The 71,376-nt window shown below is 43.3% G+C and overlaps 3 protein-coding genes and 1 long non-coding RNA gene across 6 annotated transcripts; 1 reads left to right on the top strand and 3 right to left on the bottom strand.

Annotated features, from left to right (window-relative positions):
• Window positions 1-4,198: 4,198 nt before the first annotated feature.
• LOC310841244 (putative CENPB DNA-binding domain-containing protein 1) lies at window positions 4,199-5,280 on the bottom strand. Its single transcript, XM_083731807.1, has 2 exons — window positions 4,657-5,280; window positions 4,199-4,626 (listed from the first exon to the last, which is right to left on the bottom strand). The coding sequence occupies exons 1-2, from the start codon at window positions 5,176-5,178 to the stop codon at window positions 4,312-4,314; spliced, it is 837 nt and encodes a 278-aa protein (XP_083587933.1). The 5' UTR covers window positions 5,179-5,280; the 3' UTR covers window positions 4,199-4,311.
• A 10,800-nt stretch (window positions 5,281-16,080) lies between these two features.
• Window positions 16,081-27,468, bottom strand: DNAJB9 (DnaJ heat shock protein family (Hsp40) member B9). 2 transcript variants are annotated; one of them, XM_083730873.1, is made up of 3 exons: window positions 27,446-27,468; window positions 18,390-18,616; window positions 16,081-17,208 (listed from the first exon to the last, which is right to left on the bottom strand). In XM_083730873.1, exons 2-3 carry the CDS (start codon window positions 18,604-18,606, stop codon window positions 16,772-16,774), a joined length of 654 nt encoding a protein of 217 aa, XP_083586999.1. In that variant the 5' UTR covers window positions 18,607-18,616; window positions 27,446-27,468; the 3' UTR covers window positions 16,081-16,771. The 2 variants fall into 2 exon arrangements, with proteins under 2 accessions (XP_083586999.1, XP_083586998.1); XM_083730872.1 differs by lacking the exon at window positions 27,446-27,468 and adding an exon at window positions 25,239-25,390.
• THAP5 (THAP domain containing 5) lies at window positions 25,561-30,533 on the top strand. 2 transcript variants are annotated; one of them, XM_083730584.1, is made up of 3 exons: window positions 25,561-25,735; window positions 27,859-28,051; window positions 29,492-30,533. In XM_083730584.1, the coding sequence occupies exons 1-3, from the start codon at window positions 25,653-25,655 to the stop codon at window positions 30,503-30,505; spliced, it is 1,290 nt and encodes a 429-aa protein (XP_083586710.1). In that variant the 5' UTR covers window positions 25,561-25,652; the 3' UTR covers window positions 30,506-30,533. The 2 variants fall into 2 exon arrangements, with proteins under 2 accessions (XP_083586710.1, XP_083586711.1); XM_083730585.1 differs by having other exon boundaries at window positions 27,862-28,051.
• Window positions 27,874-59,483, bottom strand: LOC310840712. The gene is made up of 3 exons (XR_014562029.1): window positions 57,457-59,483; window positions 54,587-54,709; window positions 27,874-28,040 (listed from the first exon to the last, which is right to left on the bottom strand). It is a non-coding gene; the product is annotated as an uncharacterized lncRNA (long non-coding RNA).
• Between the last annotated feature and the right edge of the window lie 11,893 nt (window positions 59,484-71,376).

The raw sequence follows: 71,376 nt of genomic DNA on the forward strand, positions 1-71,376 counted from the left end.
CCTCTGGACCAGTATGTTAAATTAGAACTAAATGCATTCTCATCTGGTTCTGACTCTGAGCATACCCAGACTGCTCTTGGCACGAGGGCAGCCACAAATGCATGTTACCACAGAGATTGCAGAGGTGAAGGCTAAATCCTATTTCTGTGACTAAAGGAAAGGAATTCAGTGAAGTGGTAGCCCATTGCCATGGCATCATAGTATTTCCTCATTTGTGAGCAAAACAAGTCACACTCCTCTTTCGCCATGTTATGGATCAGGGTGAATTTGCAGGTGCCTGCCACTGATAAGTTACATTTTACTTGCCTTCTTCACATGGCGGGGCTGCTTTGTGCAGCAATCTCCCTGAAGCTGTCAACCATTTTCCTGGCTTATCTCATCACACAGTCCCTCTCCCCCTTTCATGAGGCTTTTGGGGAAGGCTGGGTTTTCTGGACCTTAAAAAGAGAGCCTCATTGCAAGACCAGGCCTGTATAGATTTCACCCTGCCTCAAGGAAAGGCCTTTGCTGGGAGCACGGTTGGTCTCTGGTTGACAGGGGCAGCAAAAAAATTCACTCACACCTAATTGGCCCTGGGCGGTGAGGTTTTCTCCTTCCCCTCAGCAAGAGTTGTAAAAAATGCTTATCAACATGGACGTCTGTCACAGAGACTTTGGCTTCACCCCTTGGAGGCGCACTCCATTGTCTCTTGAGACAGACAGATGTCAACAACGACAACATGTGATAGCATCTTTTACACATGGAAAATGAGGCAAACTGTTTCAATGAGCACCCCTCTGGATGTTCAGGAAATGGGCCTGGAAGTGCGCAAGTAACATAACACACACAGAATGGCTTGGAGATTTAAGATGATCCACACAGCAGGTTGCATAAAGGATAGCTGTCAAGTTGGGGGGGGCAGGGAATCTGTCAATTTTAGCAGATGCTGTCCAAGCAAAATTTTCAAAAAACCGAAAAATTGTTTAGGAAAACCTAGGCATATGGCAGCCCATATCAGAAGTGTTTTTCTGGCAAATTCCCTAAAAAAAATCGGTTTAAAACTTCCCCAAAAATTGAGATTTTGCAAAAAAAGAAGAGGAGCAACTTTGTGCCTTCCCCAAGAAATAAAGAAAGAAAGAAGCTCAATAACTTGGGGGGGGGGGTGTTATATACTGAGTTGAATAGGATCCAAATGCAGCAGTCTGATTGGTCCTAGAAAAATAGGATCCAAAATGCAGCAGTCTGATTGGTCCTAGAACAATAGGATTCAGAATGCAGCAGTCTGGACCTGGGAGAAGAGAGGGTTGAAGAAGATTGGAAGAAATTCAAGATTTACTTACAAAAATATTGTAATTTGGTTGAATGTTAAGAAGGATGCTAGATCATAAATAATTGGCACCACTAAATTAGATGAATTAGGATGATAAGTGAGATTGAGGAAAATATAAACCTTTTGGAGAATCATTAGATTATATTCAAATGAACGGGAAGTAAGACTGTAAACAAGAGGATAAATTGCTGGCAAAAGTTTATAATGATGCAAGTGGGAGCGGGAGACGCGAGGGAGTCCAAAGAAGTTATGAAACTATGTTATGATACATGTTATACTGTTTATTATCTTTGCACTTATATTTAAAAATTTTAATAAATATTTATTAAAAAAACAACAGAATGCAGCAGTCTAATTGGTCCTAGAACAATGCAGCAGCATGATTGGTTCGCAGGAGCCATCCAATCCAGCTCCAGGTGGAAGTGAATCCGCAACCTGATTGGCCTACAGGTGAATCCCGGAATTAGCCAATCACATGGGGCCCATTGTGTAAATAATGTATATAAAGCAGATATTTTGGAGGAATTTTCATTCCTCACTACTATGAGCTGAATAAAGAACATGAAATCCAAGCTCGACTCCGGGTATATTTCGGGGGGGGGGGGGAGCTCAACAACTTTTGTGCCCCTACACTATATGAAATGCCTCTATTTTCACAGTGCAGAAGCCAAGAGTAAGCTTTACCCAAGCCTGTCACATAATGCAGCTCACCTCCCCTTTGCAAGCTATTGACATTTCTTATAAAAGCAATTAAAAAAAACTGGAGCAGGATGTATGAAACAACATTTGGCTCTTCCAATTTGGAGATAAGCCTTTTGCGCCTGACAAAGTACCGCCACTGAACAGAGTAGCACCGATTGAACTTGTAACTCACTGATCATGTACATGTCTCCAGCGAAATAATGATCAAAGAGCAGCCTTCAAATGGTTCAAAATTAATGGAAAACCAAATCTAGAGGATGTAATCCCTGACCAATCAATAGATACAAGATCTAAGTGATCCTGAAAAGCATCTGTCATGTTTTCTGAAATACATCTGTTGTAAACAGTATTCATCTTCTGGATTTCCAGGTTTGGGGCAGTCATACCTTTTATATGTTGTTCCTGTGGTGCAGTTAGCATTTGAAAGATATATTAAGGCAGCACAGCTAAATAATTTGCAACATATTTTAATGCGATGTAGTGTCTGCAGTGCAATATTGTGAAGCCACATAAGATTGGTTATTACACTCATTCCTTGGAAGTAAAACAGCTTAGTTCCCGAACGTTTTGGCTCCCAAACGCCGCAAACCTGGAAGTGACTCTTTGCGAACTATTTTTGGAAGCCGAATGTCCGTCAGGGCTTCTGTGGCTTCCTGCAGCCAATCAGAAGCTGCGCTTTGGTTTTCGAACGTTTTGGAAGTCGAATGGACTGCCGGAACGGATTCCATTCAACTTCCAAGGTACAACTGTATTGTACTTTCTATTGGCCACCAGTCAAAGATCTACTGGTGTGTGTGTGTGTGAAGGTTTTAAATTATTTCATCCCTATCTGATAGAAATAAAATATGTTTATTTAGACTTCGCCTTGATTGGGTCAATTGTATTCAAACAAACTGATATTGCAAAGCTAGAGTGTTGCTAAATCAGGGTAAGGGACCTGATGCTCAGGGTCTAAATATGAACCTCTCCCCCCAGGAATGGGCAAATATATATATATGGTTATAATGTACAGATGGAACAGTGGTAACATATATGGACAAAAGGGTTAAAATAAATCCTGTGTTTAAAAGAGAATTTTTACAAAGCAATGTATCATTGGTGTGTAAGTTATTGGTATCAAAAGTTACTTAGAGTGTATAAAAATGTTTCCAATGTTTGTCGCAAGTGTCAAGTGTCAAGAAGTGGTACTTTATCATATTTGGTGGATACATATGCCATAATACGCCATAATAATCACAATTATAACAAATAAAGGCTTGACATATCTCGCTTTGCATGCCATGAGTCTATCTCATATATTAGTTTCTCCTTTGAAGTTGAATTATTGAAATAAATGAACTTTTCCACTGTATTCTAATTTTTCGAGTTTTACCTGTATACAACCAGAAAGAGAGTAAGGAAAATAATTTCAGTATATGATCACTGTGGCAAGATTGCTATATGCTCAAAGAAGGAAGGACTTATTATTACCAATTATGGAAGAATAGTTATTGAGATTAATGGATTTGTCTGAGACGGCAAAGTGGACGTGTTTAATTAGAGAAAAATCATTGTTGACATTTATTAATGACTGGAAACCCCTTATAGACTTGTTGCGCTATGAAGGAAATGAGCTTGTAAAATCTCGATTTGAAGATTGAGGAAAGGTTGGTTTATGAAAAGTAGAAGAGCTGGATGCTACTATAGAACAAGGGTTTAGCAGAAGGCTTTAAAACTGAAAGATGGACAATCAGAAGCCTTCTCTCTCTCTCTCTCTCTCTCTCTCTCTATTTCAGTTTTTACTTTTGAAAAATCCTTGGTATTTGAAATTAACTTTTGTATATTGCTGTTTTCTTTGTTTTTAAACACACACACACACCCTCAAGATAGGTCATACGCCTCAACAACTGCTGTTTGCCCCCCCCCCCCCCAAGTGCTTTTGCCTGGCAGCACTGTGTCATTTAACTCTTAACAATGCCTCTTGATGGTCTGGATGGAGGAGAGAGGGATGTTGCGAGTTGTGCAGAAATTAATCAGCCTTGGAAAGATGCATCTATAGTCAGCACAGCTACATATTTTAGAATACATTGGCGTGATGCCCGGTGCTGTGAAGTCACATCAGATTGTTTTGAAATTCCTGTATAGTCTGGAGACCATAGGCTTATTCTCTGTAAAAGTTTGAAAATCCTTTCATAGTTATATCTTATAAAAATACAGTGGTACCTCGCAAGACGAAATTAATTCGTTCTGCGAGTTTTTTCATCTTGCGAATTTTTCGTCTTGCGAAGCACGGATTCCCATAGGAATGCATTGAAGATCAATTAATGCGTTCCTATGGTCAAAAAAAGTTTAAAAATCACCAAAGTGTACAGTACTGTACATACATTTTCTAAGACTCTGGGGGACAACTCGAAGAAGGTTCCTCTTCCACTCTTTGCTTCTTTGCTGAAGAACCTGTCCATGGTCTGCTGCTTCATCCGCCTTTTCAGCACCTCCCTGAAAGACGACACGACCCTCGTATCAAAAGTGTTCGCAAGGTCACGTGTCAGGTCCTTGTCAGGGTGGTGCCGCTGTGCAAAAGCCTGCACATCTTTCCACTTCTGGCAAATGTCCCTCAGTTCTTTGGAGGACAGCCGCTGTGGAATGTAGACCTCCGTCGTCACAACCTCCAGGAACTCCGCTGCAAAGTCTTCAGCCGCAGGAACATCAGAACTGGCAGCCTCTCCATGCCTGACCATGCTGTGGATTACAGATCTCGTCTTGAACCGGTCAAACCAGCCTCTGCTTGCCTTGAAGACATCTGGCTCTCCTGAGGTTCCTGGCTGTTGCCGGACGAGGTCTGCGTGCAAGGCCTTGGCCTTCTCACAAATGACGGCCTCAGTCACTGTGTCCCCTGCACGCTGCTTCTCTTCTAACCAGATGAGCAGCAACTTCTCCACCTCCTCCAGAACCGCTGGGCGGTTCTTCACGATCCTGGTGACTCCCTTGGCTACATCAGTCGCAAGGATCTTCTCCCTCATCTTCAGGATGGTCCCGATGGTCGATGGAGTCCTCCCGTACTCCCTGGCGAGGTCTGTCACACGCATTCCACCGTCGTGCTTCCGGATGATCTCCTTCTTCATTTCCAGTGTAACCTTCTCCTTCTTCCTCTCGCCGGCCTCTGCAGCAGCAGTCTTCTTGGGCCCCATGGCAGCACAGCTCCTACCTTCGCAAACCCCCCCCCAAAAAATAAAAAAATCAGTGCTTCACATCCAAAAAATTCAAAAGCACCAAACCTCCTAGAAAACACCCCAACTGAAAATCCAAAAATCCCCCAAAAAGTTTTAAAACTTACCAAATGGCTGCAAAAGAAGTTTTGGAAAAGCTTCAAAAATCAGCAAAGTCCTCAAAAACCTCAAAAAAGGCTACCACACTGCGTGCTATGCGTTGCTCCTTGAAGTCAAGTTGCAACTGCATCTCTTCAAGCAATGCACCCTGGGTATTAATGGTTTTAAGAAAAAGGAAACAAACTTGCAAGACGTTTTCGTGTTGTGAAGCAAGCCCATAGGGAAATTTGTCTTGCGAAGCAACTCAAAAAACGAAAAACTCTTTCGTCTTGCGAGTTTTTCGTCTTACAAGGCATTCGTCTTGCGAGGTACCACTGTACATGACTTCATTTACCTTGACTTCATCTATTCCTTCACATTGATTGATTAGTCAGCGGCTGTACTTCTTAGGATTGTTTTTTGATGCCTTGTGGAACCTAGATCTAAGTCTACCATTTCCCTCCATATTTGCTGTCCAAGAATCTTCTCCAAGGTGGATAATAATAATAATAATAATAATAATAATAATAATTTATTTGTACCCCGCCCATCTGGCTGGGTTTCCCCAGCCACTCTGGGCGGCTTCCATAGAAACCAGAAAACACTAAAATATCATACATTAAAAACTTCCCTGAACAGGGCTGCCTTAAGATGTCTTCTAAATGTCAGGTAGTTGTTTATCGTTTTGACATCTGATGGGAGGGCGTTCCACAGGGCGGGCGCCACTACCGAAAAGACCCTCTGCCTGGTTCCCTGTAGCTTTGCTTCTCGCAATGAGGGAACCGCCAGAAGGCCCTCGGCGCTGGACCTCAGCGTCCGGGCAGAACGATGGGGGTGGAGACGCTCCTTCAGGTATACTGGGCCAAGGCCGTTTAGGGCTTTAAAGGTCAACACCAACACTTTGAATTGTGCTCGGAAACGTACTGGGAGCCAATGTAGGTCTTTCAAGACCGGTGTTATGTGGTCTCGGCGGCCACCCCCAGTCACCAGTCTAGCTGCCGCATTCTGGATTAGCTGTAGTTTCCGAGTCACCTTCAAAGGTAGCCCCACGTAGAGCGCATTGCAGAAGTCCAAGCGGGAGATAACTAGAGCCTGCACCACTCTGGCGAGACAGTCCGCGGGCAGGTAGGGTCTCAGCCTGCGTACCAGGTGGAGTTGGTAAACAGCTGCCCTGGATACAGAATTGACCTGCGCCTCCATGGACAGCTGTGAGTCCAAAATGACTCCCAGGCTACGCACCTGGTCCTTCAGGGGCACAGTTACCCTATTCAGGACCAGGGAGTACTCCACACCAGCCCGCCCCCTGTCCCCCCAAAACAGTACTTCTGTCTTGTCAGGATTCAGCTTCAATCCATTAGCCGCCATCCATCCTCCAACCGCCTCCAGGCACTCACACAGGACCTTCACCGCCTTCACTGGTTCTGATTTGAAAGAGAGGTAGAGCTGGGTATCATCTGCATATTGATGGACACCCAGTCCAAACCCCCTGATGATTTCTCCCAGCGGCTTCATATAGATGTTAAAAAGCATGGGGGAGAGGACGGAACCCTGAGGTACCCCACAAGTGAGGGCCCAAGGGTCTGAACACTCATCCCCCCCACCACTTTCTGAACACGGCCCAGGAGGAAGGAGCGAAACCACTGTATAACAGTGCCCCCAGCTCCCAACCCCTCAAGACAGTCCAGAAGGATGTTATGGTCGATTGTATCAAAGGCCGCTGAGAGATCCAGCAGAACTAGGAAACAACTCTCACCTTTGTCCCTAGCACGCCGGAGATCATCAACCAGTGCGACCAAGGCAGTTTCAGTCCCATGATGAGGCCTGAACCCCAATTGGAAGGGATCCAAATGGTCCGCATCCTCCAGGCGTGCCTGTAGTTGTTCAGCAACCACACGCTCAATCACCTTGCCCAAGAATGGAAGATTTGAGACTGGGCGATAGTTGGCCATACTGGCCGGGTCTAAAGATGGTTTTTTAAGAAGCAGTTTAACGACCGCCTCTTTCAGCGGATCTGGGAATGTTCCCTCACAGAGGGAAGCATTCGCCACCCCGCAGAGCCCATCGCCCAGCCCTTCCCGGCTTGCTTTTATTAGCCAGGATGGGCAAGGATCAAGGAGACAGGTGGTTGGTTTCACGCGTCCAAGCAGCCTGTCCACATCCTCGGGGGTAACGGATTGAAATTGATTGCATGCAACTTGACCAGACAGGGCTCTAGCACTCTCCCGCCCCAGCCCTGCTCCCACGGTGGTGTCTAGCTCCTTCCGAATATGAGCGATTTTATCTGCAAAAAACTTCGCAAAATCGTTGCAGGAGATCTTGGGGTCTTTACAAGGCCCCGGTGGTAAAGGTGGTTCCGTTAAATTGCGGACCACCTGAAAGAGTCTCCTGCTACTATTTTCTGCAGATGCAATAGAGGCGGTGAAGAAAGTCTTCTTCGCCGTCGCTATCGCCACTTGGTAGGCTCGACGTTGAGCTCTAACCTGTGTCCGGTCAGATTCGGAGTGAGTTTTCTGCCACAGACGCTCTAGCCGTCTCAGCGATTGTTTCATTGCCCTCAGCTCCGAAGAAAACCACGGGGCTGTCCGGGCTCCATGCAATCGGAGAGGGCGTTTCGGAGCCAGGCAGTCAATAGCCCTGGTTAACTCCGCATTCCAGCGGGCCACCAGGAAATCAGCTGAAAGGCCATCAACATGGGATAAAGCATCCCCTACCACTCTCTGGAAACCATTTGGATCCATTAAGTGGTGGGGGCGGACCATCCGAATTGGTCCCACCTCCCTGCAGAGGGGAAGGGTCGCGGAGAAGTCCAGTTGCACCAGGAAGTGATCTGACCATGGCACTTCTTTGGTTTCACTTTTACTTAGTGTCAGATCACCCACGTCACTAGAGGTGAATACCAGGTCTAAGGCATGTCCATGACTATGAGTTGGGCCCAACTTATTCAGGGACAGCCCCATGGAGGCCATGCTTTCCACGAAGTCCCGAGCGGCCCCTTGTAAGGTCGTGTCGGCATGGATGTTAAAATCCCCTAGGACAACCAAGCGAGGTGTCTCCAGGAGAACATCCGCCACGACCTGAAGCAGCTCGGACAGGGAATCCTTGGTGCAGCGGGGAGGTCGGTACACCAAAAGGAATCCTGTAATGCCCCTATTGCCCAACTTCCAGAACATGCACTCAGAAAACTGGATCTGGAAAGGTCAAGTGCAAATATAGGTATTTGAATTACTACAGAATGGGAATGGGCAGGCATTAGACTTACAACGTCTACTTTGTTCTTACTAGAAGCCCAGGTATGTACTGTAGCCAGCGGTTGCACTTAGAATTAAAAAAATTCTGAGCCTAGGAGTTTGTTATGAGTACCAGAATTCTTGGAACACAATGTCCTTCTGTGCAAAAGGCCACACCCAGATACCACCAAATCTTTTTTATTTCAGCAATATAATTTAATGTGGAGGGGGTGTTATGTATTCAGTAGTCTGTGTTTGCTTGTGCTTGGACTAAGGATTCTGAGCCCCTGTGTTCTGATTTGATACATGATATCCAATCACAGAACATTTCAGGATTTGAGCCTCTGCCCACTGGCCCTTGAACTCTGAGTTGTGATTTGCAGCTTGGAAATTTAGACAACCAATCACGTTGGGAGTGGGAGTGGCCCAGGCTTTCAGAAATGTATATAAGCAGTTGCTTTGCCCCTGTTGTCCAGTTCTGTTAGTTCCATAAAGGTTCTTTCTGTTATCACTGTGTCTTGCCTTGTGGGAACCCACCTACACTTCCGGGGGTATTGGATTGCTGCTATTGTTAAGCAGTTTGAAGTCAAATATCCTTGCCAACCTACTACAAATTACTCTCTCCCCTGCTGTGATACACATACTAAGCACTCAAGCCACATAGATAACAAGTACTCATAGTTCAAATTAATAATCAAGCAAGAAAAAAGAGCAAGAAGATGTCACAATTACCTCACTTTCTGTGACTTCATCGCACATGTTCAGTTGGTTCAACCACTCTTCTGTGGGAGGGCAGATGAATGACATTGACTTACTCCTCCATAAGGAAAAGAGGAATTTCTGAAATTCACATGACACAACCTAGTGATTGTGTGGACTCTTGTATTACTGTTACAACCATCTTCCTGGAAATCGAAACAATTTAGTGCACAGTAGTTAGAAAGCCAGTACTGTTCACTTAAAAAAAAATAAAAAACATGCAATCTAAGCACAAGCTTTCCTGTTTCTGTCTGCCCTCCACACCTAAGACCAAGTGCTTCATCTGTGTCCATTAGAGGTGCAAGGAAGGCAATTAGAGCAATTCTGAAGGCATTCAGCAAATATGATACTTTCACATATGTGAGTTGCACTGATGCTCCCATCAACATTGACAGTGATGAAACAGAAATGGGCACAGCAGTGCTGCTGCTAATGCCAGAGTTTGTTACACAAATCACTTTATCAGTTGCCCATAAGGTCTAAAAATGCCCTTCACATTAAACACTGAGGCGTGCATTGAATTGGGTGGCCTGTTCCCCTCCTTTCCATCAAAACAGTGTGCTGCTGACATCCCAATAATTCAGTGAAGGCTTTCGCATTCCCACTGCGGCTCTGAATGACAGCCTAATGCTGTTATTAAAGAAATTGCTTATCCTAAAGTTTCCCACACTTCATGCATACTGACAACTTGCAACTCAACCAAGAAGATATTAGCATTTCCTATAACCTTGGATCTCCGCACTGCAAAGTTCAATACTGAAAGCGGATTGGACACTTGCAGATTTAATATTTTCACACCATTTCCCGTCCATGACCTGCGCTTCATGCAAAGTACTGCACTTATTGTGTAGACACATGCAGCAATCAAGACACACAGGAGGCAACTGTCATAATAGGTAAAAAAAAGAAGGGTAAAGGACCCCTGGACGCTTAAGTCCAGTCAAAGGTGACTACGGGGTTGCGGCACTCATCTCGCTTTCAGGCCCAGGAAGCTGGCATTTCTCCACAGACAGCTTTCTGGGTCATGTGGCCAGCATGATTAAACTGCTTCTGGCACAATGGGACACTGTGATGGAAACCAGAGCGCACAGAAACACCGTTTACCTTTCCGTCACAGCAGTACCCACTGATATGCTTTCAAACTGCTAGGTTGGCAGGAGCTGGGACAGAGCAATGGGAGCTCAGCCTGTCATAAGGATTCAAACCTTCAACCTTCTGATCGGCAAGGCCAACAGGCTCAGTGGTTTAGACCACAGTGCCACCCGTGTCCCTTTCAACTGTCACAAGCCAGAATGGATAGATTTGGGGTATGACTATATGGTGCTAGCATCAGCACTATTCCCCCTGCCTCTTAATTTATTTTTATTTTTGCCTAAACACTTTTGGGCATCATCACAAGCGGTTGCAGACCTTTGACAGGAGCAGTTAAAGGAAACAGAGAGAGGAGGAATATTTGTCACATGGGTGGCACTGTGGGTTAAACCACAGAGCCTAGGGCTTGCCAATCAGAAGGTCAGTGGTTCAAATCCCTGCAACAGGGTGAGCTTTCGTTGCTTGGTCCCTGCTCCTGCCAACCTAGCAGTTTGAAAGCACATCAAAGTGCAAGTAGATAAATAGGTACCACTCCAGCAGGAAGGTAAATGGTGTTTCCATGTGCTGCTCTGGTTTGCCAGAAGCAGCTTAGTCGTGCTGGCTGCATGCCCCAGAAGCTGTATGCCAGCTCCCTTGGCCAGTAAAGTGAGATGAGCACCACAACCCCAGAGTCATCCACAACTGGACCTAACGGTCAGGGGTCCCTTTACCTTTAACCACCAGATTAACAGTCCCCAAACCCAGCATCTAAATCCATTGTTTGTAAATGGAATCACTTTTTTTGGGGGGGGGATATCTTTTCTTAGTCCTAGTTTCAAGATGCCCCATTCTTAAGCTTCACAACAATATACATATATGTATATAGGTCAGAGGGAACTGACTGGTCACCCTGAATCCATCATCATCTGTGGTTATGAAGTTCTCTCTGACCAGTGGCTTTGCAACCCAGTTGCCATGGGCATTTAAAGAAACAAAATTATTAAAGAAAACAAAGTGCACCTAATCCCATTTGTTGACTTTTATTAGGTTAGAAATTGTGACCCTGTGGGTATCAGCTGTGGTGGCTAGCGCCCTCTGGGGCAAGCGCGAGTTGGAGAATAGCTTCTACCACAGAGCCTAGGACTTGCCAATCAGAAGGTCGGCGGTTCGAATCCCTGTGACAGGTTGAGCTCCCATTGCTCGGTCCCTGCTCCTGCCAACCTAGCAGTTCAAAAGCACATCAAAGTGCAAGTAGATAAATAGGTACCATTCCGGTGGGAAGGTAAACGGCGTTTCCATGCGCTGCTCTGGTTCGCCAGAAGCTGCTTAGTCATGCTGGCCACATGACCCGTACGCCAGCTCCCTTGGTCAATAAAGCGAGATGAGAGCCGCAACCCCAGAGTCAGCCACGACTGGACCTAATGGTCAGGAGTCCCTTTACCTTTAAAGGCATCATGGACTTTGAAGAAGCATGATCTTAGGACAAATGGGAGAAATGAGCTAAGGGGAAGGCACGTTTGGCAAATCCTCACCGTGATCACCTCCTGCCCAGAAACCTATGGCCACCCTGTAGAAGGATGTGTGGATCCAGAATTGGCCTCCATAGTCATTTATGGACACACCGCTACGACTGTGTTCATGGAAGACAATCTTACTCGGCTACGAGTGATCGCTGAAGGAGGAGGAGGTAGATCAGTAAGCAAGGAGACCAACAGTCACAGCCAATGACAGACAGACTCACCCCTTGACGGGTTGTAAGAAAGAAGGCAGGCAAGTGGGGACCAGCTAAGGGCACACAGGTTGGTGAGCAGTGCCCTCATGGACCAGCTTCCTCTGAATGTGAGGGACATGGGGTGAGAGCTGATAGTCCCCATCATTCCAGGGGACTATATACAGGAGGACATAGCTCCTGAATCTTAATAATTGGCTCAGAGAGGGGATTTCTGCAGGGGAATTTTTCATTATGCATGCATGACAAAATCCTCTTCTATACAATTGAAAGGTCTACCTTCAGTTTTCATCATCTCATTCCACTCCAAACCCATCTCCTTTAAGTATTAGGCATTTACTTAAAAAGCTATTCATTTCTGTAATCTATTAAAAAGCCCTTGAAGCCTTCATTCACTCTATCAATCCATGCCGAGCAATATAGTTTAAATCTTTAAGTGGTTTACATAAAAACAAATGTTTCATAACTGAACATCAAAGGGCTACATATGCAGCAAGGCATGTATAGAGTCGTGCCAATCAGAAATGCACCTTTCCTTATATGTTGAGCACCTGCAAAAAGCCTCTTGGATCAAGCAGAACTGGAATTCTCTAGTATGAGTATTTTTTTTTGTCTTTTGTTAGGAATACTTGAAGCCCTTAGCTACTAAAAACCAATTCTCTCTCTATATAGTGAAGTGTTTTGAGGAGGAACATCACAATTATTTCCAAGCCACAAGCACGGTGGCACAAAACTCCATTCTTAGATGAAAATTATTACATGCAATTAAATAGCTCGCTTTGTCTTTGCTTAGACCTCAGAAGCTCAGCATTTTAATTTAAAATCACACGGAGAATGCCCTCAATTCTATAATTAGTTACAGAATCTTAGGGTGGTTTTTTTCCTCTCCCCATGGACTACCAATTAAGCAATTGTAACAGAACAATAATTGAAAGTCTAAGGGGCAAGAAGCTAGAAAATTAATATTCATATTCTGTTGTTGCTTGGATGTTGTTGTTTTCCAAATAGAAAAGGAGCAAAAGAGGGAGTGGAGAGAAGAGGCCTTTAAAAAACACACAAAACTAGTGCAAAGATGCACATAGCTTCATGGATGCGATCCACTTTATTATACCTCATTTGCTGCTGCAGAGAACAGGGAAAGAAAAGGGAAGTGTGGGTATTCATTATTCTTAATGCTATGGCATTCTAGGAAAAAACAAAAGAAAACGCCTATACTGAAAGATCTATACTATCACAGAATGAAAAGCTGACCACAGGGGAGCTGACCAGACCCTATGTTTAATGCAACTATTTTTCCTCGATTCTGATAAGAATCTCTGAAGGGTTGGGCTAGGAAATCCAAGCATTTTCTTAACTCTCAAGAATGTAATTTTAAATATGTTACTCTTGGCCTTTTATGTCTTTGCCTGTAAACCTGTGTGATATTTGCAGCAGGAAAAGATTACCAAGTGGCATGATCCACGTAAGGGACTTGCAGAGGCTTGCTGTGTTTCAGTGACATGTATTTAAAACAAAAGGGATGCAGGTGGTGCTGTGGGTTAAACCACAGAGCCTAGGACTTGCTGATCAGAAGGTTGGCAGGTTGAATCCCCGTGACAGGGTGAGCTCCTGTTGTTCGGTCCCTGCTCCTGCCAACCTAGCAGTTCTAAAGCACGTCAAAGTGCAAGTAGATAAATAGGTACCACTCCAGCAGGAAGGTAAACGGCGTTTCCGTGCGCTGCTCTGGTTCGCCAGAAGCGGCTTAGTCATGCTGGCCACATGACCTGGAAGCTGTACGCCGGCTCCCTCGGCCAATAAAGCAAGATGAGCGTCGCAACCCCAGTCGGCCACAACTGGACCTAATGGTCAGGGGTCCCTTTACCTTATTTAAGACAAGGTGGCTACAACTTGTTCTAGCCACCCAGAATTGGGCAGCTGTTTAAGCTACTTAAGCTGGGCACTTAAGCGCTTTTCCTCTGTTGAATACACGTTTCATAAATGCCCACCCAAGACCACTAGGGAGGTAGTCTTGCAGGAACTGGTCCTTTAACAAGTGGCTGCCTGCATAAGGAATATCCACTCTGGCAAGAGGCTCACAGTAGAACTCTGTATTAAGTTAAAAACATGTTCACCTGTTAAGTAGTTGTAAGGCACTGTGTCCCATTCCGCTATTACAAGTAGTGGCCAGTGTGGTGAGGCAGAGCTACCTTCTTGCCATGGGTCATTGCAGCTTACCTGTGCAGATGTACAAGCAGGTCTGCTGTATAGTCTCTACTGGGGCATTCACACAATCCCAAACTCACCACTGCCTTGTCCAGGGAAATAGGTGTGACCCTGGTGGACAGCTTTGCCTCACCTCATTCGCTTCTGGTTGTTGCTGCAGGTCCTTGTTGCAAATGGACTCATGTCCATGTTTTGAGTTTAAAAATGTGCAGAACATAAACAAATGAAAGCAACATTAAACGCAATTGCTGACAAAATGTGTTAACTAAATACTTTGTCTTCAACTCTTGAGTGCAAGAATCAAGTTGATACCAAATATAAGGGTATGTATTTTTACAGAAGTTATGGAATATTGATTTATACCCATTGCCATTGTTGCAGTGAACCTATTTTCCTAGCTAAGTTCTCCAATGCAGGTATCTTCAACCTTTTCAGATCCAAGACCCACTATTAACCCCAACATGGGAACCCTTTCTGAATCTTTTGCCATATATTTGCATGGTGGCGGTGGTGCTCCTGTTGTGAACCACCTTGGATGAGATCATGACCCACCAGCTGAAGACCACTGCTTACTGCATGAGCTGAAACTTTTAAAAATGAAGCAGCTTTTCACTTTTTACACAGGGTGGTCCTCTCTAAAGACATCCACAACTCCAGTACCTACATAGCTCACAGGTCAATATTTAAAGGTTGCTTGCACTTCCATCACACTTCTGTACATCTATTGGTATCTCTGCACATAATTCAGAAACTGAATGCATGCGGCTGCTGGAAAATATTTTGCACTGAAGTGAGGAGATACAGAAGCTCTCCCCATTGAATTGTATATGCAAGGGTACCTATCCAACTCAATGTAGTAAAAATGTTTTAGCAGGCTCACCATGGGGGCGTGGTATGGAGGAGTGCAAATGGTGGGTATACCAAAACTTCCTGCTGCAATTGCAAAACACAGTAGCCAGACTACTGAACAGGAGGTGGCGATCTGAATATAAAATTCTAGTTCTGCCAATGTATTTCTGAGCCCAATTCAAAGTGCTGGTTTCAACCTATAATGCATCATGAACCCCCTTTCCTCAGGTCAACAGATTACCGCACATCAACACCTGAGGTCCTTCTGTGTGTTCCCTTCCAAGAAATGTTCTGAGAGGGGCCCATTTATGGAATGCTCTCAAACTGGTCTGGTGCAACTTGTTAAGTTTCTGTCACCAAGGGCAAATATGGTTTTATTCTCCCAGCGATGTTTATGTGATTTCCTTTCGATGAAGACTTAACATTTTACATTTATGCTGTTTTGGTATACAGTGGTACCTTGGGTTAAGTACTTAATTCATTCCGGAGGACCGTTCTTAACCTGAAACTGTTCTTAACCTGAAGCACCACTTTAGCTAATGGGGCCTCCCGCTGCTGCTGAGCCGCTGGAGCACGATTTCTGTTCTCATCCTGAAACAAAGTTCTTAACCCGAGGTAATATTTCTGGGTTAGCGGAGTCTGTAACCTGAAGCGTATGTAACCCGAGGTACCACTGTATTTCTTATGGCTACTGTATTTTATTATAGTAAATTGCTTTGGAGTGCCCTTGGATGTGTGAAGCAATACATAAATATGAAACTAACTCAACTCTGTTGGCTATAGGCAAAAGGGGGAATAATATACATACATAGAAACACAGATTAAAGGCCTCTATAAGGAAGGGGTAGCTATACCTCAGCCTTTAGGTCATGACAACAAGAGAAAGATTCCCCCCCCCCCCACCGCCTTTCATATTAACATACGCACTAGGTTAAAAAAAGAGACAAGTCAAGTGTTCTGTTTAATGTGGTACAGGTAAAACAGTAGTTTGTTACACTAGTACTGAGGCAATTCAATGAAACTCACAACTGGCTAACAGTGACAAAGCCAACCTCAGATGCTGGCCATGATCGTCATTGCTAATGCTTCCCAACTTTCTGTGCTCAGGGCCTAACAATAAGAGCTGCAAGGTCAATTTTGCGCAACACTTGTCACACGTCACCTAAAAAAGTCAAATGTAATGTTTCATGGTATTTTAAAGTGACTACTAACTCAGGTTTGGAGTAGGCAAACTAATTAAAAACATAAGATCACACAATCACTCAACAGGATAACACTTTATAGAAATAGAAATCTGACAATAATAATGTTTATTGTACCACTAACTGGCACTAGTGAGGTAATCTGTTAACCTGCTTCTATGTTATTAAAAATAGACCCTAACACTGTCATATGGAGATTTCCCCCCACATGCACATTCTATGTAACCCATTAAATAAGGTCAACATCGTCTCATCTTGCTTTGTTGCAGTTTTGGGTAATAGTTATCAGTTTAGCTACAGCTTATTTCAGCAGTTAAAAGTACTCTGATTAAACAATAAATCTCACACAGTTCACAGAAGAACTTCTGTATTTCAGCAGCAAAGGACAGAAAGAAAGAAAATAGTTAAGGGCGGGGCAGAGAAGAAACGCCCAAGTATTATTGTCCAGAACAGTCTGTGAATGTAGTAACCATGTTTCCTCGACGTTGTGTGACAGTTCTGCAGTGCTTACTAGATCCATGGAATTTATTTTCAGTCTGCATTGTGTGTCGGTGTGTGTTCTCAAACCCATTAAATGAAAACATTTTTTCCATATCTTCAAACATGTCATCAAACAGTCCCCCTCCGAAGGAAAATTCTGGGAAAGAACGCCTTTGCCTGCTGTGAGCATGCTGATGGCTCCGAAAATGACTTTCGAAATGTTTCTTCGACTGTGTGTTGTGGTTTTGACCAAAGAAGTCAAAGTCTTTAAACAAGTCATCAAAATTGAAGTTAAAAGGCTGCTGGAAAGTGTTTCCGTTGCTTCTTCGTCCTTCAGCATGGCCAAACTGGTCGTATTCCCTACGTTTGTTTTCATCCGACAACGTTTCATATGCTGTTAAATAGCAATGCAAGAGAAAGTTTAGCACATGCTCAGAGAGATCAGTTTTAGCTCAGTAGAAGTGAATATACTCTGCATGCATAACATATATTCATTCAGCTCCTGGCCACTTCAAGTTCAAGGTTTTCGTGTAAAAGAACTGAGGAAGTTTTTGAGCTTTCAAAATGCTGGAGAACTGTTACACCACTGTTGATGATACTAGGTCACAGATAGAACACACTCCACAAAGTCAGACAACTGAGCCATATAGCTCAATACTAACAAGCAATCCTAGGTCCCAGACTTATGAAGATGGAACCCAAAACTTCTTGCAAACAAAGTATGTGTTCTACCAACGAACCTTTCCAGATCAGTTCCTCATTCTTTTGAATTTAGAATTCTGTCAAAATGTCAACACCTCAGCCAAGGACATGACTTGGGCGAACTGTTTTACACATACTTATGTGAGAGTAAGCATCCCTGAACTCAGTGGGACTTACTTCTGAGGAGGCATGCACAGAATGGCCTGTAAAGATACATGGCCCGTAGAAGAGCCTCCCTAAGTGCTCTGCAACAACTTATTGTTTTTTAATCCACTTGCAAATTCTGCTTTATCAGGGATCACATAAAACTTTTTTTAAAAAATATGTTTTTGAGCCTCTCCGGATCTTTTATGCTAAAGTCTCCCTGGATTGATTTGTCTCACTTCAGCCGAAGAGAGAAATTAAGTGAAACTGTTAGTTCAATATGTGTTTCAATTGTAACTATTTTTAGTTAGAATTTAGGAGGTATAGTTGCTGGAAACTACACTCTCCTAGAAGTCAGAGTATAAATATTTACAATAAATGAAGTTGTGCCTGTGTGCAACACAGCTAAAAGGGTTATGACCAGATGACTCTTTAATCCCTAGAAAATAGAATTAAGATTCTTCTAGTACTAAGTACTAGTTCCTTTTGTGCTCCAAGGAATACACAGGACTCCTACACAAGCAGACAAGCTTCATTACTTTCTGAAAAAAGTTTTCTAGATTTGTAGGCAATGGATGGGAGGGATAGAAAGTTCTATTGTTCCCCGTGTGCAATGATGTAGTTGGATTCAACGAAATATATCTAGCTTTACTCATCTCCATGCAAAGTGGAGATCAAGAAATATCAGGTCAATGAGTGTTTAGTAAAATAGAATAGGATTCTACTTGCCTTCTGCAATTTCCCTGAATTTTGCTTCCGCTCCAGGACTCTTATTCTTGTCTGGGTGGTATTTCATTGCTAGTTTGTGAAATGCCTTCTTGATTTGGCGATCGGATGCAGTCTTGGGAACACCTAGGATGTCGTAATAACTCTCAGCAGCCAGGATTAATTCTGTTATCATTAAAATGCAGAGTGCAAATATAAAGACAGCCTGTGTAGTAGCCATTGCAATATTCCTGTGGGGGGAAAACAACATGATTAGCCTTTGGCAACAAAGCATCTCTCTAATGAATTATTTACCTTTTTTAAGGAAAGCAATTTTGAATATTTTTACTTTTGCACCAACTTCTCAGGCATTAACAGTTCACAGCTGCAGCTAATATATTTCCTTTCACCATGGGTATTAGTAGACTTCCTTCAGAATAATTTATACTTACCCTTAGCTACTAAAAGATTGATCTTTCTTTATTTTTTAAGGCCTTTTCTGAGCAAGGTGTGATGCAAACCTAAGTTACATTCAAAATAGACCCAGGGGAAACAAATTACTTCGAGTCCATTGCTTTCAATGAATCTACTTCAAATACCGATTATCACCCAAAAGGTTTAAACTGTGCAGTCTATTTTTTTACAGTTGTACCTTGGATTACAGATGCTTCAGGTTATGAGTTTTCAGGTTGCACACCGAGCCGAACCTGGAAGTACCAGAATGGTTACCTGACGCAGCGCTGCGGGTTGCGAACGCTGCAGGTTGCAAACATACCTCCTGCATGGATCACGTTCGCAACCCGGGGTTCCACTGTACACACATTTAAATATCCTGCCAAATGCTTAGGGTAGGATTAAACGAATGTGTCCCACCAGCGGAAACCCTGAGCAACAACTTCCACTTGCACAATGGAGGTTCCCCCTCCTTTGCCCCCCAAATTGGCTTGGGGTGTGTCACCAGAAACCGTGGAATATCCTGTGGTGGGAGGAGAGGGAATCATTTCATCAGGCAAGCCAAAACGCTTGCACCAATGAAATAATCAGAAGAGCGTGCCTCTGGATGCTTCCCTTAGATTGCTGCTATTGGAATCAAAGAGAGGTAAGTACTTCACTTTGGTTGGATCAGAGCCACACTTCTACATGTATTTATGGTTTCCACCAAACAAGGGTTTAAGATCTCTTCTCAAATTTCTGCCGTTAAAGATCTACAATCATCAACAAGCACCACAGCAGGGCAATGCTGAATTAGTCCATGTTGGGAGGCTTATCTTTTCAGGCCTCCTTAAAATGTCTCCCTACAAATATTAAATTTTCAGAAACATCAGGAGCAGTATCAAGGAAACATTAGGTGACCTTATAAAGTTTACACACTCTGTGTGTGCATATGTGCAGAAATACACAATATGCATGCACACGTTTCTAAAGATGCCTACTAACTCACATTTGTAATGACAAAAACCACTCAAGAAAGGGCAAATGTGCATGTCTGTGTATCTGTACACTAAGGTAACCTGGTGTTAAATAAAGGTAAATGGACCCCTGACCATTAGGTCCAGTCGTGGACGACTCTGGGGTTGCAGCGCTCATCTCGCTTTATTGGCCAAGGGACCCAGCGTACAGCTTCCGGGTCATGTAGCCAGCATGACTAAGCCGCTTCTGGCGAACCAGAGCAGCGCACAGAAACGCCGTTTACCTTCCCACCGGAGCGGTACCTATTTATCTACTTGCACTTTGACGTACTTTCAAACTTCTAGCCTGGCAGGAGCAGGGACCGAGCAATGGGAGCTCACCCCGTCACGGGGATTCGAACCGCCGACCTTCTGATCGGAAAGTCCTAGGCTCTGTGGTTTAACCCACAGCGCCACCCGCATCCCTAACCTGGTGTTACCTTGTTATTTTTTCAGTAATGTCAGAAGCAGTGGATAAGGTTTGGGCTATTTTGCAGAAGTTCGCTTTATAATCAGGCTTCTCCTTTGTTGCAAAAACCCTGCCTACCCTGTGCAAAATAAAAACAATCAAAATAAATTGTAGCATTCTTTCCACCTACTGTGTTTGCCAGTGAACCTCAACATATGTTGAATTTATGTTGGGGGGGGGGGATTCCCAAAGTTTTTTTTTCCTGGAGGCCCTTAATGTGCACAAGTTAAATGTGTGTAAGTTGCAAGTCACCTGTACTTCAGCCCTTGCCTTTTCATAACAGTATTGCTAAAGACGAAATACATCCCTTAAAGAGAACTGCAGGAGTGGGGGCAGTTCAACAGGTCTCTTCCCCCCCCCCCCATTTTTAGCTGTGTATTTTTGGCATGAAATGGAGAGGTGGCAGTGAATGGAAATACGTGCCAGCTTTTTAATTTTAGGGCACGGGGAGCAACAGTGATAGCAAGTGGAAGTAATGTATTATTCTTAGTGTGATTGCCTTTGTTTCCTCAGCCATCAAAACCTAATACTTACTGCAAGCCCTTTGGGGACATAGAAAGATGCTGATGAAATGGCTATGAGCTACTCTGAGCCCATGGGATATTGCAGGCTATAATAATAAATAAATAAAATTGATAATGCAGAAATGCACTTCATAACTACCAATTCCCAATTGAAAATTCTGTTCCCTACAGTTGTCAACACTCATACTGACATTTATCACTTCCTAACATGGGCAATTACAATTTCAATGTGTACACTAATACCGTTTTTGATACATATGCAAATTATTATACATGTCTATACATGCCTGTTTTGCATCTTATTCCTGGTAATGAGACCACAGCAGGCAAGACTTGGACACAAACAAGTTGTTCTTTATCTACACTCTTACATATGTTACATTCTCCCAAACTCTCTTTCCTCCATTTTCATCTTGCCCCTCCTTCCTTCTAGCAAGGCTCTCTAGGGTTTGTTTAGGGACAAGCTCTAAACATATACACACAGCGAAATGAAATAATAAAGCTATAAGGATAAAACAGCCTGTTCTATTAAAGTCTGTACAGCAGTACCTCAGGTTAAGTACTTAATTCGTGCCGGAGGTCTGTACTTAACCTGAAACTGTTCTTAACCTGAAGCACCACTTTAGCTAATGGGGCCTCCCGCTACTGCCGCACATCCACTGCACAATTTCTGTTCTCATCCTGAAGCAAAGTTCTTAACCCGAGGTAGTATTTCTGGGTTAGCGGAGTCTGTAACCTGAAGCATATGTAACCCGAGGTACCACTGTACTTTGCTTTCAAAACTAAATTGTGCTGTTCAACATAAAAATGAAAGTAACAATTGTTCTTTCTATTTTGGTTATGTATTCTGTGTTTTTATATCATGGTTTTATTCTGTGAACCACCCTGGGACCTGTGGTATACAAATTTTATAATTAATAAAATAAAAATAGTAACTACACAACATCCTAGTTTGCTTCTGCTTCATAAAGCTAAGTTTCTATCCAAATGCGATTTTGGTTTTAAACACAGTGTAAGGCAGTCTCTAGGGATGTGGGTGGCGCTGTGGGTTAAACCGATCAGAAGGTCGGCAGTTCGAATCCCCGCAACACGGTGAGCTCCAGTGCTCGGTCCCTGCTCCTGCCAACCTAGCAGTTCTAAAGCACGTCAAAGTGCAAGTAGATAAATAGGTACTGCTCTGGCGAGAAGGTAAACAGCGTTTCCGTGTGCTGCTCTAGTTCGCCAGAAGCGGCTTAGTCATGCTGGCCACATGACCCGGAAGCTATATGCAGGCTCCCTCGGCCAATAAAGCGAGATGAGCGCTGCAATCCCAGAATCAGTCACGACTGGACCTGATGGTCAGGGGTCCCTTTACCTTTACTAGTCTCTGTGGGAGTATATTTTATTTTATTTTAATATATATTCATTCATTCATTCATTCATTCATGGGGTCTCTGAGTTTTTAGGGGGTTAACCAGGCTGGGATTGCAGGCTTGTTGGTTTTTGAATGTCTGGTGATGATGTCCAATCATCATCTGCCTCTTGTCTGAAGGGACCCATGGAGGGAGCTCCAAAGCAGATCTTAATGAGTCGCAAACTAATAAGAATCAAATAATTGTTCCATGAACAGGAATAGTAGGGTAAGCTAGAAAGAACTGCTAACTATCTTGTCTGAGAATTGGAAGTTAGGGGGGAAATGTATTGGCACAATTAAGACAACAGACACCACAATTTTAATTATCAACAAGCAGTGAAAAATTCCTTTTGTGTGAGGTGGGATGGGGAGGAGGAGCTTCTGCTTTCACTGTTTGCTAAGCTGTATTGGCCTGGTTTGTAACAACATGGCAAACCAAACTATGGCTTACCAGGACTGCATGGATGCACCTTGGCTACAGCTGATAGTTAGCAAGTAGAGGTGTTAACTAACAGTGCAGGACTAAAAATAACAACTAGGGGGGAACAAACCAAACCTCTCCTGGAGACCACACGTTCATGGTAGGGCATAGTTTGGCTTACTGTGTCATGCGAACCAGTCTAACTCTAGTTAAGGAGATCAAACCAAGGTTTAATTGTGGTTTGTTTGAATGAGGGCAAGTGTAGGGAACCTTTGGCCTTCCAGATGTTGCTGAACTACAACTCCTATAGTCCCTGGCCAATGACCATTCTTGCAAGGGCTGATGGGAGTTGTAGTTCAGCAAAAGGGCAAAAGAGTCCCCACACCTGTACTAGGACTTGGGCATAAGCTACAACAAGGCTAGAACTTCGCATTCCTCCTCTCTAAGCTGTACTACGTGCCAGGACTGGGAACCGTGGTTTAGTCCACTGGTCTTCAACGAGTGTGTCAAGTGGGTTTGCAGCCTGATCCAAGGTGGGTCACAATAGGAGCACTACCACCATGCAAATATGGGTCTCCAAATGTATGTTTGGCTTAAAAGTGTGTCCTGGGACTGAAAAGGGTGAAGATAACCAGTTTAATTTAACTCTAGTTCAGGACAAGCCTCTCCTTTGTAACTTAAACTGCCAGTTTAAAATCTTAATTATATTAGGTGATGCATTCATATGCTGAATGCCTTGCACTCACAGCGGATCTATGGCAACCTGTATTCAGATATAATTACAGGGAGGCAAATAGCAGTCTGCAACACCACCCATTGTAATCACTTAAACTCACATCTATCTTATTAGCATGCAGTGTAGCTGGAACACAGCTCACCTCCTTCCAAAAGGATCTAGCTCCAGCTTTTCTCCTGGTTTCTTATTTCTAGCTGGTGTGTTTTTTAATGAGAGTTTTCCTCCCTCAGCATAAGCAAGCTCATCCCTCACTTAGTTCATATCACCACCTCGCCCACTGCAGCTTAATTTGGATTTGGTTTGTACAACATAAGGGTTGCCATACGCCTGGAATTTCCCGGACATAGCTGGAATACAGCAGTTGTAATCAGTGTCCAGGCGGAAATCGCTGAAATGCCTGGGGAAATCCGGACAATCCATGTCAGAAGTCAAGATTTTGGTAAATTTTCTTAAATAGCTCAAAAATGTCATTTTTTGATAACTACAGGCAAAACTCAAAACTCAAAAATGTATGTGTCTGAATTTTCACTTATGGCAACCCTACACAATGTCACAATAGATGAAGATGCCTTCAAGTCTGAGTGAACCACGTCCCTCCCCCCATGTTAACTGCAGCCTGGTATCTTACTTACCCATCGACATTAGAATTAAAGAGGAGGAGGAAAATTCCATAGAGGTCTGCACAGCTAGAAGACCCCCTAGAAGACCAGGGTTCAAATCCCCCACTTAGCCATGTAGCTTACTGGGTGGCCTTGGGCCACCAGCCACCACTTCTCAGCCTACTTCACAGGGTTGTTGTGAGAATAGAATGGGGACAGGTGGTTTACAAATGCAAAGCATACATTAATGAAAACTCAAGCTCAAAGCTCGACTCAGCCATGACCCTGGCGGTGGACCCCTCTCTCCCTCTCTCTCTGCCCCTCATCTACACCACAGGGCTGTTGTGAGGAAAGGGAGGGAGGAGAGAGAGAAAGAGAAAGGAAAACCTTTGATCCTGTTAGCCATCCTAAAAAGAACGTGAGATGATGGGCGAGGCTAAGACACACTTGGGGAGAAAAATAGAACACACTATACAGGCCTCATTCCTGATGCATAAAAAAACCTCCCTAACCTTTAACAACGTCTCACAGCTATGGAGACTTGGTGGGTGGAGGGAAGGAACCCCCATCCCGCCAACTCATAACCATTTAGGTTTTTTCCACCTCTGAGGGAGCAGAGGGGAGATGAAATGGGGCAAAGTGATGTTAAAAGGGGGGGGGGAGGAAAGGGGGTGAAAATGGGACAGGGGTGAAAAGGGGAGGAAGGAGAGTTGAAGTGGGGTTTAAAAGGGATGTTAAAAGGGAGGAAGGGGATAAAAAGGGAGGAGGGTGTGTTAAAGTGCGGTTTAAAAGTGGGGAAAAGGGAGATTAAATGGGGGGAAGGGGGTTAAAATGGGGCAGGGGTGAAAAGGGGAGAAGCTTGTGTTAAAATGGGGTTTAAAGGGAAGCAAAAGTGGGGCAAAGGAGGTTAAAGGGGGGCAAGGAGATTAAAATGGGGCAGGGGGTTGAAAGGGGAGAGGGGAGTGTTAAAGTGGGGTTTAAAGGGATGCAACTGTGGGGCAAAGGGAGATTAAAAGGGGGGCAAAGAAGGTTAAAAGGGAGTCGAAAGGAGGTTAGAAGGGGGGAAAGGAGGTCAGACGGGGGCAGGGGGTTAAAAGGGGAGGAAGGAGTGTTAAAGCGGGGATTAAAAGGGAAGCAAAAGGGGGGCAAAGGGGGGTAAAGAGGGAGGTTGAAAGGGGGCAAGGGACATTATAAGGGAGCCACGAAGGAGTTCTTGCCCCCCACCCCCCTTCACGGGAGCAAGAGCTAACGCTTCCCCCCCGCGTCGTCGCCGCCCCACTCACCGGCTCTCCACATACACACTCCCAGGCGCTCTCCCCTCAACGCTCCGCTGCCCCTTCTCAGGACCGCTCCTTCCCGCTTCTCGCCCTCCCCTTTTTATAGCCTCGGCCCAGAGGAGCGTCGCTAGGACGGAGGGGCGGGGCCTCTCCTACCACCACGAAGCGCTCCCTGATTGGCCGCCCGCGGGCGGCTGACGCGTCGCGCCCGCTTTCGGCGCACGTGGAAGGAGGCTGTTGTGGCTCCGCTTCGGGGTGACTCAGCGATTGGCCGGCGCCCGGCTTCCGGGGCCGAGGGGCCGGAAGCCGGAAGCAGCTTCCGAAAGCGGAAGCCAGAGGAGGGTTGGGAGGCTGCTGCTCGTTGTTTTTTTTTGTTGCGAAGCTGGGACCCGGGAGGCTCCGGGTGGGGGGAGGGGAGCAATGCCTCGGTACTGCGCTGCTACCTGTTGCCGGAACCGAGCGGGGCAGAGCGCCCGGGACCAGCGGAAGCTCAGCTTCTACCCGTGAGTACCAAGGGGAGGCTGAAGGGACGGGCTGCGCGATCACCGACCCGCCAGCTGAGCTGGGAAGTGGGGGGGTGTCATGAAGCGGAGGGGAAGGAGAGTGGGTTGTGGCAAAATACGAGGCGGTTTTTCCTTTTCAGCTGGTGCTGAAACGACACCAAAGAAAATCCCCTGTGTTGCAGAACAGAACACTCTGAACAACATCAAGCAACACGTCGGCTAATAATATACTGACAGTATTTTTATAACACTATACTGTTTCAGAAGTCATAAACAGAAGACATAATGTGTGCATGGAGTCGCAAACTAATAAGAATCAAATAAATGTTCCATGAACAGGAATAGTAGGCGTGGTAAGTCACTGTCAAAGATCACTGAAATGGAGGCAAAATGCTTTCCCAAGTCAATATCCTACAAACCTGAGATGATGGGTGCTCCAAAAGTCACAATACGATCACAGCAGCAGACACTACAGTTCTTCCACGATAATGAACAAATTAATAGTCCCCAAAGGTACATCAAGCGGCCATGGATCAGCTGTCACTAAAAACTGACTTTAGAGCAATCCATATCCATTACAACCCATTGCAGCCCAACAGGAAGCCCCCTCTGGAATTTGTCCAGAAACATGTAGATGTTAATGTGTTTTAATCTACCTTTAATTGTCTTTTATGGATAACTGTAATGGATTGTGTGGGGTGTTGTTGGTCCTTTTGTAAACTGGTCTGAGGTTTATTGAAACCCAACAACATGCAGTGTTTTTTTCTGGGAGGACACAGGGGTACGCATACCCCTAAACATTTTGGGAATTTTTGTCCTTTTACTGTATTTATGTTTTCCTGATTTGGACTATAAAATGGTGGTTTTTCTTGAGTCAAAGTGAGAGTACCCCTAAACATTTGTTTAGGAAAAAAAGCACTGACGATATGTAAATATGAACTGGGAAGTAAAGGAATGGAGAAAGTGGGAGTCCACTGAAACGTTTGTGTTGAAAGGGTAGCAGTCATTTGGCAGATTCATGTAAGCGCGCATATCTGGTAGACCGGTAACATGCAAGTGTGAATCTGTCTTTGCTTGGCTACTCAGCACTTAAATACATGACCTTTCACACCCCCGTTACTGTGCAATGCCGCATTGTATCAATTTACTTAAATTACAATTGTTTCTAAGTGCTATAATAAGTTGGCCAAAATAAATAAATACTCAGCACTTTACACACATCCATTCAAAAAGGGTAGGTTTTCAGAAATTAATGTATATTCATCCTCTTCTCTGCAGCTTGCCTGATAGTCAACTTTAAGATTGGCTGAGTCCAGTAAGAATGGTGTCTCTAAGGGGGCTACATACAGTTTGGTTAACAAGGTACAAACTAGCAGAGAAACATCATAGTATAGTCTGGACCTAATTGAGGAAACAGAGGCAGGACCTGCTAGCCAAGATCTAGATCTGGAGGACTGTACCTGTTGCTGTGTAAAAAGGCCACGTAAGCCCATTTCAAAATACGATCAATGCTTTTTACAAGCAGCATACTATGTGATACTACTGTGAATGCACACAGTGTCCATATGAATGCCTAGCATTTGTTTGACATCCTACTCTTCAGAGTGAAGTTTCCAGAGAAGTTCCCTACACAAACAAGCTATATCCATTGTGAAGTTTATCAAAATAGCAGCAGCACAAATAAATAAAATTTGAGTCTATGATATTGACCTTAAAAGCGTGGGAAGATGAAGATTTTCAGCTGTCTCCAATCATCACCTGCCTCTTGTCTGAAGGGACCCATGGAGGGAGCTCCAAAGCAGATCTTAATGAAGCAGCAGTTTCATTGGGAAAAGCAGTCCCTGACATACCCAAATCCTAAGCCATTTAGGATTTATGTGTTGGTGCAAGCATTTTGAATTGTGATGTTATGCCACTGGTTGAATTGTGATGTTATGTCACTGGCTGATGTATTATTAAAATTACATAATTTATCCAGAGCTCTCGTTCTTGCGAAGTATCTCCAGTAACAATATGTTTTGTAAGAAGCTTAAATGGATACTTTTGCACATAAAGTCTAAAAGGTTGCAGGTAAGAATTTTACTTGAAGCGTAACATACTGTTCTTGTAAAAATCTTTTAAAGCAGATTTCCACTTCATGATAAAGAAAGATTAGAGAAATGGTTACGGAATATGAAACGCGACACTTGGACTCCCAGCAAGCACCAGGTTCTCTGCAGTGACCATTTTACGCCAGATTCTCTTGATGTACGATGGGGCATTCGATATTTGAAAACGACAGCAGTGCCGACTATTTTTTCATCATCTGTTAATCAGGTAAAACAGAGAATTTCAAATTAGAAACAAACTGTGTAATACAGAGTAAGGATGTGCACAACTCACACCCTCTTGATCCACCCTCGGGCTCTGTTCTGGGACTGCTGAATGATGCCAACTCAGGGTCCACCTGCCCCTGAATTGATTAGGGGGCAGGACTACCATTTAATATTTGTTTAAAACCCCAAGTAAACATATGCCTGCAAAGAACTAGGTGGGAGGAAGGAGATACTGTGTCTTCTTCCCTCCAAAACAAGAGTGGAGGGTGCTTTGCTGAACATCATGGGACTTGTTTTTTTTTTTTTTGCTAAACGTAATAATAAACTAATTATACTGCTATATACCAAAATGCGCATCTCTGAAAGGTTTGTACTGTTATACCAAAACATTCTGGGTTTAAAAGGTAAAGGTACCCCCTGACCGTTAGGTCCGGTCGCAGACGACTCTGGGATTGCATGCTCATCTCGCTCTATGGTCCGAGGGAGCCAGCGTTTGTCCACAGACAGCTTCCAGGTCATGTAGCCAGCATGACTAAGCTGCCTCTGGCGAACCAGAGCAGCGCACGGAAATGCCATTTACCTTCCCGCCGGAGCGGTACCTATTTATCTACTTGCCCTTTGGTGTGCTTTCGAACTGCTAGATGGGCAGGAGCTGGGACCAAACAACGGGAGCTCACCCCGTCACGGGGATTCGAACCGCCAACCTTCTGGTCGGCAAGCCCTAGGCTCAGTGGTTTAACCCACAGCGCCACCCGTGTCCCTCTATTCTGGGTTTACAGTGAGGGGGGGCGAAGTATTTGATCCCCTGCTAAATTTGCCCGTTTGCCCTCTGACGAAGAAATGACCAGTCCATAATTTTAATGGTAGGTTTATTGTAGCTGTGAGAGACTGAATAACAACAGGAAAACCCAGAAACCCAGAAGACAAAAGTCAGAGATCGATGTGCATTATAATGAGTGAAATAAGTATTTGATCCCCTATCAACCAGCCAGCTGTCAGGCTACCTGGTATCTTCACTGTATGTAACGAACTGAGATTAAAAGCACCTGCTGTAAGGGAGAGGTCCTATCTGTAATCCCAGTTTGTTACAGTACCTGTACAAAAGACACCTGTCAACAAAAGCAATCAATCTAGCAGATTCCAAAGTAGCCACCATGACCAAGACCAAATAACTGTCCAAGGATGTCAGGGACAAGATTGTAGACCTGCACAAGGCTGGTGTGCAAGCGTCAAATTTATTTTGAATGGTGGGACTATGGAATAATATTTCAGGTTGTAGTCCTGTGCTCACTTACTGTGGAGTAAGCCCTCAGTGACCACAGTTGGACTTGCATCTGAGATAACATGCATAGGATTATGCTATAATACAATATAGGAGAGGGAACCACCATGCAATGTGTTGTAACAACTTTAATAAAATCAATTATTTTCTCTTCTTTAGGAAAAAGGATTTTCCCAGAAAAGAAAACAAGAAAAAATAGATGTCAAACAAAGGGATATGAGTGTAGCAACTACATCTCTTAAACTTGCTTCACCAAAGAAAAATATCATTGAAGAAAGCCTATATAGAAAAGCACTTTGTACAACTTTAAGCAAGTCTCCAGAAAAGAAAGAACTGCTTAAGAACACAGTAAAAGTTGAAGATGATGTTTCCTGTCTAATTAAGTCTGTTACACAGAATACGGAGCAAACCAGCCCAGTCTTACTGCCAGCTGATGTGCAGAATTCAACAGCCCACAATTACAGCTCCCCAGAAAATTGTAGTTTTAATAACTCTATAGATAATATTTTCAGTAGCACAACCACAGTTTTGCAAACTTCAGTTCATGATCTTCATTCATGTCTTGAGCGCATTTCAGAATCCAAAGTCACAGTTCCACAGATACATCTTGAACACTCGGGTTCATCTCCAGAATTAAACAATATCAGTGTACCAATTAATAACCTTCCATCTGATCAACTGGACTTTCCCATTGCAAGCTGTTCGGTGGAATTGCAAGAAACTGATGAAAACACTGTATTGCTCCACACTGTTTCACAAGCTTTAGAACAGCTGAATGGTAATAAAGATTCTGTTATCACCATTATAGTTCCTTCTGAGGGTTCAAGAAGTCCCTTGCTGTTAGAGGGTTCATTTCTACCAGCAGAACAGGAATTAATAAACATAGGAACTGAAACATCTGCATGTATTGCCAGTTACAGTGGAATTGATGTTCTGCAGACTGAGCATTCATACTGCAGGCAAGACTCTGACAAGGAACAACTCTGGCAGAAAATTACAAAGCTGCACTCCAAAATAGCACTTTTAGAAATCCAGGAGAGAAAAACCTTAAACAGGCTCAAATCCTTAGAAGCGCTTATCGCAAAACTGAAGCAGGAAAATCTGCTCTCTGAAGAAAAACTCAAGATCGTAGAAAACTGTTTCACAACATTTGAAGTTACTATGCTACAATAAAGGTTTTGCACTGATTGTTACAACTGAATACTACTTTGTACTTTGAAGATGATTGAATCCTTCATTCATTTTTAAGGGTACTATTTAATGGCGTTTATCAAATGCTCAAGTTTCTTAAAGGTGCAACAGCCAGGTTATTCATAAAGGAGAAGCCTTGTATTTTATTTCATGATTGCACTGAAGTAAGTTATTTGATATGGCTTAATCGAAGAGTTAGGCTTAGCAGTGAAGCTTGAGATTTGCAGGCTTATTTGAATGTATGTTCAGTGAGTTTTTTATGCTTAGGCCCAAGTAAGCGTATAGGGGTAGCCTTAACTTTCTAAAAAGCAAAAATGTTACTCGAGCCCCTTTAATTTAAAAGTTGCAGCTTCTTTGTTCTACTCGGTAGTAAATGTATTCCATGGGAGGTGCACATAGAATTGCAGCCTACATTAAGATTCAATAGATCTTGGTTTCCACTTACTTTGTTCAGGGGAGAGGGACAGATTGAGTTGCTCTATGAAAATAAAAGGGATTTTATTGAAATAAGATGGGTTAGGCTCAATACCATAGTGTTTTCCTTTGAAATATGAGTGGAATACCTCCACTTGCCCCAGTTCCGGGGAAAAATTAGCTCCAGTGGTTTAACTGAATTGTTGATTAAACCACTGTAATTTCTAATATCTTCCTAAGACGGTGTTCCAATTACTTCCTCTTTCTTTTCAGTTGGATAAATTGACCATGCAAGGTGGTAATTAATTAGTTTCCTACCAGATCCTGGAAAGGGAGATACTCTGTAGAGATACTTTGCCACTGAATTACAGTTGACTCTACAGTTTGTTTCTTATTCAACACTGAGTTGCATAAGCAGCCTGAAGACTGAGAGAGTGGCTTTTATGAGCCCCTCTTCATCCCCCAATAAGCTGTAGGCTACCCCATCTCTTTGATAGGGATATGGTCCCTTTCAGGATGCATCAGTATTATCCATGATCATAAGTTTTTTGTTGTACAATTGGCTTTAACACACAATGCTCCCAGACCTTTGTGAGATGAGCTGCAGTTGGAAAAGTGGGAATAAAGAAGCAGGAAGGGATAAAAAGTGAAGAAAGGGCAAGCTGGAAAGGAAAGGTGATAAGCAAGGCAGGAAGTGCGAGGAAAGGGGAACCCAAATTCAAAGGGAGAGCTAATGGAGTTTCTAGCCACAATAGGGAGCTGGTTCCATTACTTTCAGAAAAGAGTCAGATGGATTATGGGGCCTGATCAGGATCCACATGCAGCTCTGTACTGATGGAGAATATCCAGCTAAGATGCTTTTTATATGCTCCTGTCCCCATCAATCTAGCTACAGGCGATTCTATACAACTGGATTTTGACTGAACACCTAAATATTGATACGATATGAATTCTAATGCCACAAATCGGCATTTTTCACAAGTTACCGCCAGGTGGATGAAGCCTGTGCCAAAATTTGTGTAAATGAATAAGGAACAGTAAGTGGTGTGAGTGTTGGATTACACAAAACCAGGCACGCTTCCAGTTTTTATTTTATTGCGTTCATGAAATGCTTCACATAAAATATTCCAAAGCAATTTCACAGCAAAAACAAACAATTTAAAGATGCAGTGGGAGTTTCTGTTTTCTGTGCAATGCACATTATTAACGTGATACCCTGAGACCAACACTTAGGAGTAAGGAAAATGAGCCAGTCGCTGACCTAAAATTATAGTTTGGACAGTTGAAATGTTTGGCACATCTAATGATCATTTATTGTTAGGTAAAAGAGCACAGTGGATGTGAAGGTTAGTGCCATTCTAGATGGCATGAAACGTAAGTACTGATTATCCAGCTCTTACTAGGACTACATAATGATTTGACAGATAAATAAGGTAATCATCTCAAGTCTTAATCGAGCAAGCTTTTGTTTGCCTTAGCCTGATGAACTTTTGATCCACAGGTGAGGCCTCGAGAATATAATTATCTCTACACCTGAATAATTGCCTTTGAAAGTAATACCTTCTCTAATCAGCGATATTATTTTAAGAACAAAGAAGCTTATGTGTAATGTGGCTGTTCTGAAATAATCCAGCAAGGAAGCTGCTTCTTTTTTAGTGCATATGAAAGTTATATTTTATTTAACCCCTGATTCTGACATTAAAACACATCTAAATAAATTATATTTTGTTACTAGCTGTTTTTCCTTTGTTGTTGCATGGAAAGCTTTTTTTTTTTGCCTATTATCGTTCTAATGAGATACTCCTTTCCTCTCCTAAATCTGATCCCATTTTTTACTGATGCTAAAAGAAAAAAAGTTTAAGGGTTAAAAATGATTTATACAAGTCCCACATATTAGTTAATTGAGTATGTATTATTTGTAAACAATATAGCACCATTTCCAATGAGGGAGTCTTCTGTAACTATAGCTTTCTAGATTTTTTAATATGGTTGATCTATTGCTTGCTTTCTTTAACTATTTATTTGACATCAGCCCATATTATGACTAGGACAATATATTGCTATATAATCAGAAAGTTTTTCCCTTCATTTGATTTCTGTTTCTGAAATAGTTGGATCCTTTTACATTATATACACGCAAATTCCCTTCCCCACGTGAAATATATACTTATGGAATTAAGAGAAACTCCACAATCACTAAAATAGATGCCTGAAAATTATAATCATACTAAAATGCTACTTAATTATTTTTTTATTGGTTTTTAAACAAATACAATAACCATTAAACACTTATCCAGCAGTATGGCTAATGGAGTTTGTTTTATCCATTGTCTCCAGACATAAACGTATACATTCAACATTCAAACATATTACTTAACGTAACCTCTCCACTATAAGAAGGTCTTTATTTTGGTCATTAACATGGTTAAAGAAAGGAGTCCACGTTTCTTGGAAGGTGTCTCTATTCATTATGCCTTTAACTAACCTCCTGTGTCTGGTGAGACGTTCAGACATTGCTGTATCCCAGATACAGTGGTACCTCGGTTTTTGAACAGCTTAGTTCCTGAACAACTCGAACGCTGCAAACCCGGAAGTAGGTGTTCCAGTTTTTGAACTTTGCCTCTGAAACCGAACGTGCTCCTGAGCTGTTTTCACTGTTGCGCAGTTAATTTGAGTCCCCCATAAAATAATTGAGGTGTTCTTCCTTCCATTTTTACTATTGCACAGCTCATTTGAGTGTTCCCCCCATTGTAATTAAGGCTTTTCCCCTCCCGTTTTTACCCTTGCACAGCTCATTTAAGCCCCCCCCCCCTTAATTAAAGCCTTTCCCCATATATTCAGGGGTATTTCAGTCTGGCTCTTCCGTTGCCAAGCTATTTCAGTAAGAAGCCTGCTAGTTCTCTGTAGTGCAGGGTAGAGCCTAAGTCTACGTCCAAAGACAGAAGGGCTAAGGCAGGATTTGAAGAAAGGGGTTGGCCTGTAATTGTGGATATAATGGAGAATACTCTATTTCAAAAGTTGTTAACGTAAAGGAAATCCACCAAACATGAATAACGGGCTTTAAAAAAGTGGCAATATCCTTTCACTAATAAAAAAAGTGACTACTGGTATCTGTTCACTAATAATCAAATACAGCTTAGGTCCAAGCCATTTGTGCAGGTCCATATTCCTTCATACAAACCTGCTTGGGTTTTAGGATCTCTGGGGGAAACCCTTCTCTCACTTCCCCCAGCTTCTTGGTGTCTGCTCCCACTCTGGAAGTTGCTCCCTGGAGAAGCTGGACTGGCGTGCTTCTTGTTTTCCTTCCACTTGTTTTCCTTCCACCTCCTTGTTCCAGCAGGCTTTTGTGAACTGGTTGGTTTTAATGAACTGGTTGGTTTTACTGAAAGTGCTAGTGCTGTGCTGGTTAATTTTGGGTGTGTTTTTCGGCACCAGCAACTGGTCAGGCATATGAAAGTGAGTCAGAAAGCACTTGGCCAGAGCATAGTCTATATGCTGCTGGAAAGACTGTATCTACAACTGTTCATAACTGAAACTATATTATATTGTCAGTAAAGAAACTGATTCTTCCTAGAACTGTTCGGTGTTTCCCTGTTCTTTTGGCACACTGCTGGCACGAGAACGGGTGCTCTGCACATGCCCCAACACTTTTTCCTGTTGATTACATTGCTGTTGTCCCACCGGAGCCTACCTTGGGATGACTTGACATATTGTGCGCCATAGAGTGGGGATATGGATATTTCTCCCCTCCCATTGCAAGAATCTCCTGACAATATTTTCAGAAAGGAGGGGGCGGAATCTGCTCATTGCTTCTTCTGCTCCAGCCTGACTCTGTGAGAGTCTGAATGTTGTCCGTGTAGAGATAAGATGACTGCTTAAGCAACTGTAACACTCATGCAGTCCAGGAGCCTCCGATAGTCTTTAGTTTCTAGTTTATTTTAGTTTTGCAGTAGTTGTAAAAAAATAAAGATGTTATGCTTCAGAGCCGTCGTTCGTGTAGTTCATACTCTGCTGTGCTCTGCTGGCTTTGGAATTGAATTTGGTGCTCACAGCTCCAAGTTGTGAGTCCATAGCACTTAGACCTGCTTCCCTGCAGTGGAAGGTCTCTGGAAGTGACCAGCTCGCCTGGCCCAGTCGGGGCTGAAGAGGTTGAGCCCAGTCATTGGCACCGGCTCAAAGGCGAAGCTGACAGGGGAAAGATACCAGTTTCCTCTGTACGATAACATACAAAAATAATATGGCAATAGGAAGGCTTGGTGCCATTCTGTGGACACTAGGCTTGCCAATCAGGCATCTAGGAACAGAGCATGGGAACATAAAAATAGATGACAGTGGGTTGGTCACAGAAAACATTAAAGGTGAGACTGGACACTAGGCGTCGATGGGGGGAAGGGCTGTAAAACCAACCTTGTGTTGTACCTTGAAACAAATCATCACCAAACGTCTACAGGACATTTGTACAACAGGAATTGCATTTGGAGGATCCTCATAGGGGTATTTGAGACTTGCTCCTCTTCAGCTGCACAATTTTATTCGGGAAAAGAGACAAACTGTTACATATCCCAAATAAGGGACTTTTTACCTTCTGCACCTGTGACTTCAAGTGCTTCTTGTGAGTGCAGATTAATATGTGACAGCTACTCTTCATAAAACCTTAAGGTTATGCAAGGCACTTGGGAGCCTGTATCTATCAAGCAACTGCACTCCTCCTGTAAACATCTGTGAATAGCAAGGATATTCCACTAATTCACACAACACTGTGCTGTTTTTGTAGTCTTTGAAGAAGCTCTTAGAAGGTTGGCCTTAGCTACACTAGGAGACTGAGCCGTATGTTGATGGTCTTTGCTCCTGTCTCAGCATTAATTTTTCTTGCACTAGATCAGCATTATTAAGGGCATTTGCAGATGATCTAATACTAATGTAACTGAATGTAATATGGTAAAATAAAAATAAAAAATTGCAAAAAAAAGAAAGAGCCTGGGCAATCTCAAACGTAGCAGGTTCCCACACACTGAACAACGTGGCATGCTTCAGTACGGGTTTGGTCACCTTATTGGCTGCAAGGAAGAACTTGAACCGGGTGGTGTATGAGTCCTATTTCTCTGGCACTATGGGGTCAAATTCCTCAATGTGGCCCTGGATGGCCATAAGGTCTGCTCTGTGGGACCTGCCTTGTAGGGTTGGGGGGTCATGGAAGCAACTGCTGGAGCAGCAGTGGCATTCCCTCCACCACCAACATGATGCCTTTCTCTTCCCATCAGGCCCCAGGAGAGAGGTCCGAATGCAGGCATGTGAAGGGGAAGAGCCTCGGATGCCATTGGCCCACCACAGCTGCTGTAATGTGTCTAGGTGTGCTTTTTGTAAGGCCTCACCCACTCACCCACAAATTGTTGGTGCTTCTCGGTGGGAGACGGCTTTCTCCCTGCACCAGTCCAGAACGCATAGCACAGCATTCACTCCTCCAGACATTCAAGCAAGCAGCAGAGCTTAGCAGAAGCTGAGACTGAGGATACGTAGCATCTGGGTCTAGTGATTTATTTACAGGATCGAAAGAACAGAGCCATTATGACGTGTCTTTTCTCCTCCGAGAGAGAACAACAGAACAGAACAAAGAACAATGAAGATGGCCCCAAGGTAAAAGACTTCTGGGAAAGGATTTATAATGAATTGAAAAAAAGTGTTGAAAAACACATTTATTAAAAAAACAGAAGCCTTTTTACTTGGTATTGTGGGGGGGGGGTGTATGTGAAATCCCCAAAAAGGATGTTACTTTTTTCTGTACGCCACAACAGCTGCGAGAATATTGTTAGCGAAGAATTGGAAGAAACAAGATTTACCAACTATCGAAGAATGGCAGATGAAGATGATGGACTATATGGAACTCGCTGAACTGACCAGGAGACTCCGAGACCAGAGAGAAGAGATGGTGGAAGAAGACTGGAAGAAGTTTAAGGAATATTTGAAAAAATATGTTAATATTTAAAACTTGGAATAGCTTTGGAAGTGGATATAGGCTGCAGGGTTAGAAGTAGAAGATAGGGTATTTTAAAATAGTATTATTTGCAAGTGATAAAATGTGGTTATTTTAAGTGTGATTAAAAAAATGGTTAGAAATTATGATATATGTAAACTGCTAAAGATGAAGTAAAATGAAAATCAGATAGGTGGGACTTGGGGAAGCCCACTTAACAATGTTTAGAAAAATAATGATATGACAAGAATTTGTTCATATTGTTTGTTTTTGCTGTTTGTGTTTTTTATTTGTCTTATACAGTGGTACCTCTGGTTACGTACTTAATTCGTTCTGGAGGTCTGTTCTTAACCTGAAGTACCACTTTAGCTAATGTGGTCTCCCGCTGCTGCTGTGCCACCGCCACACGATTTCTGTTCTCATCCTGAAGCAAAGTTCTTAACCCGAGGTACTATTTCTGGGTTATCGGAGTCTAACCTGAAGTGTCTGTAACCTGAAGCGTATTTAACCCGAGGTACCACTGTAAAATGAATAAAAAAAATTGGGGGAAAAAAGAACGAAGACGGAAGTGGCGCACAGTTCCTTCGGTTCCCATGTTTCCAAAGAATGGAATGTCAACACAGAGTGCATGTGATCTAGTAGTCACACACACACTGCAGCACGGGAGAGAATGGAAATCCTGACACATAGATGCTCCATTTCCCCTCTTTTCCTCCTTCTCTGGTAAGATACCTAACAATATTTGAGGACTGCGATAGTGGGTGCATGTTGCCCGGGGTGGGTGGTGAGTGGTGGGCAACTGGGCTAGCGAAGTTATTTCTTTTTCTCAAATGTGACACAGCCACTTAAGGCTCCCCCTTCCTCTCAGCTTCTCCTTGTGATGTTACAGAGGCAGCCCTTGCCTTCCCCTCTGGCCACGAGGCTGCATCCCTCTTGGGGACGCTGTGGACATTGAGAAGCTACTTTGAGTAGCACAGCCCCTGTGTGTGTCTCTCCTCAGAAGTAAGTCACCTTGGATTCAAGTGGGGCTTGCTCGAATGTAAGCGTGTGTGCAGGGGATTGCAGCCCAAATGGGAAAACAAAACAAAACAAACAAACAAACAAACAAACAAACAACTGGGCACTTTGCAAAGAAAGGAGGCGCTTAGGGTAGTACAGTCCCTGGCATGCCTCTCCTCTCGGATTCAGTGGGACATCTTGAACCTCTTTCTGGAGCTAGGTGAAGACCCTTTTTTATTCCCCCAATTTCTGAGATACAATTTTAATCTAGCTGACTATTTTGGTGGCCTTTTAGGGGCCTTATTCTCTTTTGTAAAGTGCCTCAAATATAAATTAAACTGTATAAAACTACTCAAAATGAGCAAATAAGAATTCAAAATCCTTGAAAAACGTCCTAGTTACTTATGTAATATGCTTTCGTATGCATTTTTGGCAGTGCTTCATTTTTGTATTATCTTTATTTCATGCAAGGCGTATTGTATACTTGCATAAAATGGCAGGATATAAACAAGGTGTTATTTTTGACAGAAGTGACTTGACAGCTACTTTCCTTTCACACTGATAGCATATCTAATTCTGCATCAATTTACCTTAATTAAACCAATTACTGTAATACGCACAAAGTAATTCACTGAACAAACAGTTCAACAGATATCATTACTGCAAAGCCTTCACATAAGCAAATACACATAACTGATAACCTTCTTAATTGCTAAAGACAGGATGTGTCCCTCTATGAGCACGTAATCCCCACTGAACCAATAGGAAAATACTTTATTCGTCCATGTCAAAATGGGATGATGCTAACAGACCACAAAGGAGTTAATTTCATGCTCCACCTGTCGGGACTGGTCCAAAAGGGACATGTGACACCTCTTATCAACACGTTGCAGCCTGACATTGACCAAGAGGAGCCATTACTGTAGTCATTTGCACTACTTTATTCTACACAACAGCCAGAAGAGAAGATTGCTGGAAGCCCAAAGTGAGGAAATACAGGTGGAGCAAGTTTCCATTTCTCCAGATCCTGCAGTCAATTGCTCTCCTCATTTGCACATTGAGAGGGTAGACACAAATATACCATCTTCAGGTGCTGATGAGAACCCTCAAGCCATTGATGACTTGCTCTCTACCTAGGAAAACTTTGAACTTTGGAATCTTGTCCCCAGTGAGTTTTAAAGCTCTGGTTCCACAGCCCATCTTGGAGTAATCCATGGAAGAATCATCATCACTGTAGGCAAAGATTTGGGAGAGGCTCAGCCTCAAAAGGAGGGGAAGGGGAAGTCCTCTGTGCTACATCACCATAGCTCCTTTTGAGGATCAGGGAAATGAATCAACTCTACATAGATATGTTTTCATTCTGCATTAAATAGACAAAAAAAGGTCTCCCTAATGAGCTCTGTAATTTCCTTTTTATTTTTAAAGCATATTCTCAACTTCATTGCAATTTCACAATGGAAGAATTCCTTAAAATATATAAAAGAGTCCTTTCATACGTCTCTCATTTTGCCCTTGACTTAGATGAAGGACTTGTCTATCTCGCTGCTAGATTAAAAAAGTATGCCCGCATTGAACTCGGAAGTTAATTTCATCTTGCGACGGTTTTCCACTTCTTTGCTCCCCAACAATAGGGGTTCAGAGGTATTTTGCCCCTGAACGTGGCTGATTCCATTTTGCTGTTGCGTCTACCTTGATCCTAAATGAATCAGTCCAATCTTCTTTTAAAAGCATCCCAGTGAGAGGCTATATCTTGTGCCAGCAAATTCCTTATTGCCTTAATAAATTCTTTCACCTGGGATCTGCTACTGAATTTCGTTGGGTGACCTGAAGTTCTCAAGGGAGGAAGAGGAGAGCTCCATTCACAATTTGATAGATGCCTATCATACTGTCTTATGAAAGAGGACCAAATATCTTAGGCTTTTTTTGTAGGAAATGTGCTCCAAACCCTTGATCATTTTGGATTCTTGGGTTTTCTTTTTCTGCTTTATTCCCAGTATTGTTATTCTTTATTCCCAGTATATAACCCTCCCAAACCAGAATTGCTATCTGCCTAGTTCAGTGGTTCTATTTCAATTTAAAAGGTGGGAAACAAATATTTCAAAAAACAAAACCCATCTAAGGACTACATGAAAATGCAAGAACTAGTAAAGTTAGTTTTTTAAAAAGCCGTCAAAGACCATTTGCAAATCAATATGCCTTCCTACAAAGCTTTTTTTGCAGGTGGAAAGCAAACCCAAATTTCCTCCCTATTCTGAAAGCAAAATCCTTGGAGAAATTCCAAACAAATTCATGCAACTTATTTAAGGGCAGGATACCAAATTATATTTACAGCATTTCACATTCTCCCTTTAGATCTAGTAAAAATATTTGATGCGATACACATAGCATAGCCAGTATCTTTCCTTCCACTGTTTTCTGGGGCAACTTCATTGCATGGGAAATATCTGGTTTGCTATTTCATCCTATTTACAATTTAATATTTAAAAGTTCTTTCATCCCTAATTCCTTACAATTTCCCCTCCAGTTTTCTTAATGAGTAATTCATGTTGCTCTTTTGTAAGCTGACTATTCACCAGAAACACACTAGGACCCCCTCTTGTGGAGTGAACTGCAGACCAATAAGAAGAATGGAAAGTAACTAAACAAAAGTCACCTTTAGTTCTATCTAGAAGTTGTCCCAAATGTTCTACACATTTTCATGAAGAACATCATCCAGTTCCCAAATATTCACAACTGTACTCCCTGTGTGAATAAACTACCTTAAATTTTAGACAAAGAGGGCAAACTAAGCAAGGAAGAAATATATTTTGTTTTTGCAAACACAGCCTAAAGCTGCTTATATTTAGCTTTTCGTCCATACTATTTCCCAGGAAGAGATAGAGAAACATACTCCCCCAGCAAGTTACAGTTCATCATTTGCCCCAATCGACTTTTCGTGAAAAAATACTTTGAATCATAGAATCATAGAGTTGGAAGAGACCACAAGGGCCATCGAGTCCAACCCCCTGCCAAGCAGGAAACACCATCAGAGCACTCCTGACATATGGTTGTCAAGCCTCTGCTTAAAGACCTCCAAAGAAGGAGACTCCACCACACTCCTTGGCAGCAAATTCCACTGTCGAACAGATCTCACTGTCAGGAAGTTCTTCCTAATGTTTAGGTGGAATCTTCTTTCTTGTAGTTTGGATCCATTGCTCCGTGTCCGCTTCTCTGGAGCAGCAGAAAGCAACCTTTCTCCCTCCTCTATGTGACATCCTTTTATATATTTGAACATGGCTATCATATCACTTTGGTTCCTGCCTAGATCATATTTATTTTTGTGGGTATCCAACAGTCCAAAGCAGTTTCCTTCTTTAGTATGTGAACCATTTAGGGTGTTGTCACATAAATAAGAGCTAGGACAGGCACCTGGCTAAGTTTTAACAAGCTAGCAAGTAGGGGTTTTCAGTGAGCAGGAAGACAGCCTTTAAAGGAAAAAGCTAAAGTCTAGAAGTTGCAGACCTGGTTCAGAGCCCTAAAAGATTTATTATTATAAACTAATCTGGCCAATAGGGAGTTCACATCTAATTTGCTGAGCAAAAAAATAGAGGACAAGGCAATAACTGTGAACGCTCTTTGACTGCTTTCAGGTGTGGCAATTCCTACCCCCTCAGCTGTTTTGTCGTTGAGCTGGGAAGACAGTTAATGGCTTTTAATGAGATGGAAGCAAAGTGCTGACAATAAAATAAAGTCTTGAAACTTGAAGGTTTTTCTAAAAGAGCGAAAACACATGGCCAAATAGCTATGAAACTGGCAACAAGCCCACCACAGCCCTTGAACTAGCATGGAAAAAATGAGACAATGTTCACAATAAAAAGAACCCCCACCTATTTTTCACCACAAGCAGGTATGCCCATATACTAAAATATGTTGTCTATCTTGTTATACTAACATTTATAGACTTTTGAGCCATCTGAGCTGCTGTTGTCTGTTACTGCGAGAGACTCTTCTCAGCCTTACTACTTACACTTTTTTAAAAATGGAGATGCCATTGATGGAATCTAGGTCCATCTGTGTAAAGCATATGCCCGCTTTTAAGTTTTTATCCATGATATTGGTAAAGTCACCTTGACATAGTCCTGTTGACTTTGTGGCTTGGCTTCAGTATCACTGATTTATTGTTATCACTCATAGAAAGACAAATGGCGTTTCTCTCAGTTGCTTGGCTTCAGGTAACATTTGTCCTCTGTGACTAATTTACTAGGGGGTGTTATTGAGCTGTTGGTCTGTAAACCGCCCTGAGACCTCCAGGCATAGGGCGGTAAAAATAAATAAATAAAATAAAATAAAATAAAATTCTGCTCTGAGTAGCATGACATAACTCCACTGTGAATTTGTTTAACTAGAATTATCTTGAGTATTCCAAAGTCACTAAAAGCAGAGAAGATACAAGTTAGAACTCCTTGCAAAGTTTCATACGCATTCATTGGCTTTCTTAAGTTTGTTTCTTGCTCTGCTAAACCGCCTGATCAGTTCCGGTTAAGATGGCGTCAGGCCAGGCAGTCAGCTTCAGAGCTCCACAGATTTTAATCGAGTTTTAATTGATTTTAACTTGTTTTAAACCAAGTATTTTATTAACTACCAATTGTTCTTTCAACTGGAAGCTGGAGAGCAGAAGAATGTTGAGCTGTGAGATAAGCAATAATTAACAAACTTGGAGCTTATCTGTTCTGTCAGCACCCTGTTTATCAAGTGAAAGCAAGGGAGGTTGCTGAATTCAACACTCTAACGATTGAGATTTTAACTTAGCCTCCTGAACCTAAAATGCCACCCAGAGGCAAGAAAATAATCCGGAAGAGTCCCAGTAATATACTGGAGCTCATAAATCCAGTAAAACAGATGAAGGTGGACTCCTATCTTCCCACCCTAAGGACAACGCCACACTTTCTCCTTATGATATTCTCACTTCCCTGTAGCTTTTTAAATTGTTAGTAAAAAGTAAAGCCCCTAAAATAACCTGCTTTATCTCTCACACATTCAATGCAAGCAATTCTCCACTGCACACCTATCTCTTAAGCAATCTTAGTAAGGAAACTGCCCTACTTATAAAGATCCTTTGACTCCGCCTACAAGCTCGCTCACCTACCAAACACCACTTTCAATTTCTCTCTCTCTCTCTCTCTCTCTCTCTCTCTCTCTCAAATTATTTTTATTGATTTTCCAAATTATAACAAACCAAATTGCTTTATTAAGGTAAAGGTAAAGGGACCCCTGACCATTAGGTCCAGTCGTGGCCGACTCTGGGGTTGCGGCGCTCATCTCGCATTATTGGCCGAGCGAGCCGGCGTACAGCTTCCAGGTCATGTGGCCAGCATGACTAAGCTGCTTCTGGCAAACCAGAGCAGCGCATGGAAACGCCGTTTACCTTCCTGCCAGAGCGGTACCTATTTATCTACTTGCACTTTGACGTGCTTTCGAACTGCTAGGTTGGCAGGAGCTGGGACTGAACAACAGGAGCTCACCCCGTTGTGGGGATTCGAACCACCGACCTTCTGATCGGCAAGTCCTAGGCCCTGTGCTTTAACCCACAGCGCCACCCGCGTCCCAACTGCTTTATTACAATTTCTTAAAATCAGGTTTCCTGCTCCTGTTGCAAACATATGTCAATCATTTTCTCCCGTAGCCACTTCATTTCTTATTTCAGTGTTTTTCAACCACTGTTCCGCGGCACACTAGTGTGCCATGAGATGTTGCCTGGTGTGCCGTGGGAAAAATTGAAAAATTCAAAAGATTTAAAAATAAAGTATTTTATAATTTTTCATATTTCTGTTTACTTACTATTTCATAATAAAGTAATTATAAAATACTTTCTTTGTGTTTATTTGATTCCTATCCAAGAATTACTTTATATATAGTCAATATAGGCACAGTGTTAATTTTTTTAACATTTTCTAATGGTGGTGTGCCTCGTGATTTTTTTCATGAAACAAGTGTGCCTTTGCCCAAAAAAGGTTGAAAAACACTGTCTTATTTAATGTACAGTTGCCATCCTTTACTTGTCATTAGTCCATTCTTATAGCTGACCGCTTACATCACTTTCACTATTAACCCTGTAATGAAATGCAGGTGTGAAACCATGTGACCAAGTTCCATTGTTTGTCTCCTTGGAAGAAAGCCCTGCCCTGTGAAACAGGACCTGCAGCCTTAGAAAACTCACAGCCCAGCAGAAAACCATTACAAAGGCTACTGAGGTTGCAATCCTAATCACACTTACTAGAAAGGGCCGCCAGGAGAGTGCCAACTTGAATAAAATATGGTGGGGGCCCAGGTAAGTGTCACCCTATATAATCAATCACATGACACACCACAGGCACAATCTTTCCTAGTAGTCACAATAGCAAACTATTTGTTATGTCTGGGGCTTTAATCCTAGAATAATAGGTAGGTAGGATTTTAGAATGTAGTAATCTGATTGGCCGTTGGAGCCGTCCAATCCGGCTCCAGAAGGGAAGTTTGAAGCAGACTATCAGGTGTGACCTGGGATGTGAACAAAGGATCTATAGCCTGGGGTCTAGGAGTGGCCACACCAGAAAAGCACTGGAAGACACCCTTGATCACGGACTGTTTTTATTACTGACATAAACCCCATGAAACTGATGGTTCGCTCAGAGTATATGTCACTATAATTGATTGGGGGGGCTCCCCCCCAATTCCTATAAATTGATAATGGTAGGATTTTGATTAACTGGAATATGATAAGAAGAGATCACGATATACAGTGGTACCTCGGGTTAAGTACTTAATTCATTCCGGAGGTCCGTTCTTAACCTGAAGCACCACTTTAGCTAATGGGGCCTCCTGCTGCTACTGTGCTACCAGAGCACGATTTCTGTTCTCATCCTGAAGCAAAGTTCTTAACCCGAGGTACTATTTCTGGGTTAGCAGAGTCTGTAACCTGAAGCGTATGTAACCCGAGGTACCACTGTAGTTTGTTTACAAGAAACTTGGTCGACATGGCACATTGACTTTGCCGGCTATAACGCCTATGTGGTTCCCGCAGTCAAACTCCACAAGAAAGACAGGTCCTTGGGTGGCTTGCTAACCCTGGTGGCTCCCCATATAAAATGTGAATGCATTCTCTCGGCTAATGCAAATTGCAAACTTTTAGCCACAAAGATAGAGCTGGAGAGCCAGAACATGTTACCGGTCAATGTGTATATTCCTTCCACCTGTACTGTCATAGCCAAGAACCATCACTGGGATCTCCTTGCACACGTACTCGAGAATCTGGACACTATTTCCCCCAATTTACCCATTGCCTTGACAGGGGATTTTAATGCCCGCCTAGGCCAAAAATGTAAATGTAAAGAAAAAGAAGGAACATTTTATCATATGTGGTGCGAATGTAAAAAGGTGAAATGTTTTTGGGAAATGATATATAACGAGTTGAAAAAATGTTGAAATATACATTTACAAAGAAACCAGAAGCATTTCTATTGGGAATGGTGGGAAGTGATAGAAATAGAAAAGAATGTAAGCTTTTTTTATATGCAGTAACAGCAGCTAGAATACTATTAGCCCAGAAATGGAAGCAAGAAGAATTGCCGATTGAAGAATGGAGGGTGAAGTTGATGGACTATGCAGAATCAGACAAATTAACAGGAAGGATTTGAAACCTGCGGGACCAGAAATTAACTGAAGACTGGGGTAAATTTACGAACTATATGAGAAGTATTTGTGATGATCAGACAACGTTTGTAGGTTTGCAAGAAGTTCTGTGAGGTGTATTTTTTGAAATATTGTAAAAATGGAAAAGGGGAGATGATAAGTTAAGAGAGGGAAAGACAATATAAAATTAAGTAATGCATAAAAAGAGGTTAAGACGGAAGATCATCAGAGGTGCTCATTGGAAGTCGGAAAAAAATTGTATTTGTAATAATTTGTGTGGTACGTTTTATAATTTGTATGTTAAAATTAATAAAAATATATTAAAAACAAGAAAAAAGAAACCAGGGTTTGGCGAGTGGACTGATAATGAAATCAAAGGCATTAAAGTAGAGGTTAGGAGAATCTACAGAGAGTCTAGAGAGGCAGGCAGCTCCCGATTACCTGATACATATTTCATTAGAACCAGGCAACTTAGGGAATCTATCCAACTTAGCCATATAAGATACAACCAGGCTTGCTGGGATTCGCTGCTTTCAGCCATCCTTACCAATGATCATAAGAAATTTTGGGAGGTTATTGCAGATCCCCCACAGACCCAAGATCATTGACTAACATTGATTCCATCTATGCTATGGGTAGAGCATTTTAAGGCAATCTTCTGCGACGATTATATTCCATCAGATAGCTAAGATCTTGCCCCTTCTTTGACCCTGGTTGAGTGGCCCCTTGTCTCCATTACTGAAGTCAAAATTTTAATTTCTCAGATGAAAATAGGCAAAGCCCTGCCTTACTTTCTCCCTGAGAGTAGACCCACAGAAAAACAGGGAACAGGAGTGGCTTGTTTTTCAATATTCTGGTCCTTACCTGGTCTGCTCTCCCAGGATGTGTTTTGTGCTGGAACAGTTGAGCACAGATTTACAGCACATTCAAATGAATTTCTGCAAGGAACCAATAATGTAGAGAAAAATCCGTCCGTGGTGCTGCTTATAAACAGAGCAGTGCAATACTCCATGACAAAAAAAGAGAAAAGGTTTTGGAAAGGTGTGACATACATCTCTTTAATAACACCCATCACACCCATGATCACATACAGTATAACATTGATGGCACTAATGAATATTGCAGAAACTGCCATCCACATTAACTGATGGCATCACTGGAGACTTTAGGCTTATAAAGACTTTCTCTAGGAAACAGAAGGTTAATGTTTCCATTGTGTGTGCTCTGCAATTGTTTTTTAAGTTCGTGTTTCCATCCCCTCTGTTCTGCAGTTCTCTCTCATTAGTACGGTTCACTTTCAGGCACCTTTTGCCCTCTTTGATTACACCCTAATCACTCTTTGTAAGCAATATAATAGGAAACCTTCTCATTATTTCTCTCGTGCACATTAAAGGCCCTATTGAAATTTGTCTCGAAATGGAATTAGATGGAAGTCACTGCTCTTTCTGCACTGCACAGCTTGATCTGGCACAAACCGAGAAGCCAGTGGCCCCACCGAACCAAACTTAGAGCAATAAACTTAAAGTCCCACGCAGTGCAGGAAGCACAGCATCTTCACCAATCGTAATGTGGCATCCAGGAAACTCTGATCATGATGGCCAATCGTAGCACCAATCATAACGTTACACAGTGCTTTTTCCCCCTAAAAGAAATGTTTAGGCGTACTCTCATTTTCCTACTCATATTGAAATACTGCCCCCTCAATGAGACCAAACTTAGATTCACAAAATGTTTAGGGGTATGAATACCCCTTCACCCCCCCCCCGACATTACATCAGCTGCTTCCCAGTTCCACAACATCCATTATGACATTGCAGATACCTCCCTCCTTTGAATCCAAATTCATGTGATGATAGCTGCTCTCTGGATATGGCAAGGGCTGCGGCAAGGATGGGGAGACTTTGCTCCCCCTCAGATATTTTTAGACTCAACTCCCATCAGCTCTGGCCACCATTGCCAGGGATGGTGGGCACTGAAGCCTAGCATCCGAAGAGCCACAGGTACACACACACACACACCCATCTCTGGTCTAAATCTGCGAGCACTCTGCTGATGCTGGCATGCCTAGGGTTGATGAAAAATGAACTACTTTAAGGCCAAATTAGGGACATGGGTGGCGCTGTGGGTTAAACCACAGAGCCTAGGACTTGCCGATCAGAAGGTCGGCAGTTCGAATCCCCACGACGGGGTGAGCTCCTGTTGTTCGGTCCCTGCTCCTGCCAACCTAGCAGTTCGAAAGCACGTCAAAGTGCAAGTAGATGAATAGGTACCACTCCGGCAGGAAGGTAAACAGCATTTCTGTGTGCTGCTCTGGTTCGCCAGAAGCAGCTTAGTCATGCTGGCCACATGACCCAGAAGCTGTATGCCGGCTCCCTCAGACAATAAAGCAAGATGAGCGTCACAACCCCAGAGTCGGTCACGACTGGACCTAATGGTCAGGGGTCCCTTTACCTTTACTTTTAAGGCCAAATTATATGATCGTTTACATTAACTTTAGTGGGGGGGGGGGAATGGGTGAGGGAAAGTGTTAAGTTGTGGGCGAATGTCAGACAACACAGCGATTCTTTAAACAGCTCTTCTTTATTCAGATGCCAGAACAGAACTAGGCTGAGGAGCTCAGTCAGCCTGCTTATATAGAGCTCCAGAACAATGCAACTGTTGCCATTTTCTAAAACTCTCCAATCACTGAACGTCACTTTTCGATCCTTCATTTGCATAACTATCTACAGTATCCACCTGCTGGCCCAGGGTGAGAACTTCAGCACATAACAGAAAGGATTGTGCACAACAGAACAATAGAATTTAAAATACAGTGATGCCTCACAAGATGAAAAGAATCCGTTCCGCGATTCTCTTCGTCTAGCGGTTTTTTCGTCTTGCGAAGCAAGCCCATTGACAGCTTAGCGGATTAGCGGTACAGCGGTCTAGCGGCTTCTAGCGATCAGCTGTTAAGCGGCTTATCAGCTGTTAAGCGGCTTAGCGGCTTAGGAAAAGGGGGGGGAGCGAAAAAACCCCCCGGGGACTCGCAAGATTTTTTCGTCTTGCGAAGCAACCCCATAGGGAAATTCGTTTTGCGAAGCACCTCCAAAACGGAAAACCCTTTCATCTAGCAGGTTTTCCGTCTTGCGAGGCGTTCGTCTTGCGGGGCACCACTGTAGATCTAGTTGGAGCTCAGCAGAACTGATTACATTTGGACAAACATGTTTCGAATTGTTACTCAAAACATACAAATTGTTACTCAAAACATTGAATTCAGCAAGCCAGGAACTGGCTAGTTTTATAGAATTAAAATCCTGAGGGTACATGCAAAGCATTAATGATGTGAAGAGAAAATTAACTAAGAAATCTGTAAGAAAATCATTTCAGTCTGACTTGCAAAGATTAATTTAAAAATTAGTTTACCGATTACTTAATCAGTAAACTAATTTTTAAACTCCAAGTTAATCTCTTTCAATTTATTTGATACTGTAATTTACCCTGAAAATGCAGAATATCATGAGTATTATGTTTTAGTTTGGCTGATTTGAGGATCTTCCTGGTGATACAACTTTACTTGTGAATAAAATGAAACTATCCAAAGCTTTCTCTTGTATTAACTACTTGGCTGGCACCTGTCTGTCTTGGAAAACAATGGAAGAGTGCTCCTTTGGGGGTGGAGTCAAACTGTTGGAAGGCTACAACACCTGCCGTGGCTTGTAGAGACCAATATGGGAGAGACATGTTTTGTTGCAGCTGTAGCAGATGAAGACATCTGCTTCTCCTGCCTTAAAATGAGAAGTGAATAGCATCCCACCTCAATCTTGCAAGCCTTTCACTGCATATCATTTTAACTCCACTTTTTTCTTTTCTTTTTAGATCACTACAGAAATACCACAGAAGCACCCAAGATAGCTGTCTAGATCCCAGCTTATAGATCTTAAATTTTACTGTGTGTCTGCCAGTAAACGCTCCCCTCAAACTGTGCATGTGTCAGGGAGAGGGAGAGAAAAGAGACGTTGAGGCATGAGGGAGAGAAACCCCCCCCCCCCGTTTACTACTTGTGTAGTTACAGGTGCGATGGAAGATCACATGCTTTGGAATTTACCAACCTAAATTTACCAGCTGACTGCAGGCCTCTAGCTGAAAGCGCATCCCTAACTTACCTCAAAGGTCCAGTTCAGGTGTCATGTTCCCAGCCTGCAATCTGTGGAACTGTTGGGTTGTTGTGCTTATCTACCTGTGAGTGTGCATTAGCCCCCCCCCCCCCGATCAAGACACTGCTTTTCAAAGTGTTGATACCCATTCCTAGGCTAAAATTAATAAGAGGTTTTGAAATATACTCGGAGTCCTGTAGTGATTTCATGCTCTTTATTGCAGCTTGTAAAACAATGATTTCATTGCCCCGCAAACCTCAGGCTTTTATATACATTATTTACACAATGACTCCCGTCTGATTGGCTGATTCTGCTTCCCTCCTGGAGCCTGATTGGTCTTCTCCTGCAAGCCAATCAGTTGTTGCATTCTAGGATCCTACATGCCTATTGATCTAGGATCCAACCTTAGTATATAACAGGTTTCTAAGCAGCCACACTACGGGTGGATCATTTTTCCCGCTTTCAAATTTTAGAGTTACTAAATCACACAAAGAGAGCTGTGCATTATTAACCCCTAAATTTTAATTAACTTAGTGTCTCATTCATGTAAAAATTGAAAGCCCAGCTTTTTCTGGAGAGGCTCCCCTATTTAATTAGGAGCTTTTGCTGCACTAATTGTTACATTTGTTCATTCCTTTCAAATCATACTAATGATGGCCAGATGGTCCGTTCTCTCCGCCCCCCCCCCCTAGATTACTTATGAAGGGCAGAATTCTGCTCTGCTCACAAAGAAGGGGGTGGGGGAGAGCAACCTTTTCCTGCCGACATTGACCCTTTAGAAACTGGCTGTGTTGCCAAATTACTCAGATTTCAGGCGCGACAAACACCAGCACAGTTTTTCAACATGTAGTTCCTACAGAAGTCAGCGGGAACACTCTGCTTATAGCTGTATGTAGAATTGCAACAAAATACTCAAATTACACTGTGGAATCGTCGTGTTTGAAAATACAGGTTGTGTGAGTGTTTGGAGGGGAGGTTATATTTTTTTACATAAAAAGGCCAAATGGGCAAGCGTTGGTGGTTATACCCAGCATGACTGGTAGGGCAAAAAGCAGTGAGCCCAACAGTAGGTGGACCCAGAGCAAATTGCTGGTGGAACCAACAAATTCTAGTTTTGTTCCCAACCTAGTACCTGCTGTGCCCTAGAAGGGGCAGCATTAGGACTGAGGAAGAGGAAGATGGCAGGCGGTACAGAGTGTGCCAGTCAGTTATCACACAGCCCAAAATTGTTGAAAGAAAGAGTACTGGTTTTGATGGGCTCCTTCCTTTGATCCAGCAAATCAACTTGTACGTTCTTAAAATCTTATTCTATCTTTAAAAATAAAATAAAAAATCAGCTGGGACAGAAAGCCCCAAATAAGGCAATTGTGATCCTTAAAATGACATTTGAAAATTAACATGCGGCTATTGTATTGTAAGCTGTGATAAAACTTCTATTATTAACACCCTGCCCTTTCTTATTGCCAGCTTAATTTCATTCAAGGTTTAACACTCTGCTCCTCAATTGTGCCTTGGGGGGTTGTAGTATAATAGAACAATCATTTTCCTTTCTAATTTTCTATTAAAATACCAAACTGCTTTGGCTCTGAAGTTCAATACTCTGTTCTAGTTCTCACTTAGCCGCTTAGGTGGAAAACTTGTATCTGGGCAAGACCACTTCAAACTGCAGAGGGGTGCTCACATGCTCCTCATCACATACAAAAAAAAAAATCATTGGAACTCTGGCAGGAATTTCACATTTTGGGGCCCTGAGGATCATTCAGTTGTGAGCCACACATCTCAGCCACAAGTTGGCTATCTCAGTAAGAATTAGGTTGCTCTTTAGCAGATGTTTCTCTTTGGATAAAGAATACCAAAACCAGACTGACAACCCGGACATGTATTTGTTCAGGTTTGTAGAACAAGATGTTCATTTGTGCTTTGAACTGCCCCACAAAGAACTAAGAATTGTGTAATTGTAGATTTAGAAGGGACCCTGAAATATACTCGGAGTCAAGAGTGGATTTCATGCTCTTTATTCAGCTCATAGTGGTGAGGAGGAATGGAAGTTCCCCCACAATATCTGCTTTATATACATTATTTACACATTGGGCTGCACGTGATTGGCTAATTCCGGGATTCTCCTGTAGGCCAATCAGGTTGTGGATTCACTTCCACCTGGAGCTGGATTGGGTGGCTCCTGCGGACCAATCATACTGCTGCATTCTGAATCCTATTGTTCTAGAACCAATCAGACTGCTTCATTTTGGATCCTATTCAACTCCGTACATAACAGACCCCAAGGATCATCTTAGTCCAACCCCCTGCAATGCAGGAATCTCAGCTAAAGCATCCATGACAGATGACCATCCAACTTCTGCTTAAAAACCTCCAAGGAAGGAGAGTCCACCACCTTCCAATGGACTTCATTCTACAGTTGAACAGCCCTTATGGCCAGAAAGTTTTCCTGGTGTTTAGTCAGAATCTCCTTTCTTCTAACCTGAAGCCATTGGTTTGAGTCCTACATATAATCCTGCTACTTCCCAGTTCCTGACTGGTCTGTTCTTTTTGAATAGGCTATACCCTTCGATTTCTACATTCCAGTCATGCGCCTCATCCCACCAGGTTTCAGTAATGCCTATTAGATCATATTTGCCACTCAGTATTAAGAGCTCAAATTTGTCTTGTTTCCTATACACTATGTATTAGTACAACTGAAACTATGAGCCATTCTCTCCAGCAGCTTCCTTCTTGTAGTCTCCTGTCCTTTAGCAGGTTTCTGTAGCACCACTTCAGTTTCCTCTGCATCGACAAAGCTATTATCCCCAGTACCAGATGTTCCCCTGTTGTCTCTAACATTGTCTACCTTCTCCCCAGGATTTAGTTTAAAGTTATCCTGACCAGGTTCGTGAGACTTATAGCAAACATATTCTTGCCAACCACTATGAGGTTTCCAATTAAACTTTTTATTGCACTAGCCATAGGCCATGGCATCATTCAGAAGGAGAACAAAAAGAAATAGGGAAAAAAGGGAAAAACAACAATAGCCATAAAAATCATCGGGCACAGACATACAATAAAACCACGGTCACGGCTACTAGAATTATTTGTTGCATTAAATAGAATAGAACAGCAGAAGATTCTCAGGTGGTTGTTTAGTTGTTTAGTCGTGTCTGACTCTTCGTGACCCCATGGACCAGAGCACGCCAGGCACTCCCGTCTTCCACTGTCTCCCGCAGTTTGGTCAAACTCATGTTTGTAGCTTCGAGAACACTGTCCAACCATCTCGTCCTCCGTCGTCCCCTTCTTCTTGTGCCCTCAATCTTTCCCAACATCAGGGTCTTTTCCAGGGAGTCTTCTCTTCTCATGAGGTGGCCAAAGTATTGGAGCCTCAGCTTCAGGATCTGTCCTTCCAGTGAGCACTCAGGGCTAATTTCTTTAAGAATGGATACATTTGATCTTCTGGCAGTCCATGGGACTCTCAAGAGTCTCCTCCAGCACCATAATTCAAAAGCATCAATTCTTCGGTGATCAGCCTTCTTTATGGTCCAGCTCTCATTTCCATACATCACTACTGGGAAAACCATGGCTTTAACTATACGGACCTTTGTTGGCAAGGTGATGTCTCTGCTTTTTAAGATGGTGTCTAGGTTTGCCATCGCCTTTCTACCAAGGAGCAGGCATCTTTTAATTTCATGGCTGCTGTCACCATCTGCAGTGATCATGGAGCCCAAGAAAGTAAAATCTCTCACTGCCTCCATTTCTTTCCCTTCTATTTGCCAGGAGGTGATGGGCCCAGTGGCCATGATCTTCGTTTTTTTGATGTTGAGCTTCAGATTCTCAGGTAAGATGTGCCAAATTAAATATCCAAATCCCCTTTGCAGTTGACCGCTATTTTGTCTAGTTCCTTCCTCCTGATCTTCTTAGCTGCCAGTGCAGAGAGGGCTAGTTTATAAGTAACAAAGTCATTGGTGTTGCTCAGCAGCCATTTCATCCTTTCCACCCTATTCAAATGTGTTAACCACTGTGAGGTGCAACCTAGCTCTTGCTAGAAGTATTTTTTTTTCCAAGGAAGCAGAGGCCAGTGTCAAAGAAGAAGTGCATTTGGATCTATTAGCTTCTGAAAATTGTTCCACATATATCTACACATGTGTGTGTGTGTGCATACGTGTGCATGTAAATGCACCCACATGTGCCCCATATCTGTTCAGGAAGGTCAGGAGAACCCCTGGAATAGCATGCAGGGAGTGGGGAGATGGTTCTACCTGCAGAAAATTGCTTTAGTGTGGCATTGCATTCCACCCATGAATACTTAATCACAACTTGATTCACTCATCTAATGCCGCTTTGAGATTTCAGGAACCGAGGTCTTATTAGCATTGCTGGGAGGTGGTCTGACAGCTGTGGCACACATGAAGCATTTATTTGCTCCTGTCAAGTATTCCCCCTGCCCCATCCCTCAAATCATTCCATGAGCATAATTCTGGTCTTTCCAGGGGCATTCCTTCCCTTGTAGCGGGAGTCTCTCCTTAGTGCTTTACTAGAACTAATCAACTTATTTCCTATTTTAGTGAAACAAGGTGGGGTTAGCTTTCCTGCACTTCCTGAAATGTGCAAATGAGCCCTCAGAGTAAACATTCTTACTGGCCCTTCATACCTACATAACCTTACATTCTGCTACATATTCTCTCTTAAACATTTGACTTTCAGATCAGCAGCTACACAGACTGCCTGATGCCAGCATTTTTCAAGCCATTTGTTTCCCATATGCTTCTATTTTCTTCCTCTTCACGCCTGCCTGCCTGCCTACTTATAAGCAAGCAAGCAAGAGAATAACCTGTTCCCCACCTACACGTCCTTCCTCCTATTTGCCCTGCTTGCTTCTCACTGACATATTCTCCAGACAGACCTGCTGCTTACCTATTGAGGGATGTACAAAGGCATTGATTTCCTTTCTGACTCATGTTTGTCGCATGCCTTGATTTTGTTTCTGTTCTTCTGCAGTTTGGCCTCTGACAAAAACGTGAGTCGTCTCATGGTCTCCTATGGAGGAATTTTACAGAATTAATTATGTGATTATTATCTTATTCTACATCATTTGCTTCATTTAAAAGGAAACACAATTCAAATTGAGGGTGGGGTTCATTATGTATTGTTTAAATACTGAAAGCAACAGCCAATGCCAATTGCATTTGCTGGATTGATTTCTTTTCCAGCCATGGGAGGCAAATAATTGGCAATTTTTAGTCCCATTTCTGTTGGAATTCTCCAACATCCCTGCCTGCTGATTTAACCTTTTTCACTAATGAAAGAGGGGAGCTAACATGATTGAGGGATGGCTTTTTAAATGCACATCTGGCACACTAGCTGTGTTGAAGCCATGTGATTGCTACTGACTCTCACCAATGTCACACACACACACACACACACACACACACACACGTCATTACAGAATCACTGGGGTTTGGCACTTGACAGCAAATACTTGAAAGGCCACTACTGCAAATGAATGTCCAATCTGATCTGCTGACTTCTCCACAGGTCGCAAGAGCCACCTGTCTGCAGCAGCACTGCTAAAGATTAGCATGAATTAACTCCCTGCCACCACAAAAAAATCCCAATGGCGGCAGTGGGCTCTCAAGCAACTGGGCGCTCAGGGTCTGCAACACGTTGTTTTATGAGAGCTTTGGCCTGATCGTATCCCATGCTGAGTAAAAAACCTAGAGAGAAGCCCAGGGTTGAGATTTTAGTTGCCACAGCCTGTTTCCACGTGGATTGAAAATCACCATTCATAGTTAGTGGGGCAAGGCCAAGGGAAAATAAGGATAATCTGAGCCAGCAGTTGAGTATGGTCACCTACACTGTAGCCTCCACTTTTATGAAACCTGTCTCTAGTCTCAGGGTGGCACTAGGGACACATTTTGGGACTTGAAGGGCTGATCTTAGAAAGGTGCAAGTTCTAGGGATGCAAAATTGGAGAAGGGGCCTGTGGCATTCATACGGAGCCCCCGGTCGTCTCACACACTATTGAACCCTACACCACTAATCCGCTGCCACCAACCAGGTCCTCCCTGGTAAAATCACTTCAGTCTCAGTCAGGTTCTCAAGTAAATAAAGAAGAGTGTATTATATTTCAGACACAAGCAAACTTTTACGGCATTCCCAATGTTGTTGCTCTTTCCTTTTTAGTCTTATTTTCCTCTCTCTATCTCTTCTACCTCCCCTCACTCAAGAACCCACTGCCCTAACTGTCTCTCTATTTCCAACTGCCTGCCAACTGCTTCTCCAACTGCCTTTCCCAACCAACCAACCCACTAAAACCAACCAACTACCCACCAACAACTCTCAACAACTAACTCAAACCTCAGGCTAAGCCCTTTTATACACAGGTAGGCTCCGCCTCCGGCTTTCCTATTGGTCTATATTTTTAACCCTATCTCTCCCCCCTGTTCAAACATTTTCTAAACAAACGGGCAAATGCCACAGGGCCCAACTGGGCACCATAGAGAAGTTGTGAAGGGACAATCTTCTAGTGCAAAGATGGCCTCCTACTTTCCCACCTAGTGTGCTCCCTGAACTGCTGGACTGATGAGGTATTGTGAGAGGCATTTGGTTCCTCAGGGGAAGGAACCCATGAGAGTCCTGGCTTTGATTCTATGGGCTTTGCTCCCATGGAAGATTGTTCCGTGGGTTCCTGTCTGTCAACTTCAGACTGGTTGGGTTTCTGCTCTCCAGAAGCAGCTTCACAACCCTGAAACTAGTCCAGCTCCTTGGGGGATGGAATGGAAGTCCAGCAAGCAAACACCAGACCTCTTTTTTCAATCAGTAGCTGAACTGGATTCCACACAGTCACAAAAACAAAAAACAAAAGAGCCACAGAAGGAAAAACGCAAAATAAATAGCAAAAACAGACAGGCCTCAGCGTAACACTCCAAAAGGAAGTGTGGCACTCAAATTGGAAGCGTAACACTCAAAACAAAGCACGTTTGACTTCTGAAAAAAGTTCGCAAACCATAACACTTCCGGGTTAGCAGTGTTTGGGTTCCAAGTTGTTTGAGTACCAAGGCGTTTGAGAACCAAGGGACCACTGTTTATGGTATGCCCCGTGGAGGACCTTAAGGTCCACAAATGGCAATATTTTGGAGGTCCCAGGTTGCAAGGTGGTTAGATTGGTCTCAACTAGAGTCAGGGCCTTTTCAGTACTGGCCCCGACTTGGTGGAACGCTCTGTCACAAGAGACTAGGGCCCTGTGGGACTTGACATCTTTCTGCAGGGCCTGCAAGGCAGTGCTGTTCTGCCTGGCCTTTGGTTTGGAGTCAGTCTGACCCTTATGTCTTCCCTCCCCTTACGGTTTTGATCTATGGGCTACTTTTAAAATGAGGCAACATTTTAAATTGCATTTTAACCTGTATTTTAAATTGGTTTTTCCCTATTATGTTTTTACTGTAATTTTATTAGTGTTAGCTACCCGGGGGGGACAGGGTATAAATAAAATTTATTATTATTATTTATTATTATTGTTGTTGTTGTTGTTGTTGCAAGGAGATGCTACCAGGGCTAAAGTCTGGTAGGAAGCACAAGCTCAATGGGCCTCCTAAATCCAGAGGGGAGGAAGTGGCTGGCGGTTGTCCAGTGTAACCCAAAGAAAGCTCTCTGCACGTGCTCAGAAGTGCATTCCTTACAGCTTCAGGATCTCCAACCATTCATTTCTCGGTTGCAGCCCAAGGCAGCGAAGCCACAAGGATCCAGGGATTCGTTTTCCGGTGCTGCCCAACCTATCAACTGTTTACCTGCCCAACGTTGCTGGCTGGGGTCGGTCGAGATTTCTTTTTCGCCCGTTGCTGTGACTTCTGCCTCTTTGGTCGTTTCCTGCTTGCCTGGGATTGCACTGGGAATTGCAGATTGAGGACACGTAGGGAGACAGGCCCACAAGTCCCAGTGACCTGCAGAGTGGACCGTAAGATTATAAGGTGCTGCCCTATATGGAGCCAGATCATTGGTCCATCTAGTTCAGTGTTGGCTACATTGGCTGGCAGCAGCAACTTTCCAGCATTTCAAGCAGAGGATTTATTGCCCAGGACTGAACCTGGGACCTCCTCCATGCGAAGGATGTGCTGTACCAAGGAGCAGTGGGCTCTTCCCCTGTTATTTGGGACATCTATTTGGCATGCAGAAGGCCTTAGGTTCCATCCCTGGCATCTCCAGGTAGGGCCAAGATGAGAAAGGCTAAAACCCTGGACAGCCACCGACCGTCAGTGTACACCAGTATTGAACTGGCCTAGTTCTTTAAAGACTTTTTTATTTGATTTTTTCAACAATGCAATTATAGTAACATACAAATAAAAATGGGAAGTCAAAATAGGAATGAGGTTGACATGAGTTATAGTGTTTCAACCATACAAATATAATGTATCGCTCAGTATGGTGCATGTCTCAAGCTAACCAAATGTTCTCATATTTCTCCTCATTGTGCACTTGTCAATAAATGGCCAGTTCAAATAAGGGCAGGGAGTGCAAATTGTTAATCCACAGCAATGACAATGCCTTCTTCCAATACTGAAGCACCTTGCATTTGGCTGACCCAGCAGACACATGACACAAAAAAGGCCCAGTGGTAAATTCCAACTATTGAGGATGTAATTCAGCAAAACATGTACATCTTTTAAATGCTGTGAGGTTTCTAATACTAAATTAATAATTGGTGGTGGAAAGAGGGAATCAGAAAGTGAGTATGGTATCCCTTTCCAAGATTGGAGTACTCCAATGCTTTCCATAGCCCTGGGAGAGCATCCCAGCAGAATATTGCAGGGTTAATCTGTTTTCTTTTTCAGTATTTCACATATATTATTGCTGCTGCCAATATCCGATTATCGGAGAACAAAAAGTTCCTGCTAAGCCAGCTCTTCTCAGCACTGTGCCTGCTGTTCTGCAGCAGGGATCTATGCTTTCCCTTGTTCCTTATTTCCACAATGCAGAATGTGCATGGTTGGACCTTGTAATTCAAATAGTAACAAAACAAAGTTTTGATTTCTGTGTCTCTTGAAGATTTGGACTCAACTCCAGCTGGAGATTGAGAAACCTGTAAAGCAGAGAGATAAAGAGTTCAGCATCCCAGGATTCATTTCCCAGGTGATTTTATTATTCCCCAGAAATACTTTTCTAACATGCTCAGGATTCATGCCTCCACATATGTATTCATAAGAAAAGATTTTGCATGCATTCTAACACTCCTTTGACAAGGGTTCACTGGTAGCTGTGTGGAAATCTCTTGACTTGTTTCTTAAGTTTTTTGTTCCAGGAAAGCCATACCCTGAGGACAGCCTATATAACCCCATATGACTTCACAACACATCTACTAAAAGGCTCTTCAGCAGACACCAAATGACTGGAGAGATGACAGCCACAGATGATTGACACTAATTCTGTAAAAATTTCCAGAGGTGTAGTCACATAAGTCTCTTGCAGCAAAAAAACAAAGGGTCTTGTGGCATCTTAAAAACTGATTATGGCAGAAGCCTTTGTGGGCTGACAAGTGGCTTTGCATCCCAAAGAGCTCCTGCTGTAATAAATTTGGTAGGGTGGTATTCAACCATGCTTCGTTCAGAATGAACCCACTGAAAATAATGAACATGTCTAAGTTACGTCCATTGATTTCTGAGAGTTTACTCCAAGTAAAACATAGTTACTGTACATATCACCCTTTGGCTGCAATCCTACACCCCTTAACTGGAAGTAAGTTCCATTGACCTTGTTGAGCCTTACTTCTGAACAGCAGACAAGTTTAGGATTGTGTTGTTAGTCTTTAAGGTGCTACAAGCCACTTGTTAATTCTGCAAACGTCCCTTTATTTGCTTTTTATTTTTATTTTTTTAAAATGAGGCTGTCTAGTTTAAAATAAATTAAAGTTAGTAATAAATGTTGGAAATGTAAAGAAAAAGAAGGAGCATTTTATCACATTTGGTGGGGATGTAAGAAGGTGAAAAGCTTCTGGGAAATGATATATAATGAGATTTAAAAAATGTTGAAATACACATTTATAAAGAAACCAGAAGCATTTTTACTGGGCATTGTAGGAAGTGATATAAGTAGAAAAGATTGTAAGCTGTTTTTATATGCAACGACGGCAGCAAGAATATTATTGGCACAAAAATGGAAGCAAGAAGAATTACCGATGAAAGAATAATGGAGGATGAAATTAATGGACTATGCAGAACTAGACAAATTAACAGGAAGGATTTGAAATCTGCAGGACCTGAAATTCACAGAAGACTGGTGTAAATTTACAGACTATTTGAAAAGTAATTGTGATGATCAGATTACGTTTGTAGGTTTGCAAGAAATTTTGTGAGGTGAATTATTGGAACTATTGCAAAAATGGATAAAGGGGAGGATGGTTAGTTAGGATAATTAAAGGCAATATGAACTTAAGAAATGCATAAGAAGTGATAAAAACAGTGGATCATCAGAGGTGCTGATGGAAGTCCAAAAAAAGATTGTATAAGTGGTGAAGTTTTGTGGTACGTATTTGTCAGGGGCTCAGGAGCAGAGGCACAGGAGAGGGAGGAAATGGAGAGTGAGGGGGAGGAATCCGAAGGGAACGTAGGCGGTGACAGTGATCAGAGGGATTCCATGAGCCTCTCCAGCGAATCGGAAGATTCACAGAAGGGAGCGCCGATGGCCAGGGGAAGGGGGGTGCCAAGGGGGAAACCCCAGAAGGAAGGGGCCAGCGGGGACTCCCAGAGCAGCAGTTGGAAATCAGGACCAGCTTCCCCACCAGAGCGCAGTGGGGGGGAGGAGTCCCAGGCATCGGGACCAGTGTTTTCACCACCAGCGAGAGGAGATGAGTCAGGATTGACCACGCCTCCATCGGAGAGCGGGGAAACGGTCAAGAGGAAAGTTACTGGCTGGGCGCGCGCGCCAAGTTCAAATGTACAGGCGAGCGGCACAGCAGGTAGCCCGGATAGAGAGCCAGGTCCTAAAGCCCGCCGGAAGGAGGGGCAAGACTCAGGGGGGTCAGCGTCAGAAGAGTCCAGAAAGGAGGAAACCCCAGGGGGCAGAAGGACCCAGAGGAGGAAAGAACAACGGAAGAGGTGGAGTAAGGCTAGAGTCTTAAACTGGTGTCTAAGAGGCGGAGACTCAGATGGAGCTTCGCCGATCTAAGCTCTAAGACGTAGAGTTGCACGCTGCGGTTTGGAAATGGAAACTAATCTTCAATAAAGACTTTTATACGTTATTACTGACTAGCGTTGGTCCTCTGTGAGCTGGGACCTAGAGGCAACTCTGACAGTATTATAATTTATATGTTAAAATCAATAAAAATATTATAAAAAATAAATAAAAATGAATTAAAACCATAGCAGTGACTAAAATGTTCTAATGTGCTCCCAAACCAGTTACCAATAACAACTTTTTAATATCAGAAATATATGAGAAAGGGACAGGATACCTGAGCCAGCAGCGTAGCAATCCTTGCCGGCACCTGGAAAGACCAAAGTTATTGAGTCTTTTTTTGCTGGCACCTGGAAAGACCAAAGTTATTGAGTCTTTTTTTATGAAAATCAAAGTTGTAGAGCTTCCTGTCCTCACCAATTTCAGGGACAGGAAGTGGCTCCCCCCCCCCCCCGCAGCACCCAAAATGCCCAGCGAACGCCACAATCTCTCAAGCTCCCCTGCTGCCCAACACAAAACAGCCACCGTGCCACCCTACAGACACTCATGCCACCCAGTGTGGACCGCCCAACCCCACCCACCCCTGGCTACTGACCTGAGCGATAACTGATTCTCTAATTTTCTATAGTAATGGCTGATATTAATTCAATTGAACTATGAGGATAGATTTGCTCACCAGAACACGTTGAGTTCTACTGGTAGCATCAGCCTATAGAGGATGTTCTGCTTGCAGGAACTCATGCTAGTGGCAATGACAGCGCCTTTCTTCCTCCATGGGAACAAAGAAAAATGCTTTCTACTGAGACTGTAGGCCTACCTAGTTCAGTGTTTTTTATACTCACTGGCAGCAGTTCTTCAGTTTGAGACAGGAAGCTTCTCTAGCCCCACCTGGAAATGCCTGCCTCTGTGGGCATATCAAATATTCCATAATCATTTGCTTCTGTTCCATCAATCCATGCTTGGAGCTTGATTTGAACTAGGACCATTGGCTATAGTTCAGTTCCACTTTGATAGGACTTCACTGCCATGGAACATACTCAGACATCACTACACTGCAATCATTTCAATTCACAAAACATTTGCAACTGACTTATAGAATCATAGAGTTGAAAGGGACCCCAAGGGTCATCTAGTCCCAGCAATGTAGGAATCTCAGATAAAGCATCCATGACAGATGGCCATCCAACCTCTGTTTCAAAACCTCCAAGGAAGGAGAGTCCACCACCTCTTGTGGGAGTCTGTTCCATTGCTGAACAGCTCTTACAGAAAGTTTTTCTTTCTTGCAACTTGAAGCCATTGGTTTGAGTCCTACCCTCCAGAGCAAGAGAAAACAAGCATGCTCCCTCCTCCATGCGACAGCCCTTAAGATATTTGAAGATGGCTATCATCTCTCCTCTCAGTTTCCTCTTTTCCAGACTAAACATACCCAGCTCCTTCAATTGCTCTCCATAAGGCTGTTTCCAGACCTTTGATCATCTTGGTTGCCATCCTCTGCACACGTTCCAGCTTGACAACATCCTTCTTAAATTGTGGTGCCCAGAATTGGACACAGTATTCCAAGTGTGGTCTGACTAATGCAGAATAAAAAAAAGGTAAAGGACCCCTGACAGTTAAGTCCAGTCGCGAACGACTGGGGTTGCAGCGCTCATCTTGCTTTACTGTCCGTGGGAGCCGACCAGTAAAGCAAAACAGTTTTTCTGGGTCATGTGGCCAGCATGACTAAGCCGCTTCTAGCGAAACCAGAGCAGCACACGGAAACGCCGTTTACCTTCCCGCCGGAGCAGTACCTATTTATCTACTTACACTTTGATGTGCTTTCGAACTGCTAGGTTGGCAGGAGCTGGGACCGAGCAACGGGAGCTCACCCTGTTGCAGGGATTTGAACCGCCAACCTTCTCATCGGTAAGCCCAAGACTCAGTGGTTTAGACCACAGTGCCACCCGCATCCCATAAATGCAGAATTTGTTGTTGCTGTTTAGTCGGTTAGTCGCGTCCGACTCTTCGTGACCCCATGGACCAAAGCACGCCAGGCACTCCTGTCATCCACTGCCTCCCACAGTTTGGTCAGACTCATATTGGTAGCTTTGAGAACATTGTCCAACCATCTCGTCCTCTGTTGTCCCCTTCTCCTTGTGCCCTCAATCTTTCCCAACATCAGGGTCTTTTCCAGGGAGTCTTCTCTTCTCATGAGGCGGCCAAAATATTGGAGCCTCAGCTTCGTGATCTGTCCTTCCAGTGAGCACTCAGGGCTGATTTCCTTCAGAATGGATAGGTTTGATCTTCTTGCAGTCCATGGGACTCTCAAGAGTCTCCTCCAACACCATAATTCAAAAGCATCAATTCTTCGGCGATCAGCCTTTTTTATGGTCCAGCTCTCACTTCCATACATCACTACTGGGAAAACCATAGCTTTAACTCTGCGGACCTTTGTTGGCAAGGTGATGTCTCTGCCTTTTAAGATGCTGTCTAGGCTTGTCATCACTTTTCTCCCAAGAAGCAGGCGTCTTTTAATTTCATGGCTGCTGTCACCATTTGCAGTGATCATGAAGCCCAATGTTACGGTAAAACCTGGGTGCGAGGCTACTCTGCCACCCAGCTCGTCGGACTAAGTCCGCGGGTCCCTGCGGAGGAAAATGAGCTCAGCCGGAGACAGGAGCAAGCAGCAGAAGATCCAAGTTTATTGCGCAACAGGTTCAAGGTGAGATTGAACCCCGAGAAAAGGGTGACATGAGTTTTTGAAACTTCCCTCCATGTCCCAAAATACAGTGCAACATACATCATAGTTACATCATGAATACATTAAAGAGAGGTTGGGTTACACAGATTACATCATGAATACATTAAAGAGAGGTTGGGTTACACAGATTAACATACCAAGGAGGGAGGGGGAATATGCAGAGCTGGAGATATGCGCGGATAAGCGCTTCCTGAGTATCGGTGATGAGAGGACAATAGTCCAAATATGTAAAGTCTGGCACCTGGTATTGCCCGGAGGAAAGGTTGGCAGAGTGATTTGACAGGATTAGGGTCTTGACACCTTGCTTGAGGGATTATGGAGGACAGGGGAGCTGTCATGGAGTCCTAAAGAAATTGAGCAAATTGGCACGTTGATTTTCTATGAATTTTATAGATTTTAGTTCCTTTTGACATTGACAATTGGAAATAAATGGATATATTGTAGCGAAGAAGAAGTTGAAGAAGACATGCCCCCCCTTCTGTATCAGTCCCCCATTCGGAGATAGATTTGCATTAAAGTTCTGTAAGAACTTGCAAATCTTTTCTCCGCACCCTAAATCTCGGTGAAAGTAGGGGTGCCCTGTGAGTGGGAATAGGCTCTAAAAATAGGCTCACCTTCAGGTCATGTGGGTATCCCTTCCTGATTCTAGTATCTGTCTGGTCAGGACCAGACCCGGAGGCAGGGATAGTCCTCAAACAACGACTAAACCTGCCTCCTCGGTAATGAAATAATAATAATAATAATAATAATAATAATAATAATAATAATAATTTATTATTTGTACCCCGCCCATCTGGCTGGGTTTCCCCAGCCACTCTGGGCGGCTTCCAACAAAGATGAAAAGTACACTAAAATGTCACATATTAAAAACTTCCCTGAACAGGGCTGCCTTCAGATGTCTTCTGAATGTCAGGTAGTTGTTTATCGCTTTGACATCTGATGGGAGGGCGTTCCACAGGGCGGGCGCCACTACCGAGAAGGCCCTCTGCCTGGTTCCCTGTAACTTGGCCTCTCGCAGTGAGGGAACCGCCAGAAGGCCCTCAGAGCTGGATCTCAGTGTCCGGGCAGAACAATGGGGGAGGAGTCTTAGCATAACTCCTCCTCCTACCCGTGATCACTGAGATCGGTTGTCCCACTGCATCCCCACCTGTGGAACCTGCCCCAGCCATTCTGTTGGGACCCATTCCCCGGCAGCCCTGACCCCTCCCCTTAAGAACAAAATAAAACCTTTTTTTTTTAAAGAAAACCACAATAAAACAATACAAACAAAAAACTGTAAAAATTACAAACACATCAAAATCAAAGCAAATTCCCAAACCCAACCAAACATTCATCCCACCCTCACACAAAAAAAATTCAAAAGGGAAAAAGGAGAATTTTAAAACATTTTAAAAAGAACACTGTGCCACTCCGAGTCCTCCTGGCCAGCAACAGCAGCAGCAGGCCAGGTGCGGGGCCCAGGAGCGGGGCCCTCAGGCACTCATGCAGGGGAGTCCATCAAAAAAACGAAGATCATGGCCACTGACAGTTCAGCTGGAGTTTCTGCTTCAGCCACAGCTTGATCTTCAGCTATAATCTGATCATCACTCTTTTCACAGCACTGGATGAAGACAAGACAAAATCCTCTGGGATATCTGTGCAGTCACCTCCTATAACAGGTGTTTCAGGAATCTTCCTTTTATCTGGACTTAGGATTCTGTGAGTCTGAGAATCCTGCATAGGCGTATGAAAAGTTACCTTCATAGGCTTCAGCATCCCCTTTGGTGGCACATTTTCTATCTGTGACAGGCGAAGAATAGAAGATCTACCTACGACTTCTGGAGATGTGAAAAGTATGGCACAGCTTTCAGCAGCTATGCCATCGCTAGCGTTATCTCCACTTAAGGTATGCAGACTCATTCTAGGTAAAAGTAAAGGGACCCCTGACCATTAGGTCCAGTCGTGGCCAACTCTGAGGTTGCGGCGCTCATCTCACTTTACTGGCCGAGGGAGCCGGCGTACAGCTTCCGGGTCATGTGACCAGCATGACTAAGCTGCTTCTGGCAAACCAGAGCAGCGCACGCTGTTTACCTTCCCGCCGGAGCGGTACCTATTTATCTACTTGCACTTTGACATGCTTTCGAACTGCTAGGTTGGCAGGAGCAGGGGCCGAGCAACAGGGGCTCACCCCGTCATGGGGATTCGAACCACTGACCTGATCGGCAAGTCCTAGGTTCTGTGGTTTATCCCACAGCGCCACCCGCTTCCCTCAATTCTGCCCCCCTTCCAATCCATAGTCGCCGACCCGAGAGACGCCTATTTGCCAACTGAGGTAAGCATGTCGCGAATTCCTCACGGCACTTTAGCAGAAATGCTCAGAGTTCCAGGTTCTTCAGTGCAGCATTATTTATTGTAAGCTAAATATATACAAATATCTACAGAAGCAGTTCATACAGCCAGACAGAGTACCTGGCTGCACCTTGAGGCAAATAGGAAGAATCTTTCTCTCTGACCACACTCCTCTACACCACCCTCTGACCACCTTTACTGCTGGACAGGTTTCCCTTTTAAACCGATGACAGCCAATCAACTGTCAGCACATTACTGCTGAGTCATTCTGACCCAGCACCTCCATAGAAAGTATTGCATCAGCCTGTTGCATCAACTAGCAAACTCAAGCCTGCAGACTTACTATCTTGCGCAGCATTCTGTGAATCCCAACAAAGCACTGCCGCGGCCGCCGCGTTCAAAGAAATCACATTGGTCTGGCGTGACTTATCTTTGAGAAATCCATCCTGGGTCTTAGTAATCACAGCATTGTTTTCTAAATGCTCACAGACCGACTGTTGAATTATCTGTTCTAGGATGCTCCCTGGTATTGATGTCAAGCTCACTGGTCAATAGTTACCTGGCTCTTCCTCCCCCCCCCCTTTTCTGCCCGCCTCCAGTCTGTAGGGACCTCACCTGTTCTCCCAAGAATTCTAAAAGATAATAGACAAAGGCTCTGAAATTACACCCACAAGCTCCTTTAGTACCCTTGGGTGCAGTTCATCAGGCTCTGGAGATCTGCAGTCATTTAAAGTAGCTTAGTGTTCCCTTACTACAGTGCTGCCCCGCAAGACGAACGCCTCGCAAGACGGAAAACCCGCTAGACGAAAGGGTTTTCCATTTTGGAGGCGCTTCGCAAAACGAATTTCCCTATAGGCTTGCTTCGCAAGACGAAATGTCTTGCGAGTTCCTGCGGGTTTCCCCCCTTTCCCCCCCTTTTCCTAAGCCGCTAAGCCGCTTATCAGCTGATCCGCTAAAAGCCGCTAAACCGCTAATAGCGCTAATCCGCTAAGCTGTCAATGGGCTTGCTTCGCAAGACGAAAAAACCGCTAGACGAAGAGCCTCACAGAACGGATTAATTTCGTCTTGCGAGGCACCACTGTACCTCTTTTCCTGTCTTGGGCTGCAGCTCACTCCTTACATTCTGTAATCACCAGGTTGGGCATCACTTTCCTTTTGAGTGAAGACAGAGGCAAAGTAGGTGTTGAGTAGTTCCACCTTTTCTCTGCATACTCATGCAGTCTGCACCAGATTGCACATTAATGGGCATCAACCTTTCAACTGCATACCTTTACAGAACCCAGCCCTGATTAGCCCAATGTATGGAGAGGCATCACTGTCAGATTGCTACTTGTCACAATATGCCTGGTTGCAGACATATATCCTCAAAATCTTTCCATCGCTTCCTGTCTTAGCATTATTACAGTCTGTTGAATTTCATGCAAATTCACAGCACTTTTTTGGGCTGTGGAAAAGTATGCAGTATGCTTTCATCTATTTGGGTCCCCCCTTCACAACCACACAATGCTAGCAAGTTACATTAGCGTTGCAAAACACAGAGAAAAGAGAGCAATAGCTGCACAAAACAAAGGTCAGGTGCTTGTCTTAGGCAGGCAACTTCTCATATTTATTTTAGAGCTCAACATTACTATATTGTTCTTTTTATTTGATAACAGCTTTGGTAATGGCTTTCATTTGCAGTAAATCTCTCATTCTGTCTTTCTCTTTCTATTAAAGCTAGGACGGTGACCTTTCTGAGATGCCAACATGAAAGCTTTAAGAAAGAAAAGATAGAAATGTAGCCAGTGCTAAGAGGGTATTTAATGAAAATATAGTAATTATAATATCCCGGAGCCCTTAGAAAAAGCTGCCCAGCCTGCAGAATACCCAAGAATGTAATAAAGTATAATCAGTTCAGTGGTTAAAATATGTAAAACAATATACCAAACAATATACCAAAATATTTTATCAGTCAGCAAGTTTTCCATAATGAAATGTCACAGCCACAATAACTGTTGGATCATAAATCACATTCATCCTCCCAAAGCTTGTGTGAATAAGTGTTTCTTCAAATGACACCTACATTTTAAGGCAAAGCATAGTTGTAAGGGAAACAAATTTCAGTCAAGAGTGCCACAATGGAGGAGGCCCTGCCCCATGTCCCAGGAGTTCACCATGGGACTACACCGAATGATCAAGTCACTTTTTAAATTTCCCTAATACACCAGGGTGATGCTATGCTGGAGGCATGGAGGGCAGCTGGGATATTTGCTCAATGAAGCTGCATGGGGTGCTTCGCTGCAACTACCCAGTGCATTTTTCAGCACTGGTCATCCCTTTTAAGAGGTTTTAGGCCTTGCTTTCCAGAGCTCAGTGGCGTGCCAGAGTGAACTGTCTCTTTCTTCATTTCTTAATGCCATGGAAGGGAATAAAAGGTCAGCTCTCTTGCTTCTGCGTATATAGAAAACTAGGTCATTAGATCCAGCACTGTAGACAGCATGTAATGCTTAACCAAACTCCAGCACAGAGTTAAGAGCTCCCCATGTTTTTCTAACTCATATTGGCATCATCCATTTTTTCATCCTGGATAATAGCTGCTATTGCCCCTCTCCATTATGTACTTAATAAGGGGACAGTGTGATGTTGTCAGCTACCATCTACAATATTGCAGTCTACTTGCATCCTGAGATAGCTCCAGCAAGGAATTCTCCAAACTAAGGCTGCAATCCTAACCCCATTTACCCAGGAGTAATGTTCCTTCATGTCAATAGGACTTCTCAGTAGACATGGTTAGGATTACACTGCAAACTGCTTAATGACTACATCCCCATTAGGAAGTAGTGATTTGGGAATTTTGTAACCCAGAAGGCATTTCCATGCAGTCAGTCACACGAGAACTGTATGGTGATTCTAAAACCATGTATTTTGACATGGTTACGTACTTAATTCATTCCAGAGGTCCGTTCTTAACCTGAAACTGTTCTTAACCTGAAGTGTTAAGTTGTGGGTGAACATATCAGACGACACAGCGATTCTTCAAACAGCTCTTGTTTATTCACAGGCCAGAACAGAACTGAACAGTTCAGCCAGCCTGCTTATATAGTGCTCCACTACAACGCAACAGTAACCACTTTCTGTAACTATCCAATCACTGAATGTCACTTTCAATCCCTTATTTGCATATGTGGACCTGCGTGAAAACTATCTATGGTATCCCCCTGCTGGCCCAGGGTGAGAACTTCAGTACATAACATGAAGCACCACTTTAGCTAAGGGGCCTCCCGCTGCTGCCGCACCACCGCTGCGCGATTTCTGTTCTCATCCTGAAGCAAAGTTCTTATCCCAAGGTACTATTTCTGGGTTAGCAGAGTCTGTAACCTGAAGCATATGTAACCTGAAGCGTATATAACCCGAGGTACCACTGTATAGGAGCTGCCCTGGCAGGATGCAAATTTTAAAAGGTTAATTAATTACCAGTAATCAACAGGGGTGTTGTTGTCAAAAACCAATCAATTTATTAAGGAACAACTGTACCACTAACTGGAACCAGTTACTAGGATTGTATCTCACTGGTGCTTAAGTAACTACACTGGCTCCTGGTCCATTTCCAAACACATTTCAATGTGCTGCTGTGGCGCTTACTTGCAAATAGGCTTTCTAGTGAATATACACTGCTTGTGCTGTTTGCAGTATAAATATATATACATCATGCGTATGTGCACATGGATTACACACAATTTCTAAGTACCTTTCATACAGTAGAGCTGTGATGTGTCAAATGCCCCCAGCCCCAGCACACTTTGTGTGTTAAGTGGCAAAAGTGGCAAAAGTAAGATGTACTTTCTGACCCTTAACTCTCTCCCCCACAACTCCATTCTCCATCACAACCATGCATTACCATGGTACCTTCACTTAAGTGTGGGTATACCTCATGCTGCAGGAGGTAGTCAGTCTGGTTATACTGCTGCCTTCCATTTGAATTTTAAAATTATGCATATATGGATGTGGAAGAAGTATTGTAAAATAACAATATAGTCTTATTTAAACAACCTTCTTTGGGATGAATACAAATTTAATACGGATAAGAGCCAAATATTAAATATGGTAATTTCAGTTCTTTAAGCAAATAATTACCCTTTTATTACTTGTTATATGTAGGATGTCATAAGGAAATAATTCAGTTCCTAATATTCCTTGCCCCTTTACAGTCCCTCCCCCTTTTCAGGTCCTTTTATGCATGCAGAGTTCCCATAGGTCTTATGTGACAAAATATATCCAAGGCCGAATACAACAGGATCTATGAATTTAAATTTTAGCTACACATGCATCCCACCACATAATTAGAAGTTCATCTAACAGAATTATCATCTATTAAAAGGGGTGACTCCTACTATGATTTTTTGCATTTAAAACAATGTTATAACCTTAATCAGAAAATAAGGCAAAATTACAGTGGTTATCTCAAGTTAAGCAAGCCGTTTAAATTCATGTCGAACAATGACTATTTTGTTAGCTTTCCGAGCCTCAATTAGGTTATCATTTTCACTCTATAATTCAAAACATGTACTCCCCTGGTAAAGATGTGTAATAGCTGTAAATTGTGTGTGTGTATGGGCATACTTTTGACTGTTTCGGCTTAATGTGCTTTGATTCTTAACAGACAAGATAAAACACAAGAAGGTAGTGATTATCCACAATGTTGTATGCCTCCACATTTCTCCACCTACCTGCTAATATGCCACATGCACTATGGGAAAGAGACTCTGGTTGTAATATAAATTAAGAGGGCTACTCGTTCTAGAAAGAAATGGTTCTCGAAATGAATCCTTCAGCTCACCATCCTGCTTTGTGTGTTTTTAAACATACACTGCCAACAGCAAGTTTTGATTTCCCTTGTGTTTAGGCAGTACAGTGGTACCTCGGGATGCGAACAGGATCAGTTCTGGAGCCCCATTCGCATCCCGAATGGAAAGCAAGACGCGATGGCGTGTCTGCGTGTGCACGGGTCGCGTTTCACCGCTACCGCGCATGATGTCATTTTGAGTGTCTGTGCATGCGCGAGCGGCGAAAGCCAGAAGTAACGTGCTCCGTTACTTCTTGGTTGACGTGGAGCGCAACTCGAACTCACTCAACCCGAAGCACATTCAACTCGAGGTATGACTGTATCAGCAAACTTAAGTGTCGGGGGGGAGAACGATGCATGTGAATGAACTAGCAGCCTGATCCTGCTTACAGAAGGACCTTGTTTTCTTTTATCAGTTGTTATTTATGTCAATTCAATTGCAATACACATCCTACACGTTTACTTGGAAGTAAACCCAGGTAGATGGTGGGGCCACACCAGTGCTCAACCAGTCCTCCAATCAGTTGTTTCACTGTGGGAGGCAGTGGGGTTTTACTGGGAGGCACTGGGGGAGGACCAGGTGGCAGTGAGATTGCCATGCTGCAAACACACAAGCAGAAGCATCAGATTGGCTTCACAAGCTTTTGTTGTTCT

The sequence above is a fragment of the Podarcis gaigeae genome, assembly GCF_964106915.1.
Source record: "Podarcis gaigeae genome assembly, chromosome: 3".
Taxonomy (NCBI): Eukaryota; Metazoa; Chordata; class Lepidosauria; order Squamata; family Lacertidae; genus Podarcis; species Podarcis gaigeae.

Bases quoted from the DNA above. Each gene is read 5' to 3' on its own strand.
- THAP5 (XM_083730584.1), top strand. From the start codon at position 25,653: ATGCCTCGGTACTGCGCTGCTACCTGTTGCCGGAACCGAGCGGGGCAG. The intron at 25,736-27,858 runs GTGAGTACCAAG...AATCTTTTAAAG, and splicing joins CGGAAGCTCAGCTTCTACCC to CAGATTTCCACTTCATGATA. The intron at 28,052-29,491 runs GTAAAACAGAGA...TCTCTTCTTTAG, and splicing joins TTTCATCATCTGTTAATCAG to GAAAAAGGATTTTCCCAGAA.
- DNAJB9 (XM_083730873.1), bottom strand. From the start codon at position 18,606: ATGGCTACTACACAGGCTGTCTTTATATTTGCACTCTGCATTTTAATG. The intron at 17,209-18,389 runs GCAAGTAGAATC...GCTATTTAACAG, and splicing joins ATTCAGGGAAATTGCAGAAG to CATATGAAACGTTGTCGGAT.
- LOC310841244 (XM_083731807.1), bottom strand. From the start codon at position 5,178: ATGGGGCCCAAGAAGACTGCTGCTGCAGAGGCCGGCGAGAGGAAGAAG. The intron at 4,627-4,656 runs GTTGTGACGACG...TACATTCCACAG, and splicing joins TTGCAGCGGAGTTCCTGGAG to CGGCTGTCCTCCAAAGAACT.